The 70660-nt window shown below is 56.2% G+C and overlaps 1 protein-coding gene and 1 non-coding gene across 2 annotated transcripts; one reads left to right on the top strand and one right to left on the bottom strand.

Moving 5' to 3' along the window:
- The first annotated feature begins 17011 nt into the window (after positions 1-17011).
- Positions 17012-54429, top strand: PDE6B (phosphodiesterase 6B). Its single transcript, XM_058301979.2, has 22 exons — positions 17012-17857; positions 20736-20888; positions 21300-21389; positions 34922-35062; positions 35176-35250; positions 36354-36418; positions 37457-37523; positions 37752-37799; positions 38697-38846; positions 39169-39312; positions 39881-39946; positions 42083-42229; positions 45727-45834; positions 46131-46240; positions 46489-46576; positions 47084-47184; positions 47345-47452; positions 48605-48668; positions 48965-49039; positions 50442-50525; positions 52911-53064; positions 53836-54429. Exons 1-22 carry the CDS (start codon positions 17390-17392, stop codon positions 53901-53903), a joined length of 2574 nt encoding a protein of 857 aa, XP_058157962.1. The 5' UTR covers positions 17012-17389; the 3' UTR covers positions 53904-54429.
- Positions 54430-56131: 1702 nt separating this feature from the next.
- On the bottom strand, positions 56132-57286 carry LOC111760598 (uncharacterized). The gene is made up of 3 exons (XR_011649754.1): positions 57150-57286; positions 56689-56787; positions 56132-56227 (listed from the first exon to the last, which is right to left on the bottom strand). It is a non-coding gene; the product is annotated as an uncharacterized protein (transcript).
- Positions 57287-70660: the final 13374 nt, after the last annotated feature.

Raw genomic sequence — 70660 nt, 5'->3', positions numbered from 1 at the left:
CTGTTGTCTGCTCTCTGTGTCCACTCACTGTGTGTTCTTCTGTGTCTGCTTGTATTTTCATTAGGCGGCTCCAAGAACCGATTTTGTGACCTTCCCAAGTGGGAGAGAGGCGATTACTCTCTTGTGCCACCTCAGCTCCCTGTTCTGCCACGTCTTCTTATTCCTCTCCTCTGTGTCTCTTGTTGCATCGTCTTGCTGCACCAGCTCTCCACGTCAGCCGGGAGTCCTGTGCCGGGTGGCTTTCCCGTGCTGGGCAGCATTCCCACACAGGGCAGCACTGCTGCATGGTGCTGCACTCCCACATGGGCTGGCGCTCCTTGTGGACAGCTTGCCCTCACCAGGAGGCCCTGGGCATCGAAACCTGGACCTCCTATACGGTAGACGGGAGCTCAATTGGTTGAGTCACATCTGTTTCCCAAGAGACTCACTTTAAATACAAAACACAAAAAGGATGAAAGTAAAAAGATGGAAAAAGATATATAAATAGCAATCAAAAGAAGGTTAGAGTGGCTATACTGATATCAGACAAAATAGACTGTTAAAAAAAAAGTTACTGGTAATAGAGAGTGACATTGATGACAATGATGAAAACACCAGTTCATTAGGAAGATATAACATTTATAAACGTATGTAAACCTAACAACAGAGCCCCAGATACGTGAAGCAAAATCTCATTGAAATGAAGGGAGAAAGAGACAATTCATCCTAATAGTTGGGGTCTTCAATATCCTGCTGTCAATAACGGAGAAAACAGCTAGACAGAACATGAAGGAAAGAGAGGACTTAACACTACAAATAAACGAGACGCTGCACATGTCCCCACCACCCGCCCCCAACAGCAGTGTGCATCTTACCAAGTGCACAGACCCTAAATTTAAAAGGACTGAAATAATGCAAAGTATGTTCTCTAATCACAACGGAATGAAGTTGGAAATAAATAGAAATTTCAGATACTCACAAATATGTGGAAACAAAAACATACACTTTAATAACCAATGGATGGAGAGGGAAAAATCAAAGGGAAATAGGAAATATTTTGAGACCAATGAAAACAAGAACTCAACATAACAAATGTTATGCAATGCACCTAAAGTAGTGCCTAGAAGGAAATTTATAGTTACAAATGCCTATAATAAGAAAGAAGAAAGATCTCAAATAAAAACTTAGTCTTCCACCCTGACACAGAAAAAGGTGCAAACAAAACTGAAAGCAAGCAAGAGGAAGGAAATAGTAAAGTTTAGAGATTAATGAAATAGAGAATATAAAAATAATAGAGGAAAAAAATTAGTGAAATCAAAAGCTAGTTCTTTTAAAATATCAACAAATAACTGACAAACATTTTGCTAGATTAACTTAGAAAAAAGAGAAGAAACAACAAAATAATAGCAAAAAAAAAAGACTAAAATTACTAGAATCAGAAATGAAACAGGACATTACCATCAACTTTACAGAAATAAAATAAAAATTATAAAAGAATACTTTGAACAATTACATGCCAAAAAATTAAATGACTTAGAGGAAATAAACAAATTCCTAGAACGACACAAACTACTGAAACTGAGTCAAGAAGAAATAGACCCTCTTAATAGACTGTGACGACTGAAGAGATTCAAATAAGTAATCAAAAACCTACCTATAAAGAAAGTGCCAGGTCCATGGTTTCATTGGTGCGCTCTTCTAAATATTTAAAAAAGAATTAATATCCATGATTCTTAAACTCTTAAAAAAAAAAAAAACAGATGAGAAGAGAAGGGACTACTTCAGAACTCATCCTACAAGGCCAGTATTGTTACCCTAATATCAAAACCAAAGATAATATCTCGTATGAATAGAGATGCAAAAATCTCCAACAAAATTCTAACACATCGTATCCAGCAACATATAAAAATGATTATATACTGTGATGTAGTGGTATTTATTCCAGGAACACAAAATTGGCTTAACGTGCAAAAATCAATTAATATAGCACATCCTATCAATACAATTAAAAACAAAACCACATGATCATTGCAAAAGACTCAGAAAAGGCACTTGACAAAATCCAACACTCTATCATGGCAAAAACACTCAAGGAAGTAGGACCAGAAGGGAGCTTCTTCAACATGATAAAGGGCATCTATGAAAAACTCACAGCTAGCATCACACTTAATCTTAAGACTGTATGCTTTCCCCCTAGGATTGGGAATAAGACAAAAATATCCACTCTTGCCATTTCTATTTAAGAGTGTACTAGAGGTTCTACACAGGGCAGTTAGGCAAAAAAGTAAATAATAAATAAATAAATGACAACAAGATTGGCAAGGAAGAAGTAAAACTATATTTACAGAGGACATGATGTTATATACAGAAAATCCTAAGGAATCCACTAAACATTATTAGAACCAATAAATGAGTTAAAGCAAGTTTACAGATACCAGATTAAAATACAAAAATCAATTGTATTTATAGATTTACAATGAGCAGATAAAAAATGAAATTAAGAAAACAATTAATTTACAATAGTATCAAAAAGAGTAAAATACTTAAGAATGAATTCGGGGAAAACGGATGTGGCTCAAGCAATTGGGCTCCCGTCTACCATATAAAGGTCCAGGGTTCAATGCCCAGGGCCTCCTGGTGAGGGCAACTGGCCCACCCGTGAGCTGGCCCACACAGCGAGCTAGCCCGCACGGAGTGCCGACCCACGCAGGAATGCAGCCCCACACAGGAGTGCCGGCCGTCGCGGAGAGCTGGTGCAGCAAGATGACGCAGTAAGAGACACAGAGGAGAGAAAATAAGAAGACGAGCAGGACAGGGAGCTGAGGTGGCACAGAGCCCGTCCGGGGAGGCGGTGGTGTCTGAGCCAGCAGGCTCCTGCTCTCCTCGGTGCGGGGAGGAGGTGATTTTCCCCGGCGTTGCTCCTGACCAGCAGACTCCTGGTGAGTCGGGTTTGAGGCCCCAGCCCTGCAGGGGATGCGGGGCCCCCGACTTTGACCTTCCTGAACAACACAGAGTCTTGGCAGAGGTCAGGGGCCCTCGGCTTTCCCGGCTGCCGCACCACATGGCATTGTTGTCAGGAAGCACACGAACCAATTCTCAACAACAGTGGTACTTTTCTAGATTTAAAAAAATTGGGAGAGGACCATGGGAAGATGGCTGAGGAGGCTCCAGGACCCCAAGACAACCGCTGGACTGGCAGGAATGTCCCCTCCGCTACCCTGGAGCTCTGGAGCTAGTGGAGCAGTGCAGCACCCAGGGAAGAGCTGGACAAAGGCTGGTAAATGCCAGGCGCTGCTGGTGAATTTCACCCTCTGCGCATCTCCCTGTGGGCAGCAGCGGTGGGGTTACGGCTCGAGCTCCCGGTGCAGCCTGCTGGTGCCAGGGTGGACTGCAAGGACCAACTCCTCCAAAAGAGGGAGTGCGGCTGACCACTGACCACTGCTTGGACCAGCTGCTTCATCCCCGGGAGGCTTTAGGACAGCCACTGGGATGACGAAATAGTCTCGAAGTAGGCAGTGGTGAAAGTTACGCAGTATTGTCAGTGTACTTAATGCTACAGAATTACTCACTTAAAGTGGTTAAAATGAGTTTTATGTTATGTACATTTTATCACAACTTAAAAGTTTTTAAATATAAAATTTTAAATTTTTAAAATAAAATACATCAGAAAGCACTGAAGTGGATTGCACAGGAACAAGTCTGTGCTTTTGTTCACGGCACACCCAGGCTGCGCAGGAACGAGGTGTGTTGTTGGTGGGATGGAGCGCTAGCGAGGTCCCATCACCCCCACCTCAAAGCCTGGAGGCTTTAGGCTCCCACAGAAGACACAAAACTCCCACACAGACTGCGTTAAATAAGTGAATCCCAAAGCCAAGGCAGTGTCCACTGAAAGCAAAGGCTGCTTCCCAAGTTGTATTTGCGCATTGTGTTCCATCGCCCGCTGTTGACTCACTCTTTGCTTTTTCCTCTTTCCCTTTCTCCCTCCTCTTTTTAACTTCTTTCTTCCCTTTCCTTTGTTTCCTTCATCAACATAAAACTAATCTATTCAAATAACAAGCAAAAATCAGTTCTCGCTTTGTCTCATTAGTTTTTTTTTGTTTTTTTTTTTAAAGATTTATTTATTTATTTATTTCCCCCCCTCCCCTGGTTGTCTGTTCGCTGCGTCTTCTTTCTTTGCGCTGCACATGGGCCAGCTCCACACGGGTCAAGGAGGCCCAGGGTTTGAACCGCGGACCTCCCATATGGTAGACGGACGCCCTAACCACTGGGCCAAAGTCCGTTTCCCTGTCTCATTAGTTTTGACTTGAGTCCACAGGGCACCTTTTCCTCAGGGTGCGGTGGATGTGTCTGCCCTTTGGGAGGGGCTCGATCTTTTTAAATTATTTATTTAGATTTCACCCCCACCCCTTATCTGTCTGCTCATTGTTTGCTCACCTTCTCCAGGAGGCACCAGGAACCGAACCCAAATGCTGCTCCCCCAGGGCTGTGGAGTCTGCTGGTTTTGTGGCATCTGTGCATGGCTGCAGGGTGTGGGTGTATGTCTGCCCGTCCTCCCAGGAGGCCCTGGGACCTGAAGCCGGTACCTCCCATGTGGTAGGCGGGAGCTCAGCCACTCGAGCCACATCCACTTCCCTGGCGGGGGGCTGATCTTTGCACACAGCCAGGCAAGGCCTGGTAGCAAGCCCCCTCCCCAGTGGTGGGCTCTGGGCAGCATGCCCCTCCTGTGGTGGTGGGCTCTGGGCAGCAAGCCCCTGCTCCAGTGGTGGGTTCTGGGCAGCGAGCCCCTTCCCCAGTGCCCCTCCTGTAATGGTGGGCTCTGGGCAGCGAGCCCCCTTCCCAGTGGTGGGCTCTGGGCAGCGAGCCCCCTCCCCAGTGCCCCTCTTGTAATGGTGGGCTCTGGGCAGTGAACCCCCTCCCCAGGGTGGGCTCTGGACAACATGCCCCTCCTGTAATGGTGGGCTCTGGGCAGCGAGCCCCTCCTTAGCTGGTGAGTCAGGAACCCAGGAGGGCTTCCCTGGGTGGTTCTGACCCAGCATCTCTCGTGAAGTCGGGTGCAGGCATCAGCTGGCTGCAGTCGTCGGGGGCTCACCTGGGGAATGGAAAGTCCACCTCAGGCTTTCCTGTGGTTATGGAGGATGCCTGAGCCCCTCACCGCTCCACAGAGCAGGTCATGACACGTCTGCTGGCCTCCCCAGAGCAAGCGCCCCAAGAGCGCGCACCCGGGCGGAAGCACACACGCGAGCCGGGGGCGACGTGCCGTCACTCTTGCCGTCTCTGCTGGGTGGACGGACCAGCCCCTGTGCAGTGTGGGAGGAGGCAGGGGCCACCGCGGCCTTTTGGGAGGCTGCCTACCTCAGTCTGCCCTCTGAACCCAAGTAGTTCACGTCTCCCACATGCAAAGCGTGTTCCACACCTCCCAAGGTCCCCAGAGGGCTTTCCCTGTATTTCACCAGCTCAACGTCCACCCGCGCCAAGCCCAGTGTAGGTGTGTTCTGGGTGCAGCAACTCCTGCTGCAGATCTGACGGAGGCGTGGCTACAGGACCAAAGAGGGCCGCCAGGCGCTGGGAGCTCCTGGGTGGGCACTGGGAGCGGGGAGGCCCCTGCAGCCCCCAGCCGTGTCCCCAAGTCATGTGTGTCACGAAAGGCAGCTCTGTTGGCAGTGGGATGGCCTCCTGCCCACAGAAAAGGCCCTTCCATTTCATGCCGTCCTCGTCCCTTTCAGTCCAAGCAGGCAGCGTTTCTGCTAAATAGCTGTGGGTGTCCCGTGGCCGCGCTGTGTCCCTCTCCTACAGCCAAAGGCCGTGGTCACCGGAGGCTTCGAGACAGGCACCGTTCTCCTCCGTGCCTCTACCGAGGGATGCCGCCGCGAGCACCTGGCCGCCCTGGGATTGGGGCTCCTGGAGTCAAGGTTTTAGGGGCCCCTCTTCAAGGGATGGTACTTTCGGGCACACCGTGAGCTTCCGCGGGCCTCGACGAGGGCGTCTGCAGTCACAGCCTTGTCTGCGACCTTCCTGAGACCGGGCGGCGTTTCCTCTGGGCCTGGAGCCGCTTCTTAACTTTGGCCTCATTTGCCGTCTGGAGGGGCAGGTGGGCCTCCCTGCAGCCGCTTTCTTAGCTCATCTCGCTCCTGTCGTGTTTCACTCCACGTGGCACGGGGAGCCGCAGCGCTGTCCCCCATCTCTCTGGAGGCTCCTGGGCTAGGGCGCCCAGCTCTGCTTTCCACACAACGGCAGCAAACAGTGCTGCTAAACTTCATTCCGCGTCAGATTTGCCTTCGAGTCCAGAGTCCTCCCAGCCTGCCGCCCGTTCTCAGCCTGTGGTGCCTTCCATGCTGTGTAACAAATGCCCCACGGCCGGGCATCCAGCAGTGGCTGAGCTGGACTTGCCTGGGGGTGGGGGGCGCACCCTGAGCAGGGGACCTGGGCCCCTCACAGTGGCCTGTCCCCCTGGGCACGCCATGAGCGAGGGCATCAACCAGGATGGAAGCGGCAGTGTCGTTGTGGCCGTTGGTCAGGAGTGGACACCACCCCTGCCGCTGGTTCTCTCGGCCACACAGCTGGACTAAGCCAGTCGGTGTGGGAGGGAAGATCCTGGAGGCCCCGGCCCACCAGGGCCCCTCGGCCTCTGAGCCCCTTCACAGCAGAGCTCAGGCTCTCAGTGCTCCCTGCGGCCCCTCCTCACCTGGCTCTCACCCTCCAGCCACGGCCGAGCCTGGGTGGAGAGCTGCCCGGCGCCCACCTGTCCAGCCCTGGGGGTCTTGCCAGCCCCGTGGTTTTGAAGAGCTTTCATGTCTGGGGCCATATCCCAATTGCATTTGTCAACAATATTCTCTGCCCTTCTCCTTTCTATTTTGTGAACTTGGAGCATCCCAGTCTTTTTTTTCTCTTTCTCACAGCACTAAATGGAATTCCAGCACCCCACCTTACAGTCTGCCAGCTCTCTTGATTTCTAGTGGCATAAGTCTCACACTACACTGCAGAAAGGCAGGCTCAATTCTCTGTCGTAAAACTGTCTCTGCAAGTGAACCTTGAAGCTCACCTGTGCCTCCGGGACACTGCTGTGGGCGGCGAGCCACCTTCCTCTGGACGTGTGCATCCTGCCCTGGCCACGTTTGGATGGGTGTCTCTGCCCCCTGAGAGGCAGGAGTCCGGCAAGTCTCCTTCATTTGGCCAGAAGTCACCAGAATCACCGTAAGTTTGCCCAGATCCTTCTCTCTGGCCCAGGCCGCTACCCCGAGCCCCCGCTGCCCCCCTAACGAAGCCGCGTGGGGTCTACCAGAACCCAGCTCTCCACAAAACTGATGGCTCCGGTCACAACGAGAAAGAACCCACGGCTTTCCCACTCTGCGAGGCCCTGTGCCCCAGCCCAGCAGCCACCCTCCCACTGGCCCTCAAGGACCTTTGCTGCCTCTGGCCACGTGTGGAGACCTCCTCGGCCTTGTGTGTCCGAAATAAAGTTTGTACTGGCACAGCAGAAAGTGGAGTTTACCAAAACCCACTCACCAGCCCAGGGAAGGGCTGTCACGACTCGAAGGTGATGGCAGCCCCACTTCACAGCTCCCGCTCCCTCCTCCTGCCAAGCGCTATGCCCCCCGCAGCTGCTGGAGGACCTGCCCACACAGGTGGATCCAGTTTCCCCCCCACCCGTTCTGTTCAGTGGCCATCCCACTGCCGAGCGCACGGGGGTGCTATGCCCCACACCCCGGGAACAGCTTGCCACACCCCCCCAGACAGGCGAGTCCTCCTCTCCCCCCCCACACACCCAGAACCTGGACCTGCGCCGACACCCGGTACCATGGAGAGGGTGACTGGCAAGGGAATTTGCTTGGCCCACCACCCGAGCCAAGGGCCATGTGGAGTGTCGAGGGCTAGTAGGCCCCAAGAGCAATACGCAACCCAACAGACAGGGTTGACGTGTCTGGAGTGGGGAGGAAACGCTCCTGGGGGAGCCACGCCACGGCAGGGCGCCTTCGAGATCCATCACCGCTCTCACGCAAACCGCAAGAGAGCTGAGATCTCGACTATCAGCCGTGTTCTCTAACACGCTACGCTAATTAACAGCCTTTGGGTATCTTTAACGGGTTTATTGTTGACTACAAGTCTAAATGACCACGACTTTCTAGGAAAACCACCTGGACATTGCTCTCAAACCCTCTAATTGTAGAGTGATGTTGATTAACATTTCAAAGCCTTTTCCAGCAAAATAGATGCCTTCAGGGCCTCCTGCTGAGTAGTTCCCTGGGAACTAGCATCAGCAGCAGGTCTTATCCCTGGAGGATGCGAGAGGGGGCAGGGGAGCCGCTCACGGCCTCGACTGGCAGGAGGTGCCCTGGACTGTCCCTCAGCCATGAGGTCAGCCTGGCCCACGCCATCCGCCAGCCCGTGCCCCTGCGGCCTCCTCTTTCCGGGCTCTCAGGTGGACCACTCCTGTCCGGGCTTCGTCCTGCTGCCCCCGCAGGCTGCTCTCCATTGCTGCCCGGCACCTCACACAGGCGCCTTCCGGCTCAGGGCGTCCTCTCTTCCCGAGTGGCCCCGGAGCTGGTGCACTTCCCCTCCCTCCTGGAACTCCCACTTCGGAGCTGCCCATCAGGTGAGGGACAATCCAGGCATTTGACTCCTTTTTGCCTCTAGTTAATTTTAAAAATCTAAGTAATGTGTCTGCACAGTTCAGAAAGAAATCAACAGTGAAAGGCTCATATTGAAAATGAGAAGGTCACTGCCCTACCTCCTTCCACTCCCCAGCCGGACCACAGAGGCCTCCACTTCTAGCTGCGGCTTCTGATTTTATCTGCAAACAATAGCTTTGTGCTGCCTTAGGTGATTCTTGCTTTAGACGCTGGTTGACCTCCTCACTTGGTGGAAAGGGTTCAGCTCTCAATACCCGAGACCCGCATCCTCCGAATGGGGCACTGACGTTAGGAATGGATGTTTTGTCATTAGACTGCGCGGATCCGTTTTCTGAAAATTCTGCTAGCGCAGCTGTTAACATTTGCTTAATATCTTAAACTTGCAAGTTTTTCATCTACTTATCTCTCTTTTTTCCAAAATTTCCATCAGAGCTGCTGGATACATAGTACTATAGATGCTGCTGAGGGATGGAGCTGTGATGGCACCTGGGAGACCTGGGATGGCACCAGAGATGACACCTGGGATGGCACCAGAGATGACACCTGGGATGGTACCTGGGATGACACCTGGGATGGCACCTGGGATGACACCTGGGATGGCACCAGAGATGACACCTGGGATGGCACCTGGGATGACACCTGGGATGGCACCAGAGATGACACCTGGGATGGTACCTGGGATGACACCTGGGATGGCACCTGGGATGGCACCAGAGATGACACCTGGGGTGGTACCTGGGATGACACCTGGGATGGCACCTGGGATGGCACCAGAGATGACACCTGGGGTGGTACCTGGGATGACACCTGGGATGGCACCTGGGATGACACCTGGGATGGCACCTGAGATGGTACCTGGGATGACACCTGGGATGGCACCAGAGATGACACCTGGGATGGTACCTGGGATGACACCTGGGATGGCACCTGGGATGGCACCAGAGATGACACCTGGGGTGGTACCTGGGATGACACCTGGGATGGCACCTGGGATGACACCTGGGATGGCACCTGAGATGGTACCTGGGATGACACCTGGGATGGCACCAGAGATGGCACCTGAGATGGTACCTGGGATGACACCTGGGATGGTACCTGGGATGGCACCAGAGATGGCACCTGAGATGGTACCTGGGATGACACCTGTGATGGTACCTAGGATGACACCTGGGATGGCACCAGAGATGACACCTGGGATGGCACCTGGGATGGCACCTTGGATGACACCTGGGATGGCATGTGAGATGGTACCTGGGATGGCACCTGGGATGGCATGTGAGATGGCACCTGAGATGGCACCTGGGATGACACCTGAGATGGCACCTAGAATGGCAACCTCAGATGGCACCCTGGCATCTGAGGCACCACCCCGGGCAGCGCCGTTCTCCCTGGCTGGACCTGTCCACTCTCCAGGCTCCAGCTCTGGCTGCTAGTGTGAGCGCTGACAGGTGGATGCTGAATTTTCTGCTGTCTCCTCCCTTCTAGCAATGCCATCTTCAGTATTAAACTTCCGCTTTCACCTGTCAGACTGTCAAGGGCTTTCATTTGCTCCTGAAGAAATGGTCAGATGATACAGATACAGCGTACAGCCACGTGGAGAGTCTAGCTGGCCCCGCAGTGGACCTCACTGAGATGCTGCTCTCCCTCCCCTCTCCTCACCCCCCTGGAATCAGGCTTCTTGATAAGGTACTTGAACAGCAGCCTTTGTTTCAGACTCTGCTTTCTGCAGTACAAGAACAAGAAAGTACCTAACTTTATCATGAAAATCTTGTTTTCTTTTTCTTAAAAAAAGAAACCCCAAATTGCTAAAGCATCAGGCCCCACAAAAATTGGATCCACCTCTGACAAAAGGAATTTGGTAATTGAAAAACAGTATAAAAACACCTAAAGTAGCCTGCATTTCTGAACAGGGAGCTGTTTTATTGAGTGATCTGCTAATATGGGAGTATCTTAAGATATCCTAACCTCACCTCCTGGCATCAGTGCATATTGCAGTTTTAATGACCAGCTGTGCTGTTTCTGTACCTCAACAGTATCACTGGCTTCCCAGCGATAACTCTCAGTGCATTTATCATGGCAAAGTCACTACCAAGTAACTAATAGTGAAGCACGTAGGAGACCAGTTCCTCTAGAAAGCAGGGCCAGAGGCGAGGATCAAAGGGTCAGCACTTAATTGGGAGCTACAAGGCCAGGGTGTGGAGAGTAAGAGAAGCAGAGAAGTGGGACAAGAAAGGTGCAAGGTGGTGCGAGGCTGTGCACACCCATGCCGAATGCTCTTCATGCCTCGAGAGTCGAGAGTCGGCAGCCCACTGGGCTGGGGAGGGGACAGAGCCCCTGCCGGGCTCCCACTCTCTGTGCACTCCCCGGGGAGTGGCCGTGCAGGCAGGCAGACTCCACCCCTGATGTGAGTCCAAACGTGGAGGCACTCCCAGGGCCCAGAGTTCCCGCCTGGACCCCAGCCAGCCACGGGAGGCTGGCAAGGGCACTGGCAGAGGAGGGGCAGGGGGCATTGGTGGGGAAGGTGGTATGTGTGTCGTGGTGGACAGGAGGAGGGAATCTGAGAAGGGCAGCATGGGTGGGGAGCACACGTCAGCAGCAACCTGAAAATCCACGAGGATGTGAGCAAGGGGCTCCCTTACGCGGGGATCCACTGACTGAAGATCCACGAGGACATGAATGAGGGGCTTCTTTACACAGGGATCCACTGACTGAAGACCCACGAGGACACGAACGAGGGGCTCCCCTACATGGGGATCCTCTGACTGAAGACCCATGCGGTCGTGAATGAGGGGCTCCCTTATGCAAGGATCCACTGACTGAAGATCCACGAGGACATGAGCAAGGGGTTCCCTTATGCGGGGATCCACTAACTAAAGACCCCCGAGGTCATAAACGAGGGGCTCCCTTATGGGGGGATCCACTGACTGAAGATCCACGAGGAGATGAACGAGGGGCTCCCTTACACAGGGATCCACTGACTGAAGATCACAAGGATGTGAACGAGGGGCTCCCTTACACAGGATCCACTGACTGAAGATCCACGAGGATGTGAACAAGGGGCTCCCTCACATGGACATCCACTGACCACTATCACAGTGTTGTTACAGGAATCAGGGGGCAATATGAACTGCTGCCAGAGTGCCGGAGCCTGACAAGGCAGCTGGTGCAGCGCTGCCCCTCCCACCCTAAATGCCACAAAACTGGACAGGATTTATGAACCATATACAACCACTTGTTGGGAAACAGGCAGGGCAGGACTGCTGCCTGCAAGGAAACACACACACGCTGAGCCTGGGACCCTGGGCTTTTGCCTGGCCGAGCCCACCGGAGCACAGCACTCTCACTGAGCTCAGACACTGGGGCAGGGTGGTCGCGGCTTGCAGGGCAGATTGCCGGGGACGTGCAGAGAAGGGGCGCAGAGCCCTGCTCACGTGGCTGGATGAATGCGCAGGTGGGCTGCTGAGGCCAGGTCCTCAGCCACGGCTCAGCCGCGCAAGCTCCCGCGCAGCTGGGGGAGACCCCTGTGATGCCGGCAAGTCCCCAGAGACCCAGAACGGCCCGGCCGCCAGGAACGAAAACAAGAGTGTTTTGAGTATTGGGTAAACTTCAGCAGAAAATAGATGGAATGGCAGAAAAGGGGCACGTTTTCGCATTACTAGTCCTTACAAGGCAGCCCAGATACGTCACCGAGGGACAAGAATGTGCCTTGTACCTTCTGGTCAAACAGACACATTTTCAGAACAGGAAGGATAAACGAGACTTGCTGAAATCTCGGCCGTTTTCCACTGTGCCGGGCTCCGACTTGAGAAGATGCGGGGCTGACCACTGTTGGTTGACCAGCGAGCTGCCTTGCTGAGCCAGCCCTGCCGGCCAGTCCTGAGTGACCAGGCCCTCACCTCCTGGACGCAGGCCTGCTCCACCACGACCGCCCCGGCTCCCGCTCCTCACCATGGCCCCTGCTGCCTCCAAACAAGGGCCCACAGCCCAAGCCCTCCCCTCAGCTCACTTCCCAGGCCCCCTTCCTCAGCCACGGAGCCCACCCAGGACCGGGACTGAGCACAGGGCTTTGCACAAGTGTCTCCCTGTCACCTGTGAAGGTCCCTCTCTGCTGGGTCCAGTCAGGCTGTATGGGGCACCCCAGCTAGCACCCAGATCCAGGGTGCTCCTGAGCCCGGGCCTCCTGGCTTGGGGCACCCCTGGGTGGCATGGACTTGAGGCACTCCTGCCTTGGGGCACTGGACACTCAGGGTCAGTACCAGGCCCTCAGGGTCAACACTGAGCACTTAGGGTCAGCACTGGGCACTCAGGGTCAGCACTGGGCACTCAGGGTTAGCACCAGGCACTCAGGGTCATCTCTGGGAACTCAGGGTCAGCTCCAGGCACCAGACAAGCCCCAGATGTCCAGCTCTCAGAACCTGGCCCCTTGGTGGCCCAGCAGTTCCACTCTGTCCCCAACCAGAGGTCTGTGTCCAGTTCTTGGGGCGCTTCAGCTCCAGGGGCCTGGAGGAATTGGGGAGAGGCGCTGCTCCTGGGCACCTCTTCTGGGGGAGCCTGAGGACTGACAGAGAAGGTGAGAGTGAAGGAGGAGACAAGCTCTAATTTCTCCCAGACACCATTCACCCGAACAAGCTTAGGTCTTGCTTTGAATTCCATGTCTGATACTGTTTCATCCAAGTTCCAGATGGAGGCCAGCCTCCCCCTCCCGAGGCACAGACGCATCTCCCATCTGCCCCTGCTACACCGCAGCGTGCACCTGCTTCCTGCACCTGCTTCCTGCTGCCCCGTCCCCTTAGAATCACGTCCCCAAACCTCCCCCAGACCTCCTCCCACTGTGGCCTTGTTCTCTCACTTCCTCAACCCCTCCCTCCCCCCGCCCCTCCCCTCCTCCTTCCTCCTTCCCTCTCCCCTCCTCCTCCCTCTTCCCGCCTGCCCCCTCCCCTCCTCCCTCCTCCTCCTCTCTCCTGCCCCTCCCTTCCTCCTCCTCCCTCACTCCTGCCCCCTGCCCTCCTCCTCCCCCTCCCTCCTGCCCCTCCCCTCTTCTTCCTCCCTCACTCCTGCCCCCTGCCCTCCTCCTCCTCCCCCTCCCTCCTGCCCCCTGCCCTCCTCCTCCCTCACTCCTGCCCCCTCCCTTCCCCTCCCTCCCCTCCTCCCTCCTGCTCTCTCCCCTCCACCCACTCCTCCTCCCTGCATAGCCCCCATGGATCCTCCTTTCTCCCCCCATTAGTCCGAGCGGGTCGGTGCTGCACACAGACGGCTTCAACAGCAGCAGTTTGTCGCCTTGTGGTTTTGGAGGTGGACGTCCTTCACCAAGGCCTCCACAGGCTGCCCTGAGCCTCTGCCTCGGCCACGCGCTTCCTGGTCCCACGGCTGGATTTCCTGTCTGAAGCTCTTCATCCATGTGGGACGAGGCCGCCCGGTTCAACTTGGCCTCATCTAAACAGCGTCTTCAAGGAGGCAATTTGCAAATGAGTCCAACCCTAATAATCGCAGTCTTCCAACGCTCCGTTCACGAATGCGCCCCACCCTCCGGCAGGGCCCAGGACTGGACCGTCTCTACGTGCCGCTGCCGCCCTGGTCGAGCTCTGTGCTGCTCTCTTCACGTCCGTCAGCAGGAAAATCAGACCCTGAAGTCAGAAAGCTCAGAGGCCTGAGGACGGAGCCAGGGCAGAGCTGGCTCTCGACCCAGTCCTCTCAGGAGCTGGAACGCTGGCGCGAAGGGCCTGAGCCGCTCCACCCCAACGCTCCACCTCGCCTGGTTCATGCCTTCACTTCCCAACAGGTTGCAGCCAATCAATCACCTCTCCTATTGCCAATCCAGGAAAAGTCATTTTATGAAACTGTAAGGTCTTAGCAAGCCTGCCCATTCCTCTGCATCACAAATTTGATGAGATTTCTGTTGCAAACTCTAATTTTCTCCCGCTTTCATCTCTTGCCAATCCTCTTGATGGGTTAATTTTAATTTCAGGGTATACTGCGCCTTGTGTAATTGCCTCCTCAGTACATTGTGGGGAAAGAAACTAGGATTGTCTTCATGTAATAGCTATTCGATGACAAATTCCTTGTTATAATTGACTCCCAGGATGTGCTGATTAATTTTAAAAGCCCACATTAGGATGCGGCAAAATTAATAGGAACCAAGTGGAAGAGCAATCCCATTTCTCCTCACACACCCCCAGCGCTGCAGGCTTCTGAGCACAGGCGCGTTGGCTACCGGCAGCCTGAGCACAGACGCGTGCACGTGCACAGCGCAGGTGTGTTGGCGTGTGGAACACAGAGCAGAGGCATGCTGAGCCCCAGCCTGCTGAGCGCAGGCGTGTTGGCATGTTGAGCGCAGGTGTGGTGAGCACAGGTGTGCTGTGTTCAGGTGTGCTGGAATGTTGAGTGCAGGTGTGCTGAGCTCAGGTGTGCTGTGCTCAGGTGTGCTGGTATGTTGAGTGCAGGTGTGCTGAGCGCAGGTGTGCTGTGCTCAGGTGTGCTGGTATGTTGAGTGCAGGTGTGCTGAGCTCAGGTGTGCTGAGCTCAGGTGTGCTGAGCTCAGGTGTGCTGGTATGTTGAGCAAGGGCATGTTAAGCACAGGCATGTTGGGCACAGATGTGCTGAGTGTAGATGTGTTGACTCTGCCCTCGAGAGCTCACACCACACATGGATGTGATCCCAAATGTGGCTGGAGCTCAGAATTTCCTAGAGCACCTGCTAGACACATGGATTCCTGAGCCTCACCTAGAGCATCAGCTGCAGTGTGAGAAGCTCAGCCAGTTGAGGGGCTCAGTCAGGTAAAGGGTCCCAGTGGGGAGCCAGGGTCCAACGCTCTGCAGGCCCGGGGGCCCCACAAAGGGGGCAGTCGTGGGACTGAGCCCCCTCCGCCAGGTGTGTTTCCCAAAGCAGAGCCTGGCCTCATTGCACTCAGAGCGATGGTGAGCTACCTCGCTGCCAGGAAGCGCGGACCCTGGCGTAGATGACCCCCACCCCACCCCGTGGCTCCAGTCTCTGCTGCCACGGGGACTCTTGTGCAGCCCCATCTCAGCCACACTCACTTCCTGCGTCCGGTTCTGTCTGCGTGGGTCTGCCTCTCTCACTGGCCTTAGAGGCCCTGGGCCCCGTCCCAGGCGTTTTCCCACCAAAGATGGGTCTTCTCTGCTTGCCAGACGCCAGCTCCCTCCAGCTGTCCCTGAGCAGCAGACCCAACATTGGCTGCACAGACGTCCTCCCAGCCTAGAAATCCAGCAGCAGCGTTTGCCCCTGTCCTCCCCCAGCCCTCTCCCTGGACGGCTGGTGAGGCTGCCCCAACCTCCCGAAAGGCCCCCTGCCTGAGTTAAGTCCCCAAAGCAGGCCCCGGACCGAGGATTGCGGATTGCGAGGAAGCAGTTTGTTTGGGAGGCGACCCCAGGAAGCACGGCCAGGAGGGCAACGGGAGGCAGAGGGAAGATGTCCAGGCAGACTAATCCAGCAGAAGGGGTCACAAGTCAAGGGGCACATCAGTGACCACTTCTGCCTCCCACAGGTGCAAGTACAATGGATCCCATCCCCCAGAAAGCCAGGGGCGCACTCAGCGCCGAGGACATGGTGGGGGGGGCTGTGGGGACGCGGGGAAGTGGGGCAGGGGGAGACATGGGAGGTTTGGGGAGGGGAGGGGAGGGGAGGGGAGGGGGTTTGGGGAGGGGAGGGGACTCGGAGTTGAGGAGAGGGAAGGGGGTGAGGGGAGGCACGGGGAGGGGAGGGGGCTCAGGAACTGAGGGGAGGGGAGGGGGCTTGGAGAGGGACAGGGAGGGGAGGGGGCTCGGGGAGGCACGGGGAGGGGAGGAGGCTTGGGAACCGAGGGGAGGGGAGAAGGCTCAGGAGCTGAGGGGAGGGCACACTGGCAGCCCCCCACTCTGCGCCCTCATCTGCGCCAGTCCAATCCCGGGAGCACCTGCCACACCACAAAGCAGACGGGAAGCCTGTCTGCTGCGGCCTCGGCTCTGCTCAGCAACTCCCATGCTGGGGGGCATGGGGCCTTCCAGATCGCCAAACCCGTCCTCTCCCCAAAGCCCCAGGCCTGCGGCAAGCAGGCCCAGGGGCCAACGCGGGCGCCGAGGGGCTCCACAGGCAGGCGACAGCGCAGAGAGCAGTGGTCTGGTTTGCAACAGAGAGGTTTCCCCAGGGCCCGTCCTGGCCAGAGCCCCCCACGGGCAGCGCGAAGGCTGAGGAGGCACTCCTCAACGGGGCTCCTTCTGCCCCGCCCTGAGCACGCATGGCCGCGTCCGAGTACACAGGCTGCCTCCACGCTGGCAGCCCCCCCCCCACGGTGTCAGGCCCGCCTGCCGCATCTCCCCAGGGCCCCAGGCCCTGCCCACCCCACCCACCAGCTCCCAGCTCTGTCGGGTCGCAGGCCTGGGCGCTGGGCACTTGGGGTGTGAGTGCAGCCAGCCTGGCCACCATCTCCTGCCCAGAGCAGGCTGCTCCCCCTGGAGGCGTGGCCTGCACCCCCCCCTCCCGTGCACACCCAAGCCTGGTCTGGGCACCCGGAGGGGCCTGGGGCTGCAGCTCCTGAAGGGAAGCTCCGGGGGTCACCTCCAGCTGCCCACGCCATCCTGACTCACAGGAGCCCCCGAACGCAGGGATTCCACGCGCTCCAGCGGACGCCAGAAGCCTCAGGGCCGAAGGGGGGGCCCGGCCTCGGCCAGCCAGCTGGCCCGTCCTCCACGGGGGCTGTAATCCCCACTAAGAAAGGCTTTGCTGACGACGGTGCTCCGTGCCCGCTCCCCGCGCAGGACCCGGAGCTCGGGGGCAGCAGCAGAGGCAGCATGAGCCTCAGCGAGGAGCAGGTGCAGACGTTTCTCAACGAGAACCCCAGCTTCGCAGACCAGTACTTTGGGAAGAAGCTGAGCCCCGAATGTGCAGCAGGGGCGGGGGCCGAGGGGGCCCTGGCGGACTGCACCAGCTTCCGGGAGCTGTGCCAGCTGGAGGAGAGCACGGCCCTCTTCGAGCTCGTGCAGGACATGCAGGAGGCCGTCAACATGGAGCGCGTGGTGTTCAAGACTCTGCGGCGCCTGAGCGCCGTCCTGTGCGCGGACCGCTGCAGCCTCTTCATGCACCGGCAGCGCAACGGCGTGGCGGAGCTGGCCACGCGGCTCTTCAGCGTGCAGCCCGGCCGCACCCTGGAGGAGTGCCTGGTGCCGCCCGACGCAGAGATCGTCTTCCCGCTGGACATCGGCGTCGTCGGGCACGTGGCTCAGACCAAGAAAATGGTGAACGTCAAGGACGTGACCGAGGTGGGTCCTGGGGGCACCACGCCCCCCAAGCACTGCCTGGCGCTGTCCAGGGGCCCTGCCCACGTTCTGGCTGCTCAGCCCGGCCTCCCTGCCAGCCTCTCACCTGTCCACCCCTCGGGACCGTGTCCACTCTGAGTAGAAACGAGCGGGGAGGTTCTACTGTGCCCCACGGAGTCCCCAGCTCGGTGGCCCAGCGCCGGCCACGTGTGCTCATTGGGCTGAGGTCAGGCAGCTCATCCGAGTGATCAGGCCCAAGGCCAGGGCCAGGGCCGCAGGGACGGAGACTGCGCACGCAGCACCCCATTTCTAGGTCAGGGTCCTCAGCCAGGGCCTGCACAGGGCCCCTGGGGGCCACGCCTCATGGGAGGACCCAGGGAAGCCCTATGCCAAGGAGGCTGTGGTCAGCTCCTCGACCACACAAGAAGGGGCAGAGCAGGGCCCACGGGAAGCACCCGGCTTGGGGAGGGGCGGCGAGGCGAGTGGAGGGCCGCAGGGCCAGCCCGGTGGGCTGGGGGCTCTGAGGCCACGGGGGGTGCCTGAGGAGCCAGGAGGCACTGGGGGCACCGCAGAGACAGGTTTACCTGCAGGAGGCCGCACCCACATTCGTGGGACGGCGGATTTGGGGGTCAGGAGAGGAAGCTGGCAGGCTGGGCCCTGGTAGCAGAGACATGCATGGCTAAGAGGGATTTGGGAGGTGGCGGGCGTGAGTAGGGGGCGCGGCTGCAGCCAGGCAGGAGTGCCCGCCAGAGGCCAGGGCTGGGGACAACACGGCTCCCTTGAGCCAGGTCAAGCCCGGGTGCTTGCTGCACGTTTGGGAGTGTGCGGCGAGGTCGGGCGAGGGGCCACGGAGGCGGCGGGGTCCTGGGAAGGGCTGCTGGTGCAAGGACAGGCCCTCCCACGTCTCTCGCATCTTTCCCGGGAAGGTCGGCGTGGGAGCAGGGAAGCAGGAAGGCGGCTGCGTGGCTCCTTCGCTCCCCACTGCCCGCAATCCTCCCACTTCCCGGAGGCTGCAAGCAGCAGCCCAGCAACCTGGAGATTATCTCCAGGATCAGCTTCATCTTCACTTCCTTTTTAAGAAGTGGGTCACCCAAGAGTCCAACGGAAATAAGAAGCCTGAAGGACCAGGAAAAAAATGAGTTCGGCAGTGGTGGCAGGCCTGGGCCCCGGTCACCAGGCAGGGCTGGGCTGCCCTCCGCCCTCATGCAGGCCTGACCCCTGCCCGCCTCCACCCCTGCCGCCCCCCTTCCTGGACCAGCACCACCTTTGAAGGGCTCAGCCTGCAGCCCTGGGCGGTGCCTGCCCCCCCCCCCCACAGCCCTGGGTGGTGCTGCCCAGGGCTGCAGGTGGGGGAGGCACCACCCAGGGCTGCGGGTGGGGGAGGCCAGGTGCTGCAGGTGGGGGGGACCAGGTGCAGCCCAGGGCTGCAGGTGGGGGAGGCCCCGGAGGCCTGGCCTGAGCCTCATCTGGGGAGCTGCGCGGTTGCGGCTGTGGTCACTCCTCGGCCATGCCCCGCACAGGCCTGGGGGCCTGGGATCCGGCAAGAAGCCATGGGGCGGGGAGACAGCGGAGCAGGACAGGGAGAAGGGACCAGGGAAAGACTAGGAGGGGCGGCTGGGCCTCGTGCCGGCCTCTACTACAGACTCGTTTGCCCAGCGGCCTTCAGGAAGGGTCCTGGGACCTGTGAGGAGGCGCCTGACGTGGAGGTTCCAGCATGGGGGGCGGCAGGGGGACTCAGGCTGTGGCCGCGGCCCCAGCCGATGGAGGGTCTCTGTGGACAGGGGGTAGCGGGCAGGGAGGGCCAGGGAGGTGGGCCAGGAGTTGGGCAGATGAAGAGAATTTGGCAGTGAAGGGACCAAGACCTCCCCAAAGGTCGGGCCCCCATGGCCCAGCAGGAGGCCAGGTGCCCAGGGTGCTGCCCAGCGAGCCCCCACCGAGACGCATGTCCACTCAGAGCTGGGGGTGGGTACCTGCTCGGCGCTGGCCTGACCTGGGGCTGGGCGCCTTCTCCTGAGACCCGGTGGGATTGCGACTGGCTGTGCCCAGGGGCGGGGGTACACCTGGGGTCCACAGAGCTGATGTGACAGTGGAGGCCAGGGGCCTATGGACTCTCCTTCCAGGGCGGTGCTGTCCTTCACCCAGGGGACAGCAAGGATGGGGCACGGGCTGACCCACATCCTGCAGGCAGCACGACCCCAGGCAGTGCCTGGCCTCAGGCTGTCACCAGCCGCTGCACCCGGTCATCGTGACGCCAGCCAGGAAGGGAGGGCAGGAGTCCCTGAGGCTCCCACCACCACGGACATTGTGCACTGGCTGCTCCTCGAGGGGCTTTGTCCTGTCCATCACCCCTGCCCTCCCCAGGCCAGGAGGGCTGCAGAGGCAAGGGGGCGAGGACCCTGGGCCGGAGGTGGGCACAGCCAGGGGCAGGCAGCAGGCCGGGCAGAGCCGGGGCCCTGGAGCAGGGACAGTGCCGGGGGCTGGTGGGCAGCTCCCAGGAGGCCCCTCCCTGACTCGCCAGCTGACACGCCCCATTAATGCAGCCCACATGCGAGCCCTGGGCGTCTTCCTGTCAGCAGGTGGGCTGGGGCTGGGCTGGGCAGAGCAGACAGACTCATGGACCCCCTGGCCAGGTGGGAGCACCCGCATCTGGGCCCAGGTGGGGCCAGGCAGGCAGGAGCCTGTGACCCAGGGACACCCACCCACGGCCAGGTGTCAGGGGTGTGGGGGTGGCGGGGAGGGTGCCATGGATGGGGCGGGGGCCTGGCTGGAGCCCGGGCATGGCGGAGCTGCCATGGCCCGGAGCCGTGTCGCGGGGCCCCAGCTGAGGAGCAGGTGCCAGGCCGCGCGTCTCAGGGCCACGACCCCTCTGCCCCCCACGCAGTGCCCCCACTTCAGCCCGTTTGCCGACGAGCTCACCGGGTACGTGACAAGGAGCATCTTGGCCACGCCCATCATGAACGGCAAAGACGTGGTCGCCGTGATCATGGCCGTGAACAAGCGTGATGGCCTGTGCTTCACGCATGAAGACGAGGATGTGAGTGTCCAAGGGAGCCAGCACGCCTGCGTGGTGCTGCGTGTCACTGTCTGTGCACATTTTGCACCCGGTGGGGCATGTGCCTGTCTGTCCGCTGTTGACTCTCCACGTGTCTGGTGGGCGTGTCTGCCACATGTCCACTCACACATCTGTGTGCGTGTCTCGGCCTGCCCGTGTGCTCCACCCCTGCGACTTCCCTACGCGCCTCTACCTCTTGGCACACCGGTCTCTGTGCAGCCCTGGCCCCCTGCCCCCACGTGTGCACGTGCTCAGCCTTCCCGGCAGGTCTCTGCACACCTGGCTCCTCCAGGTGGAGGGGTGGCCATGGGTCTCTTCTGCAAACGCGCATTGGATACACATTTTTCTGAAAGCTGGAATTTTAAACTCTTGCTTTTACAAATCCTGTTTCAGGTTTTCTTGAAGTACCTGAATCTTGCCACCTTAAACCTGAAGATCTATCACCTGAGCTACCTCCACAGCTGTGAGGCGCGCCGAGGCCAGGTACCTGCATGAGCCCCCCAGCCGTGCTAGCCCCCCGTACCCTTCCCCAGCAGCCTTCCCTCCACCAGCCTTCCTGTCCAGCCATCCTGCCCCCAGCCTTCTTGTCCCCCCAGCTTCCCCCCCAGGCTTCCTGCCCCCCCAGCCTTCCTGCCCCCCCAGCCTTCCTTCCCAGCCTTCCCCTAGCCTTCCCCCAGCCTTCCAGACCCCCCAGCTTTCCCCCCCAGCCTTCCAGACCCCCCAGCTTTCCCCCCCAGCCTTCCCCCCCAGCCTTCCCCCAGCCTTCCCCCAGCCTTCCCCCAGCCTTTCCCCCCCAGCCTTTCCCCCCAGCCTTCCCCCAGCCTTCCTGCCCCCCCCAGCCTTCCCCCGCCCAGCCTTCCCCCAGCCTTCCAGCCCCCTCGCCTTTCCCCCCCAGCCTCCCCCACAGCCTTCCCCCAGCCTTTCCCCCCAGTCTTCGCCCAGCCTTCCCCCGCCCCAAGCCTTCTCCCCCAGCCTTCCCGTCCCCCAAGCAGACCGAGTAGTGCTGTGTTCAGATCCCTCTGCCAGTCGTCTCCCACGGTGGCTGCCCCACGCTCGCCTGGCAGCTTCCCGGGGCTGCCCCGAGGACAGGGGCCTGCCGGCTTCGTGGCGGGCGTGAGGCTGTGCGTGTGCCCAGCTGCAGCCTGGGTCCAGCCCAGAGCCGTGTGAGGCGCCTGAGTGCAGCGTCTGCCAGGCCTCACAGAAGCTGCCTCGGGCCTCCTTGCCAGGAGAGGCTGTGAGTTACAAGGAGCAAATGGCCCAGCTGCAGGCCGACTTCCCAGTGGCAGCAGAGGGTTCCTGGCCCTGAGGCCGTGGGCACATGGTGATCGGGGAAGGGGCAGGTGGGTGAGGCAGGCATCGGGCCGGGGGCTGAGATGGAGCACAGGGCACCGTCTTGGGCTCAGACTCAGAGGGGAGGACGTCGAAGCCGGCAGGGCCTTTCTACCTCCGCCGCCACAGACGCTGTCTGCCTCCCTAAACCCATTACAGGTGACGAGAGCCTCGAGAGGCTGCCGAGGCTGGGGGCTGTGAGCAGAGAAGCCAAGCGGCCAGGGGGCCCGGGAGGAAGAGGGCTGGGTCTCTCAGGGACACCCAGGCTGCCCTGAGGCTCTCTGGGCAGCCGCCAAGCCACCCGCTGACAGGTACCCGAGGTAAACCCCAGGCAGGGACGCCCCGACCCCAAGCTGAGCACCCACAGCCCAGGAGCTGGGAGACAGGGCCGTCTGCAGCGGTGAGGAAGGGTGCGCAGGGCAGGGGTGGGGCAGGGGTGGGGCAGGGCAGGGCAGGGTGGGGGCCCGTCCACACTCGGGAGGCAGAGGGAGAGCAAGATCTTCAGGCAGAGCGTCCTGGACGCCAGTGGCCTGGGGGTGCCGCGAGACGTGAGGCCCCACTTTATCTGGGGTCTGGGGCAGTGGAGGGCTGCAAGGCGAGAGTGACCACGTGGCTGCAGGTGTGTGGTCCGGCCAGGAGGACAAGGGTCCCCGCCCAATGGAGGGCTCAGGACCTCGGGGAGCAACGGCGGGGCCAGGGGGAGCCAGGGGCTGCAGGGACAGCAGGTCCTTTTCAAAGGGGCAGCCCAAGGAGGGGCGGGACCTGCTGTCAGCTCACCAGGACGGAGGCCCTGAGCCCACAGCAGAGCACACAGCCACCACGACACCCCACATGCACGGGAGACACAGCCATGGATGCTAGACACAACCATGCACACTGGAGACACAACCGCAGGTGCTAGAGACACAACCATGGGCACTGGAGACACAACCACACACACTGGAGACACAACCACAGGTGCTAGAGACACAATCACGGGCACTGGAGCACAACCACGAGTGTAAGACACAACCATGGACACTAGAGACACAACCATGCACACTGGAGACACAATCATGGGCACTAGAGACACAACCACGCACACTGGAGACACAATCATGGGCACTAGAGACACAACCATGCACACTAGAGACACAACCATGGACACTAGAGACACAACCACATGCACGAGAGACACAACCATGGGCACTAGACACAACCATGTGCATGAGAAACACACACCATGGGCACTAGAGACACACACTATGTGCACTAGAGACAACACCATGCTCAGTAGAGACACAACCACGTGCACAGGAGACACAACCACAGGCACTAGAGACACAACCATGCACACTAGATACACACACCATGGGCACTAGAAAAACAACCACGTGCACTAGAGACACAACCATACACACTAGTTGCACACACCATGGGCACTAGAGACACAACCATGCACACTAGAAACACAACCATACTCACTAGAGACACACACTATGCACACTAGAGACACAACCATGTGCACTAGAGACAAACTCCATGGGCACTAGAGACACAACCATGCACACTAGAGACACACACCATGGGCACCTGAGACACACATCACATATCATGCATACTAGAGACACAACCATGGGCACTAGAGACACACATCATGGACACTGCACACACACAACACACCATGGACTCCAGAGACACACATCACAAACCATGCATAACACAGACTCACACCAGGGGCAGTACAGACACCCTACACACACACAGCCTACACACCATGCACAGTACAGACACACACCAGGGGCACTACCGTCACCTTATAGACACACACACACTATACACCACAGACACACACATTCTCACTCAAACTATATATACTCAACAACCCCCCCCCCCGCACGCCCTCACTCTCATGGGGTGCCCCCTCCAGGGCCGCCCTTGCTAGGAGCAGTAGCAAAGCAGCAGCCAGTGGCCCTTCCCCTGCCCACGCGGCATGGCTCTGCTTCTGTCCTCGCCCCAGCCTGCTCTGCAATTCTCCACCAGTCACTGGGATGCATCTGTTTGAAACAAACTCCCTTAGACCATCAACCTGAGTGTGTAGCTACCCCCTCACCCCAGAGCACAGCGAGGACAGAGCTGGGTGTGGGCAGGAGGTGTGGGCCACCACTCACCTGTCCACCCCCTACTAGCAGGAACAGGGCGGCCAAGACAGGCAAAGCACAAGCTCTGCACGCTGGGCCCAGCTGTCAGGCCCTCGCCTCCTGCAGGCTAACCCCTTGAGGTCCAGCATCCCGCCCACAGGGGCTCCTCCGGCTAGCAGCTGATGGCGAGAACAGTCCATGTGTCTACCCTCCCTCCTCTCCAGTCCCCCATCACGTGGGCAGGAAGGGCCCCTTAGTGGCTCTGCTCTGCACCCCTGTATAATTTCCATTGTCCTGTCTTCTTGTTTGTTGATTCTTTCTTCTGCCTGTTCAAGTTTGCTGTTGAATGCCCCTAGTGTATTTTTCATCTCTGTTATTGCATTTTTCATCTGCAAAAGTTCTGTTTGGCTCCTTTTTTTAAATTCCTAATCCCCCTTTTTTTCATGAATCATCTTCTGGCTTTCCTAAGTCTATGTCCATGCTTTCCTTTATCTCATTGAACTTATTTAGAAGGGTTGACTGAACGTCTTTTATTAGTTGTTCTGTGCGTCCTTTATTTTATTACTTTGAATGGGTCACCTCTTCCTGTTTCTTTGTATGACTTGGGATCTTTGCTGAAGACTGGGAATGTGATTATCTTAGTGTGTTAATTTTGGAAGTCAGAATTACCTCAGGTTTTAGTGTAGACTGGTTGTGTTGAGGCTCTTCTTTGGAACTTAGCCCAGTTCATACTGAACTTTAGGACAGCCCATGGTCAGCAGTCCATTCTTCTCAGATCTCTCTGAGTCTGCATCTTGCTCTGGGCGTGCAAGGTAACTTTCAAGTCCCCAGCATGTGGAACTGCTTCCCCTCCAACAAGAACTTCCTCTCCCAGCCCCTTCTGGGACCCTGGGTCATGCTCCTTGTTTTCATTGTAGTTTTTCCTCTCTGGAAGCTTTGGGCAGCTCAGTTTCACTCCTGCCCTCTGGTCCACCTCTTCATTACAGCTTCTTCACTGCATCTGTACTGTGGTTCAACACCTCAGCCCCCACTTTCAACTCAGCTTTTCTGTCCCTGGTAGATCCTGAATTAGGGGATCCAGACCCATGCCACAGAGCCAGATGCAGTAACACAGCCACCTAGTATTTCTGTTTTGGTGTACCTATAATTGGGCCACAAGGACCTGGGCTGGGGATGCACTCTGATGGCCATATGGCCACTGTGAGTCAATAGGGCCACCAGGACCTACATTTGAATGTGGTGCGTACCACCAAGGCACCACTGTGAGTCACACAAAGTGCTGCAGACATCTAAGCATGGAGGAGGGACTGGACTGGTAAATTAGTCCCAACACCCTCCTATTGTTTTTAGGTGTTTTGTTTTGTTTTGTTTTGTTTTTTGTTTTTTTAGTATTCATCAAGCTGTTCTCTAGTCTTGATCCTCTTCTGGAATTTTGAGAAAATTGTCACTGCCCTTTCTGTCACTATTTCTATGGGTAGCACTCACCAGCACATCTTCCTGCTCCATCTTCATGACATCTCCTTACTGACTCCTATTAATCTCCCTCAGTGTATTGGCCTGAGGGATGGGAGAATAATATGGTCCTCTGAAGACATATGTTCCCAAGAGCAGGGGTGGAAGCAGGATGTCTGCACTGACTTTTAAGTGGTTCAGCAACATAATATATGTACGCAAATGTTTGGGATGTGTGGAGAGAAAGACAGATGAAGACAGAGAACTTGCTCAAATGTGTCGAAAGGAGGTTGGGGCACAGGCTTACATATGCATATCCTGATAACTTTTTTAAACCTTTTTAATATAACAGTTTATTGAAATATCATTCACGTGCCATACAATTCACCCATTTAAAATGGATAATCACTAGTCTTTAGTATATTCACTGCAATCACTTTTAGAACTTTTTCATCACCCCATGCCCATTAGCAGTCACTCCCCATTCCCCAGCCCCAGGAAACCACTATTCTATTTTCTGTCTTTATAGATTTGTCTCTTCTGGACGTATCAATTTTCCATGTAACTTTTTAAAACTGGACCTTTATTTTTAGAACAGTTTTAGATTTACAGAAGAATTGAGAAGATAGTATAGAGAGTTCTCATCTATTACCCCAATCTTTTTTTTTTTTTTTTTTAAAGATTTATTTATTTATTTAATTTCCCCCCCCTCCCCTGGTTGTCTCTTCTTGGTGTCTATTTGCTGCGTCTTGTTTCTTTGTCCGCTTCTGTTGTCGTCAGCGGCACGGGAAGTGTGGGCGGCGCCATTCCTGGGCAGGCTGCTCTTTCTTTTCACGCTGGGCGGCTTTCCTCACGGGCGCACTCCTTGCGCGTGGGGCTCCCCCACGCGGGGGACACCCTTGCGTGGCACGGCACTCCTTGCGCGCATCAGCACTGCGCATGGCCAGCTCCACACGGGTCAAGAAGGCCCGGGGTTTGAACCGCGGACCTCCCATGTGGTAGACGGACGCCCTAACCACTGGGCCAAAGTCCGTTTCCCTATTACCCCAATCTTAACCCACATACAGTGGCCCCTATTAACATCTTACATTAACACATTTGCAGCAATTAATAAACCAATATTGATACATTATTGTTAACTAAAGTCCATACTTCATTCAGGCATCTTTGTGTTTTTTTACCTAATGTCCTTTCTCTGCTGTGGGATCCCATCCAGGATACCAGATTACATTTAGCCTCCATATTGCCTTAGGCCCCCTTAGCTGTGACAGCTTCACAGCCTTCTTGTTTTTGATGACCTTGACAGTTTTAGAGGAGGAATGCTCAGGTATCTTGTAGGATGCCTCTTTTGGGTTTTGTCTGATGTGTTTCCAATCATTAGGTTGGAGAAATGGGTTTTTAAGAAGCTGATAAAGCACCATTTTCATCCCACCATATCAAGGGTGCGTCAGCATGACATCACTTTGATGTTGACCTTGATCATCCAGCCAAGATACTGCTTGTCAGGTATCAACAGGTAAAGTGACTCTTCTCCCACTTTTCCACACAGTGCTCTTAGGTCTATGTGCAGCCCACACTTTAGGAGTTATGGTCCCCCTCCTTTAAGGTGGAGCATCTACATAATTTATTTGGGATTCTTTTGCAGGGCAGATTTGTCTCTTCTCCACCATTTATGAATTTATTCAATCTTTTATTAATATCGATATGGACTCATGGATATTTATTTTATTTTATGTTTATTTTTGATGCTCAAATAGCTCCAGATTTGGCTTTTTCAAGCTCTTTCAATTGGCTCCTTTGCTTCTTTGACACAACTTTGTCAATATAGGGTTTTTTTTTAGTACTCCTTAACTTTCTGACACTATACAATACTCCAGGCTCATCTTATACATTTCTTTCCCCTATTGTAAAATCAGCTACTTCTCCAAGAAGCCCCAGTTCCTTTACTGGATAATGGTCTTAGAAACCAAAATCTGGGTGCTGGGTGTGCATGTTGATATTAGAGTGTTGTTTCTTTTAGGTTCTTTCAGTTGACAAAGCAAAGAAAGACACGTGCTTATACTAACCCTTGTATATGCTCTTATATATGAATATTTCTGTATGTAACCACTTGAGTCTATACTAAGTTAAACATGAGCTAATTCTAATGTCTACAATCCTAACCCATTCTAGCCTCTCCCCTTGCTGATCTGTAAACTCCCACTCCAACAGGGAGAAATCTGGTTCCCACCATCCATTTACTTAATTGTTCAAGTATACATGGATAACAGTATCAGAATTGTGAACTCATATCCCCATGGGAAACACCTCTGTCAACTAGAAGAAAGTCTTACATACTGTTTCTTTTGCCTTTAGTCTAACAGACTCCATTCTTTTCTAAACTTACTTAGGTTAGCACCTTTTCCCCCATCCCAGGTGGCTTCAACATTTGTAATTCGGTTAGATTTTCTTGTCTCAGTCAGGATTCTTTCTAAAATCCCCCAACCAATTAAATGATTTTATTTGCATAAATTAAGGTTCACTCTTTGTGTTGTGACATTCTGTAGATTTTGACAAATGTATAATGTCATGTATTACAGTATCATTTTATCATTATTTTACAGTATCATACGGAATAAATTCACTATCCTAAAAATCCCCTGCATTCCACCTATCCCTCTCTCCTGACTTAAACCCCTGAAAGACACTGATCTTTTTACTATCTCTATAGCTTTGCTTTTCCAGGAATGTCAGATTGTTGGAATCATACAGTATGTAGCATTTTCAGACTGTCTTCTTTCACTTAGCAATATGCATTTAAAGTTCCTCTATGTCTTTTCATGGCTTGATAGCTCATTTTCTTTATTAATAGTCCACTGTGCAGATGTATTAGTTTGTTTATCCATTCAGCAATTGAAGGGAATCTTGATTGTTTCCAATATTTGGCAAATATGAATAAAGTTGCTATAAACATTTATGTGCACATAAGCTTTCAACTCAATTGAGTAACTATCTGGATCATATGGTACGACTAGGTTCAGCTTTCTGAGAAATTGCTAAATTGTCTTCTAAAGTAGCTGTACCATTTTGAATTCCCACCAGCAATGAGGAAGAGTTCCTGTTGCTTCACAGCCTCACTACCATTTGGTATTTTCAGTTGTTCTGGATTTTAGACATTCTAATACATGTAGTGGTATCTCATTGTTATTCTAATTTATAATTCCTTAACGGTAAATTATGTTGAACACCGTTTCATACACTTATTTGTATGTCTTCTTTGGTGAGGTGTCTCTTCAGATCTCTTGTCCATTTTTTAATTGGGTTGTTTGATTTCTTTTTTTTTATTTTTTTATTCATTTTTAAAAAATATTACATTCAAAAAATATGAGGTCCCATTCAACCCCTCCACCCCCAGTTTGATTTCTTTTTGAGTTTTAAAAGTTCTTTGTATATTTTGGAAAAACATCCTTTAACAGATAAATGTTTTGTAAATATATTCTCCCAGTCCATGGCTTGTATTTTCATTCTATTAACAATATCTTTTGCAGATTAGAGGATTTTAATTTTAATAAAGTCCAATTTTAAAAAAATTTTTAACAAAATCAATTTTTTTTCTTTCATGGATTGTGCTTTTGGTGTTGTATCTAAAAACTCATTGCCAAACCCAAGGCCATCTAGATTTTTTCCAAAGTTATTTTGTGAGACTTTTATAATATTGCATTTTATATAGAGATTTATGACTCATTTTGAGTTAATTTTGAGAAATTTTTGCACCTAGTTTAATTATTGGCTTCAGATGTCCGGTATAGATAAATACTATCATTTATCTATTGAAATGCTTTGCACCTTTGTCAAAGATCGGTTGACTCTATTCATGTGGGAATATTTCTGGGCTCTCTTTTCTGTTCCATTGGTCTATGGGTCTCTTCTTTCACCAATACAATATTGTTTTGATCACTGTGGCTCTATAATAAGTCTTTAAGTTGGGTAGTGACAGTCCTTCAACTTTCTACTTCTTCCTCAATATTGTGTGGGTTATTCTGTGTTTTCTGCCTTTCCATATAAACTTTCAAATCAGTTTGTTAATATCCACAAAATAACTTGCTGGGATTTTGATTAGGACTGTTAAACCTATTGATCAATTGAGAAGAATTAACATTTTAATAATATTGTCTTCCTGTCCATGAGAATGGAATATCTTTCTATTTATTTAGAATTCTTAATTATTTCATCAGAGTTTGTAGTTTTCTGCATATAGATCCTGTACATATTTTGTTAGATTTATACCTAACTATTTCATTATTTCATGGACATACACACAATCAATACACATACTCAAACGTACACACATACTCAAAGTCACATGCATACAGACACTGTAGCTCACATGCAGACACACAGACTCACACCAATCTCACATGTGCATATTTACACAAACACAATCATACATACACACACACATCTTCTAAGAGGCAGACATTGTTCTAAGATCTTGACCAGTGTCGCCACCTTTAATCATCCCAGAAGCCTGATAAGGCAGAACCATCATTACCTCATTTTACAAATGAAGTTGTATTACTTTCCTGTGGTCACAAAACTGGTGAGAGGTGTCTCACGTCCTTACCCACTGTGTATCAGGGAAAGGATCAGATTCTCAGCATCTTTAGGCTAGATTGCCCTTTACTGAGGGCACCATCATTCCCAGGTTGCTAATAATGGTGGACTAGGTGTTTAACCACCAGTTGGCAAGTGATGAGGACATCAACATGGTGCACATGAATGACTGTGTGGAGTTCCAGCTCTTCCCTTAACAGACAGATGAGGATTGTCAGGGGCAGTTGACTATAAAGACCAGAATTCAGATTAGGTCTCTGTTAGAGCTATGTATTTCATAGCCACCATTCACAGTAATGGCATTGTGATGGCACAGTGTGGGGTTTGGGTGACCAGACATGAATGGAAAAGTTGTGCCTCCTGCTCTCACAGAGCTTGGTCATGCAGGAAAGACAACTGCATCATCTTGCATGAGTCTTGGGAGTGAAATGGGTGCTGTGAGGGAAAGCACTGGGTTGCTCAAGCAGGTCCTTTCTGGGAAGTGACTTTAGGCTGAGATACCAAGGATGAGAATGCTCTGGGGATAGGCGTTATAAAGGCAGGGGAACCAGACTGAGATGAGTCAGAGGGAATATGAAGGGCAGAGTGGGAGGATGTGATGGAGGAAGGTGAATGGGATCAGGTCCCCTCCAAAGCCTTGTCCACTGGTGGCTTTCCATGGTTGACCAAGATTCACAGTAAAAAGGCATTTTACATCTCAACATATATACAACTGAAACAAAAGTTTTACAAAACTATAGGCACCATTGCTATTCAAGAGGCCCTCAATATGCTATTTCAGGACTTGGAGATGTCCTAAATGCTATTGCAGGGACAGATGCTGGACATTATATATCCTGCCATGACCCACTGAATGGATGAGGGGAGAGTATAAACTACAATGTAAACTATAATCCATGCAGCACAGCAGTGCTCCAAAATGTATTCACAAAATGCAATGAATGTGCCACAATGATAAAAGAGGTTGTTGATGTGGGAGGAGTGGGTGGGGTGGGGTGTGAAGTATATGGGAATCTCTTCTATTTTTTAATGTAACAATTTTTGTGAGCTATATATCCTTTTTAAAAAAGACAATAAAAATATGTAACTAGAAAAAAACACATTATTGCAGTTAAAAAAGGCTTACATCATAAAAAATTATATATATATGCTATTTCATTTCTTTTTTTTTTTAAGTTCTGGTCTTGACCCACTAAAATTTAGTGACTAATTTAACCCATGACCCACAGATATGTCACAGTCCATGATGCAAACCCAGCTGTCACCCCAAGAGCAGAGGACACAGGAGTGGGACAACTCCACTGAAGATTCTAAAAACTCCATAAAGTTTCCGTTCAAGGGAGTGTGACTAAAGGCTCCCAAGGCAATACAATGGGCTGGCTTTTACCATAGGAACTTATTAACTTAGAAGCTTACAATTCTGAGGCATGAAAGTGTCCAAATAAGGCTTCATCAGGCAATGTTTTTCTCCCCAAGGAGCAGCTGCTAGCGGTCCTCTCAGTTTCTGTGTTCTGTTGCTTTCAGTTCCTGGCTCTCTCAGCTTCTGTGAGATTCTCTCTGTTTTTGTGGCTCCACTGAGCCACAAAATCCTTCAGTTTATGAGATTCTAAGACCCACCCTAGGCCATGCTTTTCCGAAGTAATCTAATCAAGTGGCCCTTAATTGAATCTAAACTAACCAAAGGTTCACACCCACAAGAATGGACCAAACTTAAGAACATAATTTCCTTGGGTCCACAAAAGACTCAAACTACCACAGAGTGCATAGAGAGGGAGCAGAGTGTCACAGGCACTAACAACAAAAGACAGTGGTTGGAACAGAAAGGCAGGAGCAGAGCCATAGAAAAGGGCTGGAGAAGGAGCAGAGAGCAGGACCAACAACAGAGTCAAGAGGGAGAAAATGGGGGTTGGAGGACAAGATAAGGAGCCACGGGGATGGAGGTGCTGGAGGAGGAGGCCAAGAAGGGTTAATATAGACTCTTCCTTGTGAAGAGAGATTAAAGAAATTGGAATTTGGGGATGGTTGCAGGGAGAGGAAGGGTTTGGAAATACAGGGTGGAGAGAAGCTGTCTGATGGAGTGGGGCCCAGCTCCAGAGGAGGTGAGGGGTATCAGCTCAGGGGCACTAACAGGAAGAGGCTGGTCCCAAAGAAAAGAAGTACGAAAAGGATGAGGACAAAACTTGGGATTGGGGGAAGATGCTGAATGAAAAGTCTGTGAATGCCTCTTGCCTCAGTGCAGGTCCCCAGTCAAACAGCTTGACCATGTTCCCCATGCCACCACAAAGGAGCTGAATGGCCTACATGAGCCTCAGACACCCCACCTGGTAAACAGAGGAGATTGTAACACCTCCTCATTGGCTTTTTATTATGAGCCAGGTGAACCTAATGCTTGAGAGATGTTTTACAGAAGCAGCTTTGGTATTTTATGTTCTCCTACAAGTGAACCTGGTATTCTGTGATCTCCATGAATGGATATTGTCTCATGTGTTCCTTCCACCAATGGATGTGGTCTTGTGTTTGTTTCTCTGACCATGAAGTTGGAGTTGTGCATCCTCCCACTCTGGTCTTGGAGTTGAATGGTGGTTGGATTCATCCATCAGTTGCTAGTTGGTGGTGCCATATTTCCTTGGTTTCCTGAGGTTACTGGGTATTGATTAATGGCAGAATAGACTAAAAGTAGAAGCAAATGCTGGGTCAGGAAGAAGTGATGCCTATAAAGTAAAGAGTGGAGATTGACCAGAAGTCCTCAGTGTGCACACAGGTGTAGGCTGGGCTGAGAGCTGAGGCACTGGAGTTCTGGTCATCTTTGTGTCCAGGATTCAGAAGCAGAGGGTTTGGAGATGCAAGTTTCCAGGGTCTGGCCATGGGAGAGGTTGTGATATGAATTGAGGGCATGTAGAATCCAGTGGTCATTTGTTTCCTGCACCATCGGTATCTCCAGGATGGTGGCATGGCTGGGGATGGAGAGGGAGCCAGAGGCCAAGGTCATCTAGATTCACTGGGAGTGGCGATGGGCATGGCCAATGTGAGAACCCCGTGGAGAGGTCTAGGGGTACACAAGGGAAGAGCTGTGGTCTGAGGTTGGGTGTAGCTCAAGGAGAGTTCCCCCAGGCTTCGTGGCACATGGGGAGTAGATGCCACAGGACTGTCAATGCAAAATACCAGAAATGGGTTGGCTTTTATAACGGGAGTTTCACTTAGGGTAAGAGCTTACAGTTCCAAGGCTGTGAAATGTTCAAATCAAAGCACCATCAGAGATGTTTTCTCACCAAAGCCAGCTGCTGGTGATTCTGACATCCTGCCACGTGGAGATCAGGCATACAGCAAGGCTCGTCTCCCAGGCCTTGAGCTTCTCCAAGGGTTCAGCTTGGGGGGTCTCTTACTGTGCCTCTGTGTTCTGCTGATCCAGAATGCAGGACCTCTCTCAGCCTCTTGGGTTTTCTCTGCCTTTCAGTAGCAATAGGCAAACTCAGAATCCTCTTTCTCTCTACTTTCTCCTTGCATTCACATGGCAGGATCAAAACAGCAACTTCCTTTTTTCTGTCTTTCTTTCAAAGTAAGAGGGCAGAGACTCAACCTGAGTCACACCTCACTAACAGTCGAATCAAAAGGGCCCCACACCCACAAGAATGGATCAGTTCAAGAACATAATCTTTTTCTTTCTGGAGCTCATAAAATAACTTCAAACTGTCACAACAGGTAAGTGAGGTTGTCAAGGGCAAACCAGGCTTGTGGCAGAAGGTGGGGGCAGAGCCCCAAGAGTGCCGTTGACAAGCAGGAAGACTCTGGATAGAGCCCTGGGCTCAATTCAGGCCACAGGACCACAAAGGCTTGAGGGGTTGGTGGCATGGGGGGAGGGCGGTTGAAGGGACCCCTGCATGTGGGCAGTGGCCACAGAGTCTCTAGGATGCATGGGTGGCGAGCCTGAGGGAGGTGATCTGAGTCTGACTGGCTGGACCTGGCCAGCAGCCAGTCCCAAGCTCATGGAGCATATCAGCAAATCATCACTCTCAGATTCACACAAAGACCACAAAAGGGCCTGACATCCAGAAAACAATGAATCCACAGTCTCAAACCCCAGCATCTCACAGGCTGATTATGTGGGTGGCTGTTGGAGGGTTGACTGGTGAGACTTTTATTTCAAGCACACAGCAATTTAAATTTAAATTTCATTCACTCATTCACTTGACTGAGAGCCAGCACTAAGCAGGGAGTGGACGGGATATGGCCCTGGACTGGTAGCCTTCCTGTGCAGCAGGTTTCCAGGCCCCTCTGGGACAGGTGCATGCAGACATATGCTGTGGATGAAACCTCCTGTCCACGTTGCTCTTGGGGGAGGCAGGGTCCATTCATGTTCTCTCCAGGGCTCCTGTGCTTAGGCAGGGGTCTAGGTCCCCTCAGGCGCTGCGATCAGGTGTGCACGCATGTATCAGGTATGACAGTTTACCCCCAGGTGCTTCTGTGGTCAGCCAGAGGTGTATGGGGTGGCCACAAGACCACAGGTGTGCACCTCCACCCCAGGTGCTGCTGTGGTCAGCCAACAAGGTGTTTGAGGAACTGACAGACATCGAGAGGCAGTTCCACAAAGCCTTCTACACGGTGCGTGCCTATCTGAACTGTGACCGATACTCAGTGGGCCTCCTGGACATGACGAAGGAGAAGGTGAGGCCACAGGTTTCCTGGGATGGGGGCAGGACCGTGCCTCCTCCTGCCCAGCCGAGCCCAGCTCCATGGGCCAGCACTGACCATCTGGCCCCCTGCCCTTCTCTACCTAGGAGTTCTTTGACGTGTGGCCAGTGCTGATGGGGGAGGCCCAGCCATACTCAGGCCCACGGACGCCTGATGGACGGGTGAGTCCTGGGATAGCAGGTGAAGGGACAGTCCATCCCATACCTCGGGCTCTCAGGCTCCAACTCCAGGGTAGGAGAGAGATCTGCTCCAGCCTGACTGCAGCTTGGGTGAGGGGTGGAGTGGAAGAAGGGTGGCAGGCAGCAGGGACAGAGGCCCAGCCAGGCCAGCTGCGTACCTGTCTGCATATTCCCTGACCTGGCCCTGCTGTGCTCCTGGGGACAGCCAGCCAGGCCGGGCCATGTTAGCTCCAGATGGGTCAGAACGGCAGTGTCTGTTCTGGTTGACTGGGGCCCTGCCACCCCACCCTTAAATGGTTGTAATATCTTCCCCCCATGGGACCACATGTGCATGTGAGTGTGTGTGATTATGAGTATGTGTGCATGACTGTGTGCATATATGTGAGAGTGTGCATGTGTATGTGAGTGTGCGTGAGTGTGCACATCTAGACATAGCAAAAGGCCAGAGCTGGTTCCTGTGCAAATGTGAGTGGAGGCCGGGAAGTACAGGTGTGCCTGCCCTGACCATGAGTGTGGGAGAGTGTGTGTGAGTGTGCGCTCCAGGGCGGGGCCTGGGTGGGTAGTGTGCGTGGAGAAGTAGGCCCAGCTTGTGTGCAGGGTTGATGGAACAGAAAGAGAGAAGACAGATCTATATCGGTATGCGCATCATGTCCTATGGGTGTCGGCAACAGTCTGCATGTGTGCACGTGAACACACGCCTGTGCGATGTACATGTGTGTGTACCTATGTGTAAACAAGGGTGCATGGTGGGTATGTCTGTTGATGTATGTATGTGTGGTGTGTTTGTAGTAGGTAGACTGTGATCATGTGTGCGTGTGCAAACCACATGTGCCTGGTGGACATCTGTTGTACATATACATATTTAACTGACTCTGGTGAATATGCTGTGCATGCATGTGAATGTAGGCCTCACCTGTGAGTGTGTGTGCATGTGTGTACCTGTGTCTGGGTGTATGTGTTGTATGTGTAGGTACATGTGAGTGGATGTGTGTGCATCGTTCGTGTGACTTCACACCAGTAAGGGAGTCCCCGTGGGGGAGCTGAGCCCAGCGAGCCCCTGATGCCTGCTATGGGTCATTTCTCAGGAAATCCTCTTCTACAAAGTCATTGACTACATCCTCCATGGCAAGGAAGAGATCAAAGTCATTCCGTAAGTCCCCGGGCTTTAGAGGAAGCATCACCCCAGGCTGGGGCCCCACTTGGATCCAGGCGCGGCCTCAGGCGCAGTCCAGCTCTGGGACCTGCTGGCAGTGGAATCACAGAGCTGGCAGGGACTCCCATGCAGGGTGCAGTGGAGCGGCAGAGATGGGAAGGAGGTTGCCTTATCTCCTGGGAGGGATGAGGGGGTGAGGGGGGAGGGAACAAGCTGACCACCCTGGACGGCTGGGCCAATGTCTGGGAAAATGTCTGGGTGGACGTCTGGGTAAACTCTGGGATGGATATTTGGGGTGGATATATGGGGTGGATGTCCAGAGGGATTGGGCGAGCCTCCAGACCAGAGGAAGGGATGGTCCTGTCAGCAACCTGGGGTCTCATCTTGGCTCAGCCAGCCTCGCTCAGGTGAGTTGAGGTGCAAGGAGCTGTCAGAAGGGGAGGCTGGACATTGCACTCCCAGTGGGGCTGGGAGAAGTGGAGAGGTCCAGTCCAGAGGGCAGCACAGCTCAGTGGAGGTCAGAACAGAACTCCAGCATAGAGGGCCTTGGGGATGGGGTTCAGCCATCCTCAACCCCACAGCCACATGGCCATGTGACCCTATGATCCCAGAAGCCTGTCAGGACCCTCATTGCAGGTCCCAAGGTCAGAGCCAGGCCCACAGGGCAGAGGACTGACACTGAGGCCAAGGGTAGGATGAAGCCACGTGGGGTCCAGCATGGGGGGTAGGTCCTGCAGAGTGAAGGGCTCCAGCAATGGCACAGACTGGAAGGGGAAACAAGACAGTGCACATGTACCCCAAATCCCACCTGCTGACTCCTCCCATCCTCCTAGAATCCTCACCAGCTTTCCAAAGCCCCCAAGCTCTTCCTGGCTACTTCCCTATAACTTCATAATCCTTGCTCCCATCTAGAGCTCAGGGATGGGAACAGCAGTTAGCACACACACACACAGACCACAGAGTCAAAAATCTACAGATACTCATCTAGCAGCCCAGCATCTGAACCAGCTGACCATCTGCTTCTCTCTCCCCCAGCACACCCCCAGCTGACCACTGGGCCCTGGCCAGCGGCCTTCCAACCTACGTGGCAGAAAGTGGATTTGTGAGTCTGGTGCCATGTGTGACCCTGAAACCCTGCCCTTATCTGGTGACATGAAGCTTGTCCTCGTCTCCTTCACATTCCAGCTCTGCCTGCTAGCCACTCTCAGCTGCTCTGCTTTGCCTAGTTAGAAGCTCACCTCTTGCAAGTAGACTGGGCTAGACGGTCCTCTTTAGAATCATGTTGAATGTGTAACTGCTTCAGGTGAAGCCTTTTTTTGATCCTTTTCAGATCTGCAACATTATGAATGCCTCAACAGAGGAAATGTTTAACTTTCAGGTATCTGTATATTCTTTGATATACTTATATTTTACTTAGGAAAGATGTTTTGGTTTAGGGGCAATGGACTGAATTAGTTTTTGCTGCTTAAGAAACAAACTCAGAATCTCAGTGGCTGACAACAAGCATGTATTTCATGCTCAAGGTCTGCAAGTCTGTGGGCTCAGTTGATCTCAGCTGATCTTGACTGGGAACAGCTTGGACTCAGCTAGGGCTTAGCTGATCTTGGGTGATCTTGGCTGGGCTCTGTCTGCTCAGCTCAGTCGATCTTGGCTGATCTTGGCTGGGCTCAGCTTGGACTCAGCCAGGTCTTGGCTGTCTTTGTCTAATCTTGTTTGGCTCTGTTGGGCCAGGCCGGGCCCCAGCAAGGGTTCAAGTATGCTTCATGTGTCTTCACCTTAGGTAAGATGCATGACTATGTGACCAGGGCAAGCTCTTCTTTGGGGCACGGAAAGTGTCAAGTGGCTGGTGGAGAGACACCTCTAGGAACTGACCCACTGTCCATTTTCAATGACCAGGCCTAGCATCAGTGGGGTGGAACCAAGACTGGATACATAATTTGTAGGTCCTAGTGCAAAATTAAAATATGAGGCTCCTTTTTCAATCATTATTAAGAACCTTTTAAAAAGTGATAGCAGCGTCCTCAACTAAGTGTGGAAGCCTTCTCAGAGTGGAGCCAGCTCACATCCTCATGAACATCCTCCACCTCCTCTCATGGAAGAGGTCAAGCATGAGGGTAAAGTTCTATGGGAAGGAGGGAATGACATAGTCAGGAATAATAATCCATCCACCATGGTTTGAGCACAGAACGAATGAGGATAACACTCCCTGGGAAGGAGTCCTGGGCAGGACCAGACCCCAAGCATGGGGCTACCTCTGAATACCTACCTCCCCCAGGAGGGCCCCCTTGATGACTCAGGGTGGATCATCAAGAATGTCCTCTCCATGCCCATTGTCAACAAAAAGGAGGAGATTGTGGGGATTGCAACGTTTTACAACAGGAAAGATGGGAAACCCTTTGATGAGCAAGATGAGGTCCTCATGGAGGTAAAGTCCTGCTACCTGGTGTGGCTTTAGAGGTGATACCTCTGGTGTGGGACACTGGCCAGGCAGAATCCTTCCCTAGTGCCCACTTTAGGCCCCTGATCGAACATGAAGTGTCCTTCAGGGAGGGTGGAGACAAACGAGCACCCATGAGGCCTGATCTTGGAAGCCGGGGGGGGGGGGCATCCTAGAGACCTCTGCCCAAAGACACCCACCGCATCCAAGTGACTCCCCTGGGAACTGCAGGCTGAGCTAGTGTATCTTCTGGAACACAGCTGCGTTCAGCGCAGGGGTGCTGGGGCAGTGACACTGCTCTGTCCCCCAGTCCCTGACACAGTTCCTGGGCTGGTCCGTGCTGAACACTGACACCTATGACAAGATGAACAAGCTGGAGAACCGCAAGGACATCGCTCAGGACATGGTTCTGTACCATGTGAGATGCGACAAGGATGAAATCCAGTCCATCCTGGTACCACTCCTCTCGCTCCATCAGTCCCTTCTCTGTCTGGTGGGGGGCTCCGTGGTTAGGGTCCTGGGGTCCAACATATTGTCTGCATGACCCGGCATCATACAGATGCTCCATCTAAGGGGTGAGGAAATCAGAGGTGAGGTAGTCCCTGTAATCAGGTGCTGTGGGCACCAGTGAGGGGCACCACTGGTTCCAGGCAAAGCTGCAGAATCTTCCATGTAGCCTGGGCTCTGAGCACCCCAGAGACAACCATGGAGAAGACGAGAGAGACTGGTCTGGGGGGTATAGAGACCCAGAGTCCACTGGGGGCTACAGGAGCCCATAGAGGTCACCTGATGTAGGTTACAAGTCTTTAGGAAGCTGAAAATACAAGACAGAGAAAATCTGTAATTCAGGAATGGACACTAAAATTCAGTTCTACAAAGACAATGACTTACTGACATGCAGCTGAGTTTGTCTCAAAATCATAGCAGACAGGCAGGTGAGTCCATTGGTTAGACCATCTTACCTGTCCCTGAGGTGCACATTATGGCTTTGCATCATAGCACACCTGCTCTTCTCTTGTTAGCCAACAAGAGAATGCCTCGGAAAGGAGCCTGCTGACTGTGAGGAGGATGAGCTGGGGAAAATCTTGGTAAGGAATCTGTCTCCCACTCTTCAGGTAGAGAGATTAGATGCCCCTGAGAAGGGGAGGGAGATGTCACCATTGCCAGGAGCTGGGCAGGGCTTTTTGCATGCAGTGTCACCTGGGAGTGACTTACTCCTGTCGTGAGCATGCATGTGTGTGCGTGTGTATCTACACTTCCCAGTATACATGACCTTCATAGCCCTGGTGCTGAGTCTTGGCGAGTGTGTCTCTGAGCATGTTTGTCCTGATAAAGGATTAACTTGATGCTTACTCTAAGGAATGAGTCTGTGTCTGCCTGCATCCTCTGCATTTGTCTAAAACTAGCCAATGTTTTTGTCTCTGTGGGCATGTGACTTGAACAAAGAGTCTGTCTGTGTGTGTCCAACTAGAGGAGCTACTAGATGCTTACAGTGTCCAGTGTGCCATGTGAGTGAGTTTCACAGGGGCACTGCTGGGTCACAGGAAACTGTGTAATGCCTACATCACTATGTGTCTGCCTGTCCAATTTTGGCAGGACCATCTCATGCTTGTGAGGCTCAGTGAGTAAGGCTTTGACAGAGCATCTAAATGGGTCTGGCAAATTCAGAAAGTTAATTAGTATCTCTATGACCCAATGTTTCTGCATGACCAACTGTGTGAGTCGGAATAGAGTGTGACAGTGTATCCTTGTGTATTAATCAACCAAAGAGGTGCTGATGCAAAATACCAGAAATCGGTGGGTTTTTATAAAGGGTGTTTATTTGGGGTAGAAGCTTACAGATACAAGGCCATAAAGCAAAAGTTACTTCCCTCATCAAAGTATATTTCCCCATGTTGGAACAAGATGGTTGCCAACGTCTGTGAGGGTTCAGGCTTCCTGGGTTTCTCTCTTCCCAGGGCTTGCTTCTCTTTCCTCTGTGAGCTTACTTCCTGGAGCTCCAGCTTAAGACTTCAGCATCAAACTCCAACATTAAAAACCCTCAACTCTGTCCTTTGCCATGCCCTACTGGTGCATTACTTAATCAAGTAAACCTCGATTCCAATATAATCTTATATGCCCAGAGGAAAAGAGAAGTTTACAATCATAATCCAATATTTCTTTTTGGAATTTATCAATAATATCAAACTGCTACACCATGTGTGTGAAAATATATGCATGTGTTTCACAGTGGGTCTTGGGGTCTCTGTGTATCTGTGTGTGCCCTGACATACATTTGTGTACCATATATGCATAAGTGCCTGTATCCCTGAGTGTGCCTGTGCCCCTGTGTGCGCCTGTGCCCCTGTGTGCACCTGTGCCCTTGTGTGCGCCTGTGCCCCTGTGTGTGCCTGTGTCCCTGTGTGAGCCTGTGCCCCTGTGTGCGCCTGTGTCCCTGTGTGCGCCTGTGCCCCTGTGTGCGCCTGTGTCCTTGTGTGCGCCTGTGCCCCTGTGTGTGCCTGTGTCCCTGTGTGAGCCTGTGCCCCTGTGTGCGCCTGTGTCCCTGTGTGCGCCTGTGCCCCTGTGTGCGCCTGTGTCCTTGTGTGCGCCTGTGCCCCTGTGTGTGCCTGTGTCCCTGTGTGCGCCTGTGTCCCTGTGTGCGCCTGTGCCCCTGTGTGCGCCTGTGCCCCTGTGTGCACCTGTGTCCCTGTGTGTGCCTGTGTCCCTGTGTGTGCCTGTGTCCCTGTGTGCGCCTGTGTCCCTGTGTGCGCCTGTGTCCCTGTGTGTGCCTGTGTCCCTGAGTCTGCCCATATCCATGTGTGCATCTGTATTCCTGTGTGCCCATGTCTCTGTGTGTGCACATGTATCCATGTGTGTGCCATTTCTCCTCATGTGTGTGAGCATGGCTGTGTATGTGTTTTGGATCTGCTTGTGTCTGTGCATCTGTGTATCTTTTTCTGCATATCATTGTGTGTGTGCTCATGAGTTCCTGACATCACCTTGTCTGTCCAAATGGACAAGTGCCCTGGTGTTGGGTTACTGGGTGGGAAGAGAGAGGAGGAGTCTGGCTGAGCAAGCAGAAGATGGGAAAGTCCCCAGCTAGAGACCAGAATGACTAGAAGGGCAGGTGTCACCTGACCCGCTTGGGGGCCTTGGAGGTTGGCAGAGTGTGGGAAGGAGAAGGTGAAGAACAAGTGGGGGCTCCAGTGGACGCTGCCTCCCTCAGCCCACAATCCCACACGCAGAAGGAAGAGCTGCCAGGACCCACCAAGTTTGACATCTACGAGTTCCACTTCTCGGACCTGGAGTGCACGGAGCTGGAGCTGGTCAAATGCGGCATCCAGATGTACTACGAGCTGGGCGTCGTCCGCAAGTTCCAGATCCCACAGGAGGTGAGCAGGAGAGCCCCACGTGGCCAGAGGTCCAGGTCCAGGGGAAGGGGTGCAGAGGTCCCCAGAGATGCATGAGATGGAGGGCTGGGCCGCCAGGCAGGGCCATTCCACACCATAGGGTCAGCCTGTATAGAAGGTTGTTTCCTCTTTTCTGAGACTTTTCTCATCCCTTGAGGCCAAGTTTATTGCAGCATTTAGACTCTTTATTTTCCCACCAATCTGACAAGGGGACAGCAGCACGTCTCAGGCATGTGTGGTCAATCCATGAGCCTCACATATGACTCTAGAGGTTTACCGTGTTCAGCATTTTTGACCCTTGGGCTTTATTTCATTTTTTAATCCATTCCCTAAATGTGATTTTGCAGGGCATGCAGTGGGTGCAGGGATGTGGCAGGGGCAGGACACCTTCTCCAAGTTCTCACCTTCCAGTGGGAGGAGTCAGACAATGAGCAAGGCAATAAAGAAACCCAGGACAATAAAACAAGGAAGGAAAGTAAATGGAGTGGTATGAGGGAGTGAGGAGGTAAGGCTGGAATTTTAGCCAGAATGGTCTGAGATGGCTCCTGGAGCAGTAGCCATTTGCACTGCCCTAGAGAGGAGGAGTGGGCTGTGCAGAGACATGGCTGAGGGGACAGCAAGAGTAGGGGGACGGTGAGGAAGAGAGGACAGAGAGCAGGGGGGTTAGTGAGGAAGAGGGGACAGCAAGAAGAGGGGACAGAGAGCAGAGGGGACTGCAAGGAAGAGGGGACAGAGGACAAAGGGGACTGCAAGGAAGAGAGGACAGCAAGGAAGAGGGACAGCAAGGAAGAGGGGACAGAGAACAGGGGATAGTGAGGAAGATGGGACAGCAAGAAGAGGGGACAGAGAACAGAGGGGACTGCAAGGAAGAGGGGACTGCAAGGAAGAGGGGACAGCGAGGGCAGAGGGGATGGAGAGCAGAGGGAATGTGAGGGCAGAGGGGACAGCAAGGGAAAGACTGAGCAGCTTAGAGCCATATCAAGAGGGCCAGGAGGACTGAGCAGCACAAAGTAGGAGATAAGCAGCTGGCGAGGCCAGAGAAGGCACAGAAGCGGGTTTTGTGGAATCTTGAGCTCCCGAGAGGAGGGGGAGCCATGCAGCCATAGCTGGTTGTTCAAGGTGGTAATGGGACCTGGTTCACAGTCTCACAGCACCCTGCCTGGGGTGAAAAGGGGAGCTGGGAGTGGGGAGTGGGCAAGAGCTGAGCAGCGAGCGCTCTGAGCAAGGCAGTGGGCTTGCTGATGGGTGGGGCGAGTATGAGGGGAAGTGGAGCCCCAGGTGGCTTCATGGCCATTTGCAGGCATGGGGACGAGCAGAGGAGGAGCCAATACTGTTTCAGAATGCAATCCTGCTCTGGATGTGCTCTGCGGAGGAGGGGCCGGGGCAGACACAGGCCTTCCCTGTGGTCTGATTGTCTGGTCTAGATTGCACTTAAAGGGTCAGGCGAGGCCACCTGGAAGTGAGAGGAGAAGAAAGCGCCCCTGAGCTGAGCCTGTGATGAAGAGCAGAGAAGGAAGATGAAGGAGTCAAAGAAGGGATGGTGGGTGGGGAAGAAGCCATTTCAGGAAGGAGGTCAAGTCATGCGGACAGGGAACTGGTCATGGACTTAGGGAGCTGGAAGCAGTTGGAACTTGCTCCAGGGGCATGGCCAGGATGCAATTCAGACTGCAATGGCCAGGGAAATGTGGTGACGGGGTGGAGACATGGGTCAGTCTGTGAATTTATTGGGTAATTTGCAACTGACATTCCCTTCCCACTAACAAGGGTGGTGACCACAGGGTCAGCGAGGGTTGAGTTGCATAGAGAGGTAGCGGCCAGCTTTGGGGAACTTCAGGGTCTCATCAACCAATCTGATTGTCACACCGAAGTGTGGAATGCTCTCTCCAGAGACACACAGGGAGTCAGGTTTGGGACCCAGCGCCTCCCCCACACAGGCAGTGAAGACGGGGACAGCAACAGCCCCTGAGCTCTGGTCAAGCTGCGGTCAGCTCCCAGGAAGCTGCTCTGGGGCAGGTGGAGGCACAGCTCTGTTCGTGGCTTCTTCAGGTGCTCTGAGCACATCCAGAGAGGAGGCACAAGAGCTGAGGTCCCCAGGGCTGACATGTGTGTCCTCCAAAGTCAATGTGTACCTTCATGCTGGCTGTTCAGAGCCTTCAAGGGGCAGAAATAGTCAGAAAAAGGTTAACTCATGGCATCGGCTGCAGAATTGGGAAACTGAAGCAGAAATGCCCTTAAAAACATTGGCTAGTAATTGGTACTCCAAAGTAAACAAATTAAAAGGTATCTTGAAAACAGGGCAAAAAAATAATTAAAAGTGCTGGAAACATCCTTTCACATAGACAATAGGTGGTAGGTTCTTCCCATTCGCATTCCCTGTACTGGAATCTCCCAAAGTCAGGAACTGAGGCTGCTCATTCATCCCTGTAAATCAGTCTCAAAAAGGGCAGGGAGTAAAATAGACTCAGTGAGTATGTTTGCAATAAATGATTGGATAGGACAAGGGGGAGGGATGAAAAAATGGGTGAGTGGATGAATGGGTCATTGATGGATGGATGGATGGATGGATGGTGGATAGGATGGATGGATGGGTGGGTGGGTGGATGGATGGATGGATGGATAGATGGATGGATGGATGGTGGATAGGATGGATGGATGGGTGGATGGATGGGTGGATGGATGGATGGATGGACGAAAGTTTGATAAATATGAGTTCTAGGCAACATGATCTTTACTGCATCATTGGGCAATAATGGGAGGTTTGGGGTGGGGTGGAAGGGAAATAGAACTGGCCCACATGAGGGAATCATCTTTTCTCATGGTCCCCTGAGAAAAGATACAGCAGGCTGGCTGGCATTTTCAAAAGAAATTTTATTGAATACTAAGGGAAACACAAGAGAAAATTAACAAAATCAACAGAACAAAAAATTCTAAATAGGTTCCTGGCCTTAAAAATCACAGTGGAAGATTCAGAGGCTCTCATCGACCTGCAATCTCATGCACAGAGATAGTCACCCTCCTAACAAGGTCCACCCACCCCGGCCTCTAGACCACTAGCTCTCCCTTGTTTCTCCAACACCAGGAGCCAGCCTGCTCACATCTTGCCCCAGTCAAACACCAACACCCTTAAAATATCCCACACTCACCCCCATGAGTCCCCTTCCCGATTTGGGACTGGGCAATAGGATGGAGGCTCTGGAACATGAATGAATGATGGAGAGGCTCTTGGCTTCTGTCCTGTCCACTTTAGATTTTCCTGCTGTCCATCACAGGGGTCAACCCAGGAGGACTGGGCTGGGGGCAGGCGGAACCACTTGCCAAGGCCATCCGGGCAGCCAGTGGGGAGTCAGTGGGGAACAGGAGGGTCATAGGGCCCAGGACACAGGTGGAAGGGGTTGGGGAGGGCCAAGGGGGTGATGGAGGTGAGGTCGTGAGGATGCAGCGGTCGCCGGAAGCCTCGGGTCTCTCTGCCTCTCCCTCAGGTGCTGGTGCGGTTCCTTTACTCGGTGAGCAAAGGGTACCGGAGAATCACCTACCACAACTGGCGCCACGGCTTCAACGTGGCCCAGACCATGTTCACCCTGCTTATGGTGAGTGCCGCGGGGAGCGTGGCCGAGGGGCATTCTCAACCCGTGTGCACAGCCCAACTCACCTCCTTCTGGCCAGCTTTGTGTAATCCTCTTGGCTCCAGAGCCCCCTACCCCGTGCCTGGAGATGGGAAAGCTCCTCTCTGGGGGAGACCAGGGGCTCCCCAAGGGCCCCATGCAGCCCCCGGACTGAGGGAGCGCAGGGGTGCCCCTTGATTGTGCACACACGCACACGGACTGGGGGGGAGGGCATGCAGGGCAGGGCAGGGGCTGCGGTGAGGGCGAAGTTGTCCCCACAGACTGGCAACCTGAAACGCTACTACACGGACCTGGAGGCCCTCGCCATGGTGACAGCCGGGCTGTGCCACGACATCGACCACCGGGGCACCAACAACCTGTACCAGATGAAGTAGGGGCAGGCTGCTCCCCTCCTCCCCCTGCCTTCGGGGGGCCGGGCACCCTCACAGCCAGGCTTGTGAAACATGGGGTCCCACTAGCACCTTTGCTGGGGCCTGGGTGGGTCAGGGCCTGGGCAGTCACTGGTGGGGACCCCCTCAGCACTGGAAGAGCTGGCCCTGCACCCCTGCTAACCTCGGGCTGCTGTAGGTGCCTCCAGCCATTTTGTTTTGCTTGTTTTTAATAAAATCTGCGTCACAGGTCCCAGAACCCCTTGGCCAAGCTCCACGGCTCGTCCATCCTGGAACGACACCACCTGGAATTCGGGAAGTTTCTGCTCGCAGAAGAGGTTGGTGCCGCAGCGCCTTGTTGGCTCAGCTGCGTCTTGGCCTGGGCTCGGGCCCTGCCAAAGCCCTGGTCACCAAGGAAAGGCCCCACGGGAGCGGCGGCCTGGGCTGGCAGGGGGACAAGCCGTGGGCTTTAGCCAAGGGAGCCACGTGGTTGGATCTGGTGTGGAAAGGCATTGGGTGGGCACAGGATAGAGAAGGCAGGTGGCCGGGCCTGACCGCGTGGGAGCAGAGAGGAGGGGCCGGACTGCGAGGGGGGTGGGAGGGCCCAGACGGTGCCAGCCCTGCTCAGCTGCTGTCTGCCCTCCTGGCCTGGCAGTAAACCGCAGAAAGGCAAGGCCAGCGTGGACCCCTGGCAGGTGGAGAAACAAAAGGCCAAAGAGAGGGAGCAGGCAGTGCACGGGACAGGGAGGGCCAAGCACCTGAGCTGGAGCCACGGCAGGTTGGGGTGGGGTGGGGGTCCTGGGTCACTGAGAGTCCGGGACCCTCCTCGGCACTTCGGCCTGCAGACCCTGAACATCTACCAGAACCTGAACCGGCGCCAGCACGAGCACGTGATCCACCTGATGGACATCGCCATCATCGCCACTGACTTGGCGCTCTACTTCAAGTGGGCCCTGCGGGCGGCGAGGGTGGGGCAGCGCGGGGCAGGGCGTGGGGCGGCGCAGGAGGAGAGGTCGGGGGGCGATGCGCGGCCAGGCCCTGCGGGCGGAGGCTGGTGCCCCCCCCTCGCTTCTCTCCCTCCCAGCCTGCATGTCTTTGGGGTTCAGGAAGAGGACGATGTTCCAGAAGATTGTGGATGAGTCCAAGAAGTTCGAGGACCAGAGGAGCTGGGTGGAGTACTTGTCGCTGGAAACGACGCGGAAGGAGATCGTCATGTGAGAACAGGGGCCATGCCTGGGGGTTCGGCCAACCCGGAGCGGGCGCGCCCCCCAAGGGGCTAGCATACATGGGTCCGGCGCCCGCGGGTGACCCCGGCAGGTTCACCCACTCGCTGGTTTGTTAATCCCACAAAGCTTCCCTGTGCGCCTTTGGACGCAGCCACCCAAGGTCCCCAAGTGCTCTGGGAGGAGGATGGCTCCTCTCTTAAAGGTCTTTCCATTAGTGCCTCAAAACAAGTGCTCCATCCTTACTTGACCTTTATTCTGAGAGGACACAGTGCCAGGTTGGGGGTCGGTCAAGCCATTTCTTTGATCTGTGACCTGAGGGAATTCTTTGCCTCATACTAAAGAGCTTCCCTTTCTTTATCTGCACACTGCAACTCACGGCCAGCCTCCTGCGTTCTGCAGCCAGAAGGTGCACCCCAAACACTCACTGGCTGCAGTTTGTCTGACAGGCAGAAGCAGGGCCGGTGGTGGGCGGGCCTCAGGGAGCTGTTAGGGGAGAGGGGCATGTGCTTCCTGGCTGCCAACACAGTGCTGAGCATTAGCGTAAAGAACAGGAATTTATGGGCTGTCGGTTCTGAGGTGAAGCCGGCATCAAGGCATCCTCGAGGCAGTGCTTTCTCTCCCGCTGAAGAGTGTGCCCTGGGGCAGGCTGCCATGCATCTTAGCCCTTGGCTCCCCTGTCACATGGAAATGCACACAGCGGCCTCTCCTGCCCTCTCCCTTCTCTTCAGAGTTCCATTGACTTTCTGCTGCTGGTTGCTTCTTGGCTTTCTCTCTCCCTGTCTGAATTTCATTCTGCTTATCAAGGACTCCAGTAATAGAAGTAAATCTCATCCTGATTGAGGTACCTAAATTACCTTAAGTAACCTCATCAAGGATACTACTTACAACGGGCTCATACCCACAGGTATGGATTAGGTTTACGAACATGTTTTCTGGGGTACACACAGCTCCAAACCAGCACAGAGGCAAAGGCAGCATGTAGTGTGGAAAACAAGGTAGAAGCTGGTGGAGGCTGATGTGGAAGGTGGAGTGGACAGTAGCACCGTCCATTACTAAGGGGACATTAAGATTTGGACTTGAAAGCCCCCCAACCATCTCCTGGCCTTGCAGAGGCGTAACTGGAGCCCCATCTGCCCACAGGGCCATGATGATGACGGCATGTGACCTTTCTGCCATCACCAAGCCCTGGGAAATCCAGAGCAAGGTCAGGACTTATGCAGGGCCCATGCCAGACCCCAAACCAACATGACATGAAGAAACAGACCTGTTCCAACTGGAAAGCAACATTTGCAAATAACACTGAGGGCTGCTGCCTGCTCTGGACTCAGTCCAGGGGACAATGGCGGAATGTGTCCAAGTTTGACGCAGTCCTGAGTAGTGGGGAGCCCAGAGGGCCTGGGGTGCAGAAGACCAGGAGGGCGGGGCTAGAGCCATGTGGGAGGCTATCCGTCTCTGGTAAGGGCTGACCGCCACAGCCACGGCTACCTCTGTGCCTTCCAGGTGGCTCTTCTGGTGGCAGCTGAGTTCTGGGAGCAGGGCGACTTGGAAAGGACAGTCTTGGACCAGCAGCCTATTGTGAGTATTACTTCCAGAACCCTCTATCCCTGGCAAGGAGATCAGGCATCGTTTGGTCCTTGGGAGTCTCCAGGTCTTAGCTCCATGGCAGATAAGGAACCCTTGGGGGCCCTGGGTCCTGCTTCCTAATCCGACTTTGTGAGGTCACATGACATGGGCCTGGAGCAAATTCAGGCAGCTGGAGATCTGGGGGAAGTTATGGGAAATGTGGGACTCGGGTAAAGAGGCAAAAAGGAGTTTTCAATACTAGTAAAGCCAAGCCTGCTGGCTTGGTAAACAGGAGCCTCTGTGGGTCCAGGGCAAGAAGGCAGCTCCGTTTAAATCGTATGGAGTCATGCAGTGGATCTAGGAAGGCCCAGGAAGCTGGGCAGATTGGCCCATGGGGTAGGGGCCGGCTCTAGGGGGCAGAGCCCCTCCCACCCCCAGAGGAAATAGGTGGCTGGAGTCCAGCAGCTCCGTGGTGAGGTGGAAGACGCCAGTCTTTCGGTCAGCACTGGGGGCAGGGATAGGGTGGGATCGCTCCCACTTGTGGAAGGTGGGAAAGCGGCTTTACCCCTCCCCCCCACCTGCAGTCAGTGGTGAGTAGCTGTGGAGCACCGGGCTGAGACGGGTTTGCGCAGGAAAGGGCTCCGCGTAAAGCCGGGAAGGAGGCAGTGTGACGCTGACCTCCCTGGGCATCCTGCGTGGCCCTCCTCGCCCTGCAAAGCTCCGGGGACTGCGGGTAGCTCTCTAGAAGGGACACTTAGAGGAGGGCACCTCAGCGGGTCCAGACTCTGGACGCCAAGAACAGTCCAGCGAGTGCCTCTGGGGTCGGCACCTCGCTGCGGCCCCGGGTCAGCACCGCGGACAGCGCCCCGGCCGCGGGCGGGGCTCGCAAGGCGCTGAGCTGCCGCGGGGCTAGGAGCTCCTGTCCCTCCTGCTGGGGCGGCAGGGCCTGCAACTCTTCCCCGGCGCTCCCTCCTCTGCGAATGCTGCCGCGCTCCGGCCCGTTGTCCTGACTTGCGCCACGTCCTCCTTGGCGCAGCGCCACGGCGAGCTTTGAGAACACGGGCGGGCACTGAGAGGGCAGCGGTCTGGAGGCCTGTCCCCGACCGGGCGCAGGATGGCGCTGAGGCGCAGCACGTGTACAGGCTTTACAGTTCTGAGGACCAACGTCTATGAAAGCGGGTTTGATCCTCCAGGGCCAGCGGCTCAATCTTCATCCCTTAAGCTAAAAACACATCTGGAAGGCAGAGGCTCGACCTGCTTATTTCATGTCTCGGTGAACACTTAACCGGAGTGGCAGCGGCATTGGGCTGGCTGAAGCCCGGCGCGGCTCCGGGGCGGTGGGAGGGGACCCCAGGCCGAGCAGGGTGCGTTGGGTTGGTCCCTCGGTGCCTTCATGTCTCTGCTTCCCCTCAAGCCCATGATGGACAGGAACAAAGCAGCTGAGCTCCCCAAGCTGCAGGTCGGCTTCATCGACTTCGTGTGCACCTTCGTGTACAAGGTGAGTGGCTGGGGGTGCTCCGTGATGGCGAGAGGTGGGGGAGCCTGCCACAGGGCCACAGGAAGGTGATGTGGGCTGGGCCACACCCGAGGCGTGGAGTAGGTGGGAGACCCAGACGGTGTGCCATCAAGAAGGAGGGAGGTAGGTGTGCACTTCTCACCAGGATCACGGAGAAGGGCAAACTGGAGAGAGTGCCAGGGAGTGTCCACTCTTCCCCACCCCCAGCTCCAATGCCTGGCCCAGAGCACTCAGCTTGGGGCCCCCATCCTCTCCAAGGAGCTGCACACATGCACATGGGGTCCTGCTGCGCTGAAGACAAAATCTGAAATCCTTAGGGTCACCTGCAAGGGGATCCCTTCCAACCTCCTGCTACTGCCAACCACATGCATTCCCTTCCTGGAATGCTCCTACCTCACTCCACTGGGCTAACTGCTGCCCACCCTGACGTCTGACCTCAGCGACTGCCCTGCACCCCCTCCCCAACAGCCTGCTCCCTCTGCTTTCCCAAAACTGACTGCAATTCATTTGCAAGCTTGGTGTTCATTGTCTGCAAACTCCCTGAGCACAAGTACTCTGCTCACCAGAGTGTGGGGTCTTGCATTCACCCAGCCTGTAGTAGGTATTCAATGAATTTGTTGAATATTAACGACTAACAGTACTGCCATGGGCTGGGCATTGCTGAGTCTTGGAGTAATATCATCTGGTCTGCATGAGGCCACATGAGGCAGGAGCTGGTGGAGGATGAAACTCACCCAGGGCAGCCAGTTAGTGAGGCAGGGGCAGGCGTCCGCTCTGGAGACCACTGCCCCAGAAACCCTTGACACAACCCTTCGGAGCTCTCGCTGAGCCTGCTGGCTCTGCTCCATCTGGTCGCTGGGGCCACAGCAGCACGTTTCTATGTTGCAGAGCCCACACTCCAGGAAGGATTTTTTTTTTTCAAGTGGAGTCCTCACTGACAGTGCCCCACAGACACACCTAGTCCTCACCTCGGCCACGGCTGCCTGTGCTCCCGTCTTGAAACACTAGGTGCTTTTATCTGCCTCTCCACCAGACCATAAGTGCTGGAGAGGCAGGGCCAGGATGGACTTTCACAGCCTCATGGCCCTGGATGGACACACAAGCAAGTGATGCAGGAGGGACAGTCCTACCACAGCTCTTCCCTCCCACGGCCACCCCAACTCCTCATCAAATTCCTGAGGAGATGCCAAGCACACAGCAGGGATGGTGCACCCTCCTTTCCCTCCCTCCATGTTCATTAGTAGAGAGACAAGTGACTTTAAAATTGCAGAGCACCTGCTCTCAGCCTCACTGGGCCAGGCAGGTGCCTCCTACAAGGTAGGTAGCAGTAGAAAACATCCACAGCACTCAGCCCTGAGCACCCGGACCATGCCCTGGGCACCTGGACCATGCCCTGGGCACCTGGGCCATGCCATGGGCAGCTGGACCATGCCCTAAGTACCTGGACCGTGCCCTGAGCACCTGGACCATGTCCTGAGCACTTGGACCATGCCCTGGGCACCTGGACCATGCCCTGGGCACCTGGACCATGCCCTGGGCAGCTGGACCATGCCCTAAGCACCTGGACCATTCCCTGAGCACCTGGACCATGACCTGGGCACCTGGACCATGTCCTGGACACCTGGACCATGTCCTGGGAAGTTGGACTGTGCCCTAAGCAACTGGCCCATGCCCTGGGAACATGCACAATGTCCTGAGCACCTGGACCATGCCCTGGGAACCTGGACCATGCCCTGGGAACCTGGGCTGTGCCCTGAGAACCTGGATGATGCTCTGAGCACCTGGACCATGCCCTGAGCATGTGGATCATGCTCTGGACACCTGGCTGATGCTCTAGGCATCTGGACCATGCCCTGAGCACCTGGGCAATGCCCCAGGAACTTGCACTATGCCCTGGTGGCAGCAGCTGCCATCCCAACTGGGTAGCTCTGGCCTGCAGTGATTACATCTGCCTATCTTGTCCGCATATACACGTGTGTGATCAGAGGAGCTGCAGGTCATACCTGCTCGTCTGTCCGTGTCTTTCCATCTCCGCTGTGGGGCCCCAGCACCCCCACTTCCTCCCGCAGCTAACACTCTCTGCCCTGTCCCAGTGTTCCTCTCCCCCTAAGCCCCTATCACAGTCTCTCTTTCTGTAGTGGAACTCAGACCCACCAACCCTTCTCCTTTTGAGGATTTTCTGGGAAAGCAGCTCTCCCTCCTCCCCGAATCTCCTCTTGGCTGGTGGGGGATGGGGGAGGAGGAGGCCTTTGGGGATGAGTGTGGGCCAAGACATGGGGAGGGGCTCATCCCAGGCTATTGGAGGTCCACAGCCCTTCAGGAGCCCCAGCAGTCAGGATGGGCCCCTCTGCTCCACCTCTCTCCCAGGAGTTTTCCCGTTTCCATGAGGAGATCTTGCCCATGTTCGACCGACTGCAGAACAACAGGAAGGAGTGGAAAGCCCTAGCCGACGAGTATGAAGCAAAAGTGACAGCCTTGGAAGAGGAGAAGAAAAAGGAGGAGAAGCTGGCAGCCAAAAAAGGTGTGGGGACTGCAGCCTGCCGAGGGCAGGCTACCATGCTAGGAGAAAGGACGGAGTGAAAATCCACCCCAGATCTGAACAGGCAGAGCAGGATGTGGACAGCTCTGTGTTGGCACAGTCCAGGGACCCCACTGCAGAGGCACGGCAGGGAGGGTCCCCTTCCAGGGCATCAGAGCTCTGCTGACTCAACTAAACAAACCTGGGCTGGAAACATTTCCTCATAACCAAGGAACTTCTGTGTCTCTGAGGAGAGGCCCACCAGTGTGTTATCTACCTACACTGGGGAGGGAGCGCCCAGCTGAAGCATCTCTGACCCCCTGGCAGTTCTGTCCCACCCAGTAGCCGACCTCTCCTAACTTACAAAAGTCTACCTTATACTCCCACGCTAGCCTCAGAAACAAACAGCAAGCGCTCCCCCCCCCCAAAAAAAAAAGCTGAAAGTGTGTACATCTTTTCCTCTGCTGCGTCCCGAGTGTTTTAGCTTTTCATCCTAAATTACATGAGGGCAGCTTCATGGTAACAGGTCAGATACCACCAAACGCAAGAGGGTGATGGCGTTGTGGCTCGGGGTTCGCCTGTGCTTGCTCCGTGCTCCTGGGTGGGCGGTGGATGTGCATCTGCAGCCTCGGGCGTGGGCAGCCAGCACCCCATACTCAAGGGCACCTGGGATAATCTGCCTCAGGTGCTGCCCTCACTCCCGCAGGACACACTAGAGGGCACGCCCGGGCAGCGGAAGGGGCAGGGCAGTCACTGCTTTCTGTTTCTCGGCAGGGGGTATGGAGATTTGCAATGGAGGCCCGGCACCCCCATCCTCGTCTTCGACCTGCTGCATCCTATGAGCTCCACCCCGCAGCGGTCCCACTGCTTCCCATCCCACAAGCCCAGCCGGGACTCAGGTTTTGCCTCTGACCAAGAAACAAGAAGTCAGGATGCCCAAGAAAACCACTGAAGATAATTGAGTCTTTCAATTTTTTCTTAAACTTTGTTTTTATAAAGGAAATTCAACTACAAATAATTTAAACAACGTAGCATACATTACAGTCAACCTTTTTGGATACTTAGTAACCACCTGGAGATCTTCAACAAGGGTTTGTCCCTGGGAATGTTCACAAGCACATGTGCATGTGTACATGGATAAACACACATGCACATATGTATAAAGCACACATGCACATATGTATATGGACAGTAAATCAAACAGACACATGTATACAGATAAGCCACACATGCACGTGTATAGGGATAAACACACATGCACATGTGTACAGAGTAAAGCACACGTATACAGGTGTGTATATGGGCAGAGTATGGTCTCCACTTTACAGAAAAACATGCCTCAAAATTTAGAATAAAGCAAAAAGAAAACAACTTGTTTGGTTTTATGTGGTGGTAATTATTACTCTAGTAGAGCACCTGTTTGACCCATTGAGACTTGGTAATTATGCAGAAAATAACCTATAAGGAGCTCACTGCCAAAAGTAGCTCTGAAACCTGGCGGTGCCAGCAGGTCAGGGGAGTTCCCTGTGCTGACCCCCTTGTAACATGTGCCAAGTTCTTTTATATTTTTATTTTTCCCTGCTATAGCAACTGTGAACTTCCAGTGATTTAATAGTTCTAAACCTAGAAGTGGCTGAGTCAGAAAGAACAAGGGCATTGCTGAATTTACATGTGATAGAAACAGAGGAGTTTTTAACCCACTAAGGACTCTAGAGCATTTGCTTCTCAACATTAGGTGCTGTGGATCCCACTGAGTGTGCCTCTCTGCAGCACCCTGGGGCCCATTGCCTTAAGGCTATTCACAGGCTGCTTTGGGGGCAGGGGTGCACTCAGACCCTCTCCCAGAGCTCCCACCCAGCTACCCACACAGGAGGGGTCCAGGTTGTCATCTGACAGCTGCTGCCTAGGCTCCTAGAGGCGCCAGCCCTGCAGGCCTGGAGGACCCTGGGGGTTCACCAAGTACCTGTCAAGCCACATGGCTGGGGGGGGGGCACAGCAGTCAAACCAAGCACACCTGTCCTCCACACCCCAGAGAGTTGGGAAACAAGGGAATGAATGGAGCACCTGGCAGGGAGGATGCGACACTGTAGGGAGAAGGGTCATAGGGAGAAAACACAAAGGTGTGGATGTGGGCGCAGACCCTGGTGCAGTGTCCCAGGCAGGCGCCAGCAAACCCTGGGAGGTGGTCAGGTCCGACATGATGGGCCTGCGGGACTTGAGCAGAGGTGAACTGAGGCAGGAGGGAGGTGCTAAGCCAGCCGAGGGCAGCAATGCCAGATGGCACCCCACCTCCCTCCCACACCTTGCCTTACAGACCTCAAGGTTCGCACTGCTTCTCATTCTTTGCAGATGAAACTGGTACAAAGCTCAAAGCCTAGGAAATGAGCTCAAGGCACATAGCTGGGAAGGGGAAGTACCAACCCACTTCCAACCACCAGGCCACCAGGTGCCTGGGCTGCTCGGCCAGCAGGGACAGACCCCTCGGCCAGCAGCAATACCCCTTCCCACCCAAAGCCCACAAAGCCTGCTGGGGAGGGCACGCAATCAGACACAGCAGGGCCAGCCTCCCTGAACCTGCCTGGGCAAACAGCCATCAGGACAGGACCCTGATCCTCAGGAGGCCGTGCCCATGGTCTTTGGTCGAATGCTAGACCTGCTCACCTGCTGGGGTCAAGGAGGATGTCTAAGAGAGCACCATCCTGTGGTAAGGGCACCTCCTCTCAGGCCCCAGCACTGCTACCACCAGCACAGCTGCCCCCTCCCAACAAGGGGTCTGGACTGGGTGAAGGAAGCCAATCAGAGCTCAGAGTAGAGAAGATGAAACTGTGATCAGACACCTCAGACCTGCCGTGTCAAAGAGCAGCCTCTGGGGCTTCCCACCCAGATACCCCAGGACAGATGGGGGCAGAAAGGCTACATATGGTGCTGTGAGTTGCATTTTTGGCATGTGACTGCCAATGCTGAGTTGTTCTTTTGAGACCCTTGCCCCCACCCATCCTCCCACAAAAGCTGGCAAGGAATGACATGCTTGATCCAGAAACCAGAGACAACTGGTGATGACCAGTGAGAGTCAGTGTTGCACATCACAGGCTTTATTCACCATTACTGCTCCAGGACAAAACGAGGCTTACACGGATCTCTCATTTTAATATGCTGTCATCTTGGGCTGCAATGTTAAAACATCCACAGGTTACTACACTCACAAACATTTAAGACAATCACTTCAGATTTCAGCTTTTAAAGGACCCGGTATTTAACTGCAATGGAGCCAGATCATATTCTACTTCAACCAGCATCATCTGGTTTTCCTCATCCCTGGACATTCTAATTTGAATCTGCTGCCACAAAGTCAGAGGAGAAGTATACTCACCCCACAGCCTCCCAGAGGGTGGCAGGGCCATTTCATGCTTATCTCCATTCACCCCCAAGCCTCGCCAAAGCCAAATTGCTGCCATGCCCCTACCCCCCAACAGTCCCATCAACTGCTCCCTGCCCCTCTGAGAGAGGGAAGCTGGGCGCTCTCCACACGAAGCCACTGTCCTCCACCGGAAGGGCTTCCTTGAGGCACCCCTTCACTGCTTTTTTCTGAAACTCTGGAAGGGAGGGAGGGAGGGAACCTGTAAGTACCTTCTGCCAATTCTCTTTCAATCCGTTTCAGCTCATCCTGCTTCTTTTTCTCCTCAGCTGCTTTCCTCCTTTCTTCTTCTGCCCGAGGTTTTAGATAACCTGTGTGGGGGAAAGGGGATGGGAATTACAAGCAACTGCATTAGAAAGGCTGTGTAAAGAGTAAAACGTAGCGACGCGCAGTTATCTTTATTTCTTGTGGGCACCACATGCATCGGCCCCACTCCACAGGAAGTGCTGGCCTTCATCCCTAAACAGGGCCCGAGCCAAGGGGCGGCGCACCTCTGCCGCCCCTCGCACCTCACCAGCCCTGCACCTACCTGCACGACAGTTTTCAACAAGAACCAATATTTTCCAGGACTCAAACGTCTGCATTTTGGGTCCTGGCAGCCTCAGCTATCCCAAGCCAACCCTCCCTGCCTGCTGTGACTGCCCCGAGCCCCGCCTCACCCTCCCCAGCTCACCTCCCCGGGGCTCGGAGCGACGCTGGGGTGCCCTGGCCGGGAAAGCCGAGCACCCTCCGCGCGGAGAAGCCCCCGGCGCGGCCCGCCCGCCCGTCACTCACTGTAGCGCTTGGCTCCGTAGGCCACGCCGAGGAACAGGGCGGAGTAGCGGCCGAGCTGCGGGGAAAGAGCGGTCAGAGGGGACGCGGGCGCGCGACAGGGGGCGCGGGGCGGGGATGCGGGAGGGGCCGGGCCGGGGCCCGAGGAGCCGGGGGGTCGGGGTTCCGTGGGGTCGGTCACGCGGGAGCGCACGCGGAGCCTGGTTCACCTTGATGAGCGGAGAGACGCGCACCGGGGGTACCATCTTGCCCCTGACCTTCGCTCCGGAAGCACAACTCCGGGCAGGAGCCGCAAGGCCGCGAGAGGCTCCCGACGCAACCGCGTCAATGGCGCACCCGGGCGCGCGTGCGCCGTCGACAGCCAGAGGGTCGGAACGGCGCCCCTGGCGGCGGGAGGGAGAACGGCGGGCTGTGGCGCCGAGCGCGCACGCGCACAAGGGCCGGCGCGGTGTCTGCGTGGCGAGGGGCTGCGCCGGGGCGAGGGCGCGTTCTCTCCCGGGAAGAGCGCTGGGAAGTGCGGCCCGGCACCGGGGAGCGGGGCGCAGGTCTCGGCTCATGCGGCCGGCGTCCGCGCCGTGGGCCCCGAGTGCGTCCCCATCCACCCCTCCGGCTGCAGTGCCTTCTCCCCGACCCCATCCTCTACTGCAGACCTTCTAACATTTTCGGGGCCAGGTCGAATGCAAACTGAGGCCACACACCGTGCCTCATAATATTTGTAAAGTGTAAATCGTGCTTGCTGCGAAAGAAGGTACACCGCACCCTCCTCCGGAGAAGCGCCCTACCTGCCCGGAAGCTGACTCCCCGGGGCGGCGGGGCAGCCCTCCAGGCCCTCAGACCCTGTCCGCCCCGAGCCGGGAGGAACGCTCACCCCGGCAGGAGCGCCCTCAGGACCTGGGACCCGCCGAGTCCCTGAAGTGGGCTCCAGGCGGCTGGGGCGGGAATCCAGGTGCCAGGCGCCCAGTGGAGAGGGGGTGGCCCAGGGCAGTGTCTTCGGGACCACAGATAGGCCTCCCCGACTCTGGTGACTGCCCTGCCTTGGGTGCACAGTCACCCCGACTCTTGCCAAGCAAGTGTGTCCCCGCCCTGGAGCGCTTGCCCCTTTCACCCTGTGGAGGGCGCTGGGCCCTGGCAGAGCCCACTCCTGGGACCCCAGACTGATGTGCCCTCAGGACGGGGCAGGCCTGAACTCTGAGCCCCCTCCTCCGGTGCCCCCCTTGCTGTCCTGTCTCCAGGCAGGCGTGGCCAGGCTCGCAAAGGGGCTGCCCTAGGGATGGGGGCCCTGGACCGACACATTCCCAAGGTAAATCTGGGCCTGGGACTTCCAGTGGGCGTAGAGAGGCCTGAGCCGTCCATCCTTGTCCTCCTTGCTGCCTGGTGTGGGGCCCGTGGGCTCCCCTCATCCCTGTGCTGAGGCTGTGTCCCCCCCTCTCGAACCCCTCGCTGCTCCCGCTGAAGTGCCTGGAGAACCAGGAGCCCTGGTGAGGTCCCTTCTCGGCTGGGACGTGGACGCCCGCTGTGGGGTTTGGAGCTGTGCACCCCAGAAAAGCACGCTCTCCACCTTAGCCCGTCCCTGTGGGTGCAGGGCCTTTAGACGAGCCATGCCCAGCCGAGTCAGGACGGCTCTTAATCCTGTTCTGAAGGCGCAGAGGGCGAGAAGGGCAGGGAGCAGCCGGGAGCTGGACACCAATGGAAGGGAAGGGAGGGAGGGGCGCCCAGCACCTTGCCCAGGACAGGAAAGGGGGCAGCCGGCCTGAGCGCATCGACATGGGCTTGATTTGGACTCCTAGCCTCAAATCCGTGGGCGAATCGATTCCTGCTGTCTAAGCCGCTCGTGTGGGATATTCGCTTGACCAAGGGGAGACTATCCTTTCCTACTCTTCATCAAACCCCACGTCTCCAGAGAGAACTCAGCTGTGAAGCAGAAGTGCATAAAAGGCAGAAGAAAGCCTCCCAGGGCCTGCTTGGCAACTCTGCCAAGGAGGGGACCTGGCCACCCTCACCCCACAGGGCCAGTGCAGGACCCTGCAGTCCTGGCTTTGTTTCCTGCCCTCTGTGACGCTGACCGGGTGGTCCAGGGCCCACCCCACCTCTGACATCTGCCCTCTGGGGCCTCGGGGGCAGGGCTTGACCCTTTGCTGCCTCTGCAGTGGCCCTTTGCCGTCCCTTCCCTGGAGCCTGCCCTGGCCCTCCTCTGCTGTGGGGCCCAAGACTGGGTGGCCATGTGGGCTGCAGGGGTGGACAGAGCTCCTCCCCAGCCGGCTCATTGCCCAGGAGGAAGCTCCAAGCGGCTTACCCCGCAGAGTCACGAGATAAACCCCGCGGAGGCTGCCTGCTGTGCCCGCCCCCGCCCCCTCCCAGGCTCTGCCCTTGAGCAGCTTGGCTGACAAACCAGGCGTCAACTGTGCATTTCCTTCACTGGATTTTAAAATAAACTGACTCCTCAGTACCGAATGCCTCCAGAATCAACATAAGTGCCGCTGGGGCCGGGGGAGGAGGAGCAGGAGCCGCAGGAGGGGCAGGGCCCACGGAAGCCGGGGGAGCATGGAGGACCCCACACAGCTCACAGCACACTCGGAGGAGGCCCGCCTGGCCCAGAGCCCTCGGGGTCGCCCTCTACCCCTGGCACGGCCCCAGCCCCTGTCCTGGCCGGCACCTGTCGGGCAGCTGGGTGTGGCTCCCTAGTCTCCTGGGCCTGGGCTATCTTTAGTGCCTGTCTCGGCTGCGCCCCAGGAGCCCTCGGCAGCTCAGACCTTCTCCCTGGGGAGGGGGCTCTGCAAGCCTCTCACTCAGCAGCCGTGCCCGGGGCCCGCCTTCCCCCTCTGAGGGTCCTCCCAGGCAGCAGCCCCCAGGCGGGCCAGCCCGACCCCTGTCCCAGGAGGTCTCTGACCGCCCCCTGCCGCAGGAGCCTGGCCTCGCACTGCCCGTGCTCCACACCGCAGTCTACGGACGCCAGTGCCTGAAGACAGGCTCCTGGCCTGGGAGCCCAGCACCGCAGCACCTGGGGGCAGCGGTTCGGGGCCTGCTGTGTGTGTCCCTGGGGCCAGGACCCTCTGCCTTTGCCCCAGCCGCTGCAGCCACCCACACTCCCCCCTGCACCGCCTCGCCTCCCAGGCACGGCCGGGGGGTCCCCAGAGGCGTGTTCTCCAGGCAAGGGGTTCTACCTGCCACTCCTCTCTCCCTGCAGGGCCCCCTTGGCCCCTGCTCGGCCTTCAGATGCCAGGCGGCCCACCCTGATGCTCTCAGCTCGCCCCCCTCCCCTGGGTCAGGACACAGGGACCCTGACTTTTCAGTGGCCCCTGCCCCCACAGACAGGCACTGTGCCAGGCTCCCTCCTGATGCGCCCACCAGGCCCTGCGCCCAGCTGGCCTGAGCCTGAACGCCGGCCACCTGCCCGCCTAGGTGGGCACCACCACCACTCCCTGCCCAAAGCGCCTGCCAGGCCAGAAGCCCACAGGCTGGGGGTGGAAGGGTGGCCCCAGGGACCGGGTCATGGCCTTGCTGTGGTCTCTGCCACCAGGCAGGGGCGAGGACCCCGCACGTGCCCCGCCTGGCCGCTAGGGCGGATCAGAAAAGGGCTTGACTGGGGCAGGTGGCCTGGAGATGCACACGAGGTGCAGGGGCCCAGAGGTGCCCAGGGAGGCTGGGGGCTGCCGGGCAGTGGGGGAGGGGGAGGAGGAACACCTGGGTCACGCAGCAGCTGTCAGGTCCCCCGGGTCGCACGAGTCTGTCCTTGTAAGGAGTGGTGGCCGAAGTCTGAGCCGACCTGGGGCAAGCAGGGCCTTAAGACGCAGGGATGCAGATGACAGCGCAAGGCACAACAGGCACCGTGAGTGCAGGCCACGGGGCGGGCCGGCGGTGGTGAGCCTGAGCCTGCGGGTTTGTGCTCTGTGGCTGTCCTGGCGGGAGGGCCCGGCTCAGCACCCTAAGGATGCAGACCCCAGGACAAGTCCTCGGGTCAGACCCCAAGGCTCAGCAGCTCCTGGCTGGTCCCCTGGCCGAGCGAACAAGGGCCGGAGGAAGCCTGGCAGCTGTGCCTTCTCGGGCCTCTGCCGCCCCCACTCCCCACGCCAGGCCAAGCCCCCGGGGCCCAACGTGGCATCCGTGTGGCCCCACGGCCCTGCCGCTGGATGGCTCAGCCCTGCGTCCTCCTCTCAGGCCAGCAGAAGACCAAGAAAAAGGGGCGCCCTCCAGACCCCAAGGACGTCGTCCAGCGTCTTCTCCAACTGTGAGCAGACGCAGATCCCGGGGTTCAAGGAGGCGACGTGCTGCCTCCGGGAAGCCCCTCGACGAGGAGCCCGACGTCCTCGCTCAGTGCAGAGGGCTAGGGGTGCGGCAGCAGCAGCGGCCCTGGCCTTGGGGTCGCACGCACTGAGCTGCACGATCACCCACAGGGGGAGGACTGCGGGAAGGCGTCACGCAGAGGCCGGAGGAGCAGGCAGGAGCGCCACGCCCTCCCCACCGGGGCTGCCCCAACCCCGTGCCCAGTTCAATAAACATGAGCCACAGCCGCCCTGCGTGGTGGCCGGGGGGTGGGCACCCTGGGTGGGGTGGGCATGTCTCCGTAGGGAGGGCACGTCTGGGGGCGTCATGGTGTCTGCCCTCCTCTGCACCCAGCCGGTCCCACCTGCTCACTAGGTCACTCAATGGTCAGCGGAGGGAGAGAGGGGCTCTGGTCCGTGCCTTGTCCAGCAAGGCCCTCCTGACATCTGTCCACTCCAGGCTTGGCCATGTGGGAGGCCCCAGGACACCCACCTCCAGCCCCCCTCCCCACATGCCAGGCCAGCCCCGTCCCCTCCCCAGCCCACCTGAGCCTGGGCCAGCTCCCTGCACTGACCGCCCCGGCACCAGCTGCCCTGTATGTCGGCCCACAGCGGACACCACCTGGCTACAGCCAACACCTCCCTGGGGCTGAGGGGCCGCCTGCTGCAGGCAGGGTGCGTCCTGACCCCGGGGGCTCAGCCTGGCAGTTGCGGGACTTCCCACCCCTCACCTCTGGACCCTCTCCCGCTCGGGGCTCCCCAGGAGGGGGAGCCAGGGTCAGGACCCTTCTACAGGGCGTCCACATGCAGTAGGGGGTGCTGCGGGGGGAGCCCCAAGGCAAGGCCGCTGTGTGGATCAAGCCTGAGCCTCTGGGCAGTGTCCTCCTGGACAGAGAGGCACCCCAGCCTCAGCCACAGGCCCCGGGGGGCGGGCGGAAGAAAAGCACGAGGACAGCTGAGTGCAGCAGAGGCTGGCCATCACGGCACAGACCCTGGGGACATGCCAGTCGTCCCCGTCCTCTCCCAGCTGAACCCAGGTGGCCTGGCGGTGGGCAAAGCCCGGGCCACCCTGAACCCCACTGTGACCACAGAGCAACCCTGAAACAGATCCCCATTCCCAGCCCCAAGGGGCCCTGAGAGCTCCGAGGCTGCCTGCCTCTCTGCCCGCTCCTGCCTCTCTCTGGTCTCGTTTTAAAGTGGCTTGCCCTGGGCTGCAGAGGTGGGGGTTCAGCAGGGTCTCGGGTCTTCTCCCAAGGGCCCTGATTCCCAGAGGCTGAGTCCACCCTTCCCTCCACTCCCTGCTCGTGTCCTGCACCTTCTGCACCTTCACTCAGGAGCAAGAGAGCAAGCAAGAGACCGGGGCTATGAAGAGGCTTCCAGGAGACAGAGGAGGGCTGGGGGGCCTCTGCCCCCCACAGGCGCAGGCCCGACACCCCCACCCCTGCTCTCTGGGAGCTCAGTCTGCAGTGTGTGGGAGCCATGGCGTCTTCCCAGGAAAGGGGCTCTGCGGCTCTGGCGCGGGCTCATCCATCCAGCCCAGGGGTCCTCCCCGTGCCGGCAGGTGGAGAAGGATGGCTCTTGCCGCACCCTGCAGCCCCAACAGCAGCGCCATGATGAGCGCCCCTCCAGCTGCCCCCTCCTGGGCACTGCCCACTGCTCCTCCAACGGGGGCATCGGTCAGCGTGGGCCCTGCAGTGGGAACAGGCTGCACCCAGTGGGCACTCAGCCCCCCCCGTCTCCTAGGGCAGCCAGGCCCCCTCTGAGGGTCACACGGCTGCAAGGGGTGCCTGGGCTGAGCAGCTGGGGGGTGGTGAGGAGGGGGTCCAAGGGTGCTGCCATGCACAGGGCACCCTGGGGACATGGGCAGGCAGGGCCACCTGGGAGATGGCCTCTCACCCTGGAACGAAGCCCACGCCCGAGGGGCCCCCTCACTCTCGGGACAGGAGCGTTCGACGGCCAGCTCCATGACAGTGGGCTCCCTAAGAACCCGAAGAACCAGCCAGCCAGAGGGCCTGGCCCCGCAGCTGGGACTCCTGGGGGCAGCGTGAGGTCACAGAGGGCTGGGGGCCATGGCCCACCGCTGTGCTGCTCAGGGCACGGGGTACAGGGCCCCAGGGTCTCCCCAGGCAGCGGAGGCCTAGAGCGTTGGGATGCCCCGTTCCAGCCGCCCCATCTGGGTCTCACAGACCCCTGAGCCCGCAGTCCAGCCCCGCACCCAAACCAGCTCTGCTTCTGCCCCCCAAGGGCTCAGTCATGAGGGACTCTCACCAGGGCAAGGGCCACAGGTCACCAAGGACAGGCAGGGGCCAACCTCGGTGGCATCAGTGAAGTGCCTGGTCTTGTCCACATACAGGCCGAGAGCCAGGGGCCTCAGGACACCAAACATGATGGGGGGGTCTTGTCCACATACAGGCCGAGAGCCAGGGACCTCAGGACACCAAACATGACGGGGCCTCGCAGAGGCCCACCAAGTCCCGAGGAGGAGAGGGCGGCACTGTCACTTGGGCCAGGAGGAGGCAGCACGTCATCCCCAGGGGGCCACTGAGGCCCAAGCCCCCAGCACCAACAGGTCACAACTGCATGTGGGCTGAGGGGTCAGTGTCTCCCCAAGGTGCTCCACTGTGTCACCCGCACCCCAGAGACACAACGATTGCAGAACAGAAGATGGTCCACCGGGTAAGGAAGGGGCAGCCACTTCAGATACCCCAAAGGGCACTCAGTGCCTGCGACCTGACCCAGTTGCACTCCACACCCAATGCCTGTACCTGCTGCTGCATGGTGGTGTCAAGGGCAGAGGGCACCACCACCACCACCACCATCACCACCATGATCACTACCACCATCACTATCACCACCACCACCATCACCACCATCATCACCACCACCACCTCCATCACCACCATGATCACTACCACCATCACTATCACCACCACCACCATCACCACCATCACCTCCATCACCATCACCATCACCACCATCACCTCCATCACCACCACCATCACCACCATCATCACCATCATCTCCATCACCACCTCCACCATCACCACCACCATCACCACCACCACCTCCATCACCACCATGATCACTACCACCATCACTATCACCACCACCACCATCACCACCATCACCTCCATCACCACCATCACCATCACCATCACCACCATCACCTCCATCACCACCACCATCACCACCATCATCACCATCATCTCCATCACCACCTCCACCATCACCACCACCATCACCACCACCACCTCCATCACCACCATCACCATCACCATCACCACCATCACCTCCATCACCACCACCATCACCACCATCATCACCATCATCTCCATCACCACCTCCACCACCACCATCACCACCACCACCTCCATCACCATCACCATCACCACCACCACCACCACCACCATCACCACCATCACCACCACCACCATCACCACCACCACCACCACTACCATCACCACCATCATCACCATCACCACCACCACCACCACCACCATCACCACCATCACCACCACCACCACCACTACCATCACCACCATCATCACCATCACCACCACCACCACCACCACCATCACCACCATCACCACCATCACCTCCATCACCACCATCACCACCACCACCACCACCACCATCACCACCATCACCACCACCACCACCACTACCATCACCACCATCATCACCATCACCACCATCACCACCACCACCATCACCACCATCACCACCATCACCTCCATCACCACCATCACCATCACCATCACCACCATCACCTCCATCACCACCACCATCACCACCATCATCACCATCATCTCCATCACCACCTCCACCATCACCACCACCATCACCACCACCACCTCCATCACCATCACCACCACCACCACCACCACCATCACCACCACCACCACCACTACCATCACCTCCATCATCACCATCACCACCATCACCATCACCACCACCACCGCCACCACCGCCACCACCACCGCCATCACCACCACCTCCATCACCACCACCACCATCACCATCACCTCCATCACCACCTCCACCATCACCACCATTACCACCATCACCTCCACCATCACCATCATCTCCATCGCCACCTCCACCATCACCACCACCATCACCACCATCACCATCACCACCACCACTGCCACCACCGCCGCCACCACCACCATCACCACCACCACCACCACCACCTCCATCACCACCACCACCACCATCACCACCATCACCTCCATCACCACCACCATCACCACCACCACCACCACTACCATCACCACCATCATCACCACCACCATCACCATCACCTCCATCACCACCATTACCACCACCACCACCACCACCATCAGCATCACCACCAACACCATCACCACCATCACCTCCATCACTGCCACCACCACCACCACCACCATCACCACCTCCACCACCATCACCACCATCACCACCATCACCACCATCATCTCCATCACCGCCACCACCACCATCGCCATCACCTCCATCATCACCACCATTACCACCACCACCACCACCATCACCACCATCACCTCCATCACCACCACCATCACCACCACCACCACCACTACCATCACCACCATCATCACCACCACCATCACCATCACCACCATTACCACCACCACCACCACCACCATCAGCATCACCACCAACACCATCACCACCATCACCTCCATCACTGCCACCACCACCACCACCACCACCATCACCACCTCCACCACCATCACCACCACCACCACCATCACCACCATCATCTCCATCACCGCCACCACCACCATCGCCATCACCTCCATCATCACCACCATTACCACCTCCACCATCACCATCACCACCTCCACACCATCACCACCACCACCACCACCACCAAAACCATCATAACCACCATCACTACCTCCACCATCATCACCACCACAACCATCACCACCACCACCATCACCATTACCTCCATCACCACCACCGCCACCATCACCACCATCTCTACCATCATCACCATCACTACCACCACCATCACCATCATCACCACCTCCACCATTGTCACCACCACCATCACCACCACCACCACTACCACCATCATTATCACCTCCACCACCACCATCATCACCACCATCATATCCACCACCAGCACCCTGCTGCCATGACCACCACTTCCACTGTCACTGCCTACAGATAGTATTTGGCATTGGACATACCTTTCCACTCAATATCTGTTTCACTCACCCCATCAAGAAGGATGTCAACATTATCCCTACACAGGTAGGGGAAGCTCAGGGTTTGGGCAGGCTGTGAGTGGAAAACCAGCCCCCAAACCCATCTCCTAGCATGGGGACCATGGCCCTGAGCTGGAGAACAAGGCCCACATGTTGGAGTAGCCTGTCACACAGAGAATCTATTCCAGGAGGGCTGAGAATTTGGAGAAGAGGCCACTGCCACACCCAAGGCACAATGCCAGGATCATATGGGCCTTGTTCTACAGAGCTGTGGGGAAAGGGCTCTTGGCCCAGGACCTGGCAACAGCAGCACCCCAACCACTTTCCCCACTCCAGCTCCTCCTTTCTCACAGACACAGCTAGCCCTGGGGTCGGTCAACACTAACCAGCTTCAGTCCCTCCAGGAATCTCTCCAAGGGGGAGCTGGCAGTGCTAGCAGGGGGCAGCATGCTCTCCCAGACACACGCGGTAGCCAGCAGGCAGGTGACTCCAGCAGGGATCACGTAGCTGTCTGAACACAGAAGCACAACTGCACGTGGCAGGTGTGCACGCAGAGAGGCCCAGGCAAGCACACACAGGTCTGCACACAGGCACAGCTCCCAGCAGGAGCACTTCCGGTTCCTCCTGCCTCCCGTGCTGGCTGCCGCCCTCCTTGGCAGACCTCTGAAGGTGAGGGGCACCTTGCCCTGATCACCCCACACCTGCTCCCTACCCTGGGGTTTCATTTGGACCAGGGCTTTCAAATCTATTTCAAGGCAACTCCACTCTGATTGCTTCAGCCAGCCCTGCTTCCCTATGCTCCAGATTCACCATCCACAGCCAAGCGGATAGTCCCTGGGATAAGTGGGTTACACTTTTTTTTTTTTTAAAGATTTTATTTTTTTTATTTATTTAATTCCCCTCCCCTCCCCCGGTTGTCTGTCTTCTGTGTCTTTTTGCTGCGTCTTGTTTCTTTGTCCGCTTCTGTTGTCGTCAGTAGCACGGGAAGTGTGGGCGGCGCCATTCCTCGGCAGGCTGCTCCCTCCTTCACGCTGGGCAGCTCTCCTTATGGGTACACTCCTTGCGCGTGGGGCTCCCCTACGGGGGGGACACCCCTGTGTGGCACGGCACTCCTTGCGCGCATCAGCACTGCGCATGGGCCAGCTGCACACGGGTCAAGGAGGCCCGGGGCTTGAACCGCGGGCCTCCCATGTGGTAGACGGATGCCCTAACCACTGGGCCAAAGTCCGTTTTTCCAGCGGGTTACACTTAACTCAGCCCCAAGGGACCCTCGGTCCCTCCTTGCCCTCCAAACCTCCACTGGTCTCAACAACGGCCACTCACCTGCACTCAGGCTGACGCTCCCCCAGCCTCCACGCCCCACTCACCTGTGCTCCAGCTGATGCTCCCCCAGCCCCCACGCCCCACTCACCTGCGCTCAGGCCCCCCCCCAAGCCCCCACACCCCACTCACGTGGTGGCAACCATGTTGGCCGCGGCTGGCCAGGGCTTTGGGAACCAGAGGGTGGCCAGCTGGCCAGACAGAAGACACCCAGGGTCTGGGCCAGGGTGCAGAGGTTCAGCCGGCCATGCAGTGGGCGAACATGGGGGGACCCCAATGCCCAGGAGGGGCAGCATGCAGAGCAGACTCTCCGCCGAGCTCAGCCACGTGCACAGGAGGGCTGCAGGGCAGGGTTCGTGAGCACGGCCGGCCCGCCTGTCCCTGGCCACCCAGGACCCCTCACACAGTCTATGCCCGCAATAGAGCATGGCCTCCAGGGAGCTGGCCCCTGCAGATCTGCAGCACAGCCACACCGGACGCTCTGTCCCTTCCAGAACCATGGCCACCCATCCCGGTCTCCATGTGAAAATGGGAAGGCCCAGTCAGCTGAGGAGGGGGCAGGGGCAAGCAGGGACCATTGGGGTGGACCGTGCACCCTGTACTGCAACCCCTCCTGGGAGCGGGGTTGGGGACAAGAGTGTATTAGTCAGCCAAAGGGGTGTTGATGCAAAATACCAGAAACCTGTTGGCTTTTATGAAGGGTATTTATTTAGGGTAGAAGCTTATAGTCCCAAGGCCCTAGAGCATGAGTTACTTCCCTCACCACAGTCTGTTGCCATTCTAGTCCCAGCTTCTTCCAAAATCAGCTGGAGGCTGGGGCAAGGCTCTTATCGCTCCTGGGGCTCGTTTCTCTCTGGGCTCAGCTGCTCTTCTCTCCACAAGGTCAGCTGTAGACTCTCAGGCTCTCTCTCTTCCCTGGGCCTCTGCCATGTCTATGCAGCCATTTCTAGTCCTCTGTGTTCTTTTCCTGTATGTTTACTTCCCGGGGCTCCAGCATCCAAAGTCCCACTTTCTCCTCTGCCCTGTCATTTTCTCTGTGAGTTAGGGTTGGGGCAGGGTCTCAACGTCCTACTGACGTGGCCCAATCAAGGCCTTAATCGTTAATCAAGTAAAAGTGAAACCTCTGAATCCAATAAAATCTAATATGCCCAGAGGAGCAGACCAGGTTACAAACAGCCCAATGTCCACCTTTGGAATTCATAAACAAGGCCAGCTGCTGCAGAGCGTCTGCTCCTGGGATGGGAGGCCCGGCTGGGGGTCCCCAGTGACCGGGCCACACCCACTCCAGCCTCCCCAGTTTCCATCTGCCCCCGACTGCCTGGGGTGCCACTGGGAGGGCCTCGCTCAGCTCTGCCCACCCTTGGGGCCTCATGCTCCCCTTCAGGTGGCACCACACCTCTGGGCCCCTCCACCTGCTCGGCGAATGCCCCTTGTTCTGGGCACCCCATCACCACTGGCCTTTACAGCCTTCCCCAGCCCCCCACACACTCCTGAGCTTGTTCACCTGCCAGCCCCTCGGTGGGTGTGGGGACCCGGCTGCCCAGGGGTCTCGGGCTGCTGGCCCCCCCATTCAGCCAGGCTGCCCCCCCCTCAGGCCCTGCTTCTGTTCCTGGGGATCAAGCCCTGAGCTCTCCTGTGTGGAGCCCAGCCTACCCCTTAAACGTGGGAGCCTGGGTGAGCCATCCACCCCACAGCACGAGCCCCCACAGCACGAGCCCCTGCAGCCCTCTCTTCTCCCCACACGCTGACCCCCCAACAGAAACACCAGCCGCGGGGAGGCCAGTGCCTGTGGCCCACAGCCTGGGCCAGCTGCTGCCCGACCGTGTGCCGGATCCTGCATGTCACTGCAGCCTGTGCGGCCGCCTGTGCCACCCCACGTGCAGAGGGTCAGGGGTAGAGCCTCACTGCTCCCCGGAGCCCACCGAGTCCAGCCCCAGCCCGCGGCCACCCCGAAGGGGACGGATGCCAGAAGGTGGACGAGTGAGAGCCGGTCCATCTGCTCCATGGAGAGGGGGAAGTGCGGGATGATGATGTCAGCTGCCGGCAAAGCTGAGCACAGCTGTGGGGCACGCACCCGAGCCAGCCTGGGGTGGCAGCCCGTGTCCACCGCCTGTGTCCCAGGCTGGGCGGCCCAGCCTGTGAGGGCCATGGGGACCCGGCCAAGGGCCAACTCAGGGTCCCCGTGCAGGAGGTGGCCCTTCGCCTCTTCTCAGCCCAGGGGCGGCACAAGGGCTGGCTCAGACAGCGCAGGCACTTGGGGGCAGGCACTGGGCCGAGGCACCGGGAGCCAGGAGGCCCACTTCCCTGGCCTGGTTCAGGGTGGACAGTGCAGGGGAGGCCGCTGACACGAGGCTCTGCTGTGGCCAGGGGAGCGGCAGAACCAGTGCAGACACAGCCGGGTGCGGCCAGACACGGGCTGGACCTGGGAGGAGCCGGTGCTGGAGGGAGGCTGGCTGGACAGCGGCCGGGTAGACGCCCAGGAAGACGCACAAGGGCCTGGGGCCGCGAGAAGGGGCGAGCAGGGGCATGGCCCAGGGGCAAGGGCAGAGTCAGAGGAGCAGGGAGCCCAGGCTGCCCAGACAGGGAAGCAGGGGCAGCCAGGGGGCCGGGGCCCTTCT

This window comes from Dasypus novemcinctus, chromosome 1 (genome assembly GCF_030445035.2).
Source record: "Dasypus novemcinctus isolate mDasNov1 chromosome 1, mDasNov1.1.hap2, whole genome shotgun sequence".
In the NCBI taxonomy this organism is placed as follows: Eukaryota; Metazoa; Chordata; class Mammalia; order Cingulata; family Dasypodidae; genus Dasypus; species Dasypus novemcinctus.
Note: the sequence above shows the minus strand (reverse complement) of the source record. Positions and strands in the feature narration are given on the sequence as shown.

Coding starts and splice junctions, on each gene's coding strand:
- PDE6B (XM_058301979.2), top strand. CDS start 17,390: ATGAGCCTCAGCGAGGAGCAGGTGCAGACGTTTCTCAACGAGAACCCC. Junction 35,251..36,353: donor CACGGACGCCTGATGGACGG/GTGAGTCCTGGG, acceptor GTCATTTCTCAG/GAAATCCTCTTCTACAAAGT. Junction 53,065..53,835: donor GAAGCTGGCAGCCAAAAAAG/GTGTGGGGACTG, acceptor GTTTCTCGGCAG/GGGGTATGGAGATTTGCAAT.